Raw genomic sequence first — 61,422 nt, 5'->3', positions numbered from 1 at the left:
AGTAACATGGTGAGTGGATGGACCTTGTTTTCACCACCTCTTATGGACTTTGTAGTCTGAAATTTCTTTTTCCTGCACACTAATGTCAGTTAGGCCATCAATGAAGTTATAGAAGTCACTGATGTCATAAGTTAGGCCATTTGGTTGATATCCCTAATTTTTCTTTCATAAAGCCCACAAATCCCTACCATTTCTGTTTAATATAAAAAGTAACTTGTGTACTTTAGAAGGGAAATAAATCAAGAAGCACTGCTAACTAGAAATTCTGTTTAAATTTTTCTGAAGCGGAAAAACTCAGGGAGAAGCTGAGGCAGGAGTGCCTGCGGAAGGGGACGGAACTGGCGCATGGGGTGGCTGACGCCCTCTTCGCTGTACCACACACCGAGGATAAAGGCATTGAAGAGCACTAAGGGGACATGTCTAGCCTATATTGAGCGCTACACTACATAAACCATATCTTCTATCTATAATTTATTTACCTTTCCTATAAATAAGTTTATTTATTTATTTCAGCTTGCTCATCCTCATGTAGCTCCAATCCATCTGTCATAGGTCTCCAGCAAGCAACTTCGTGATGATTTGATGACCATGCTCATTGCCTGGTCATGAGACTTCTGTAGCAATCTTGGCATGGGCATTTTATCTTCTATCCAAAGCATGCTATATTAGTATCCAAAGCTCGCTCTGTAGTAACTTATAATATCCAATGCAGTGGTGTTTTTTATATTGTCTTCATAACTTACATGTAGCTTAATATTTATGTATTTGATTTGATCTCACCATCTTATAGTAGATGATGATGAGAAACCTCAGCATATAGACACACTTCCTAGATTAATATTGAGTTTTATGGTTAGTTGTAGTAACCTTTTAAACCATAGTTCCTAGACTTATCTTGATCAATACTTGTAACTTATAATATCCAATGCAGTGGTGTTTTTTCATTTTCAGTGTTTCCATTTTCTCTCGCTACTGCTTCAGCCACCTTTCCTACCCATCTCATACCAGCTTTACATTACTACCATTTTTTCTTCATCAAATCCTTTTTGGGAGGCTTGGAAAGGTAATTTAGTACATAAATGTTGTGCTTTTAAAATGATTGATGCATATTTCTGTTGTGGTTTTTTTCTAGACTTCAGTTGATAATTTTATATGAGTCATTTAAAAGCATAGTAAAAGCTTCCATAGGTTTAATCCTATGAAACAATCTATTTTAGACTAGCATCTTACTTCCTTTGATAATTAAAGAAGGGACAAAAAAATCCTGCTCATCTCATCCTTAAGTTTGATGTTTGCTATTAGTGTTGACTCATAGTTCTACTATGCAAGTAATTCACCTACATTGCACTCCTTTATGCCCATTTTTGGGAACACTAGGATGGTTATTGAGAATAGTCTAGAACAAAGGACACTTCAATTTTGAATGTATGTGTCAATTTTGAATCTCCGTTTGCAGGGAAGGGTGCTCCCAGCCCCCGTCGTGCCCCTCGGCCCCTCCCAACCCTCGTCGTCGTAACAGAGGTATATTCTGCCCTGAATAAAATGATTTCTGCTGTATTGTACTTACACATGTTTTTATAAGGATGTAAGGAGGGCCAAAACCTCGCCCCAAATCGACGCATACCTACCATTGATGCGCATTTGGGTGTTCGCTTAATCGTCCTATTTAAATCAGCAGGGTGCTGTGACAAGCCAGCAGATGAGCATGGTGATCCCGCTGGAGCAGTCCATCACGCCGGTGCTTCAGGACTTTATGAATCTCAACATATTCTATCTACCAGTGTATTACTGTGGAGGTGAGGAGTATAGCTCAAAGTATGATCTGCTCTTCTCTGCTATCCTTCTCCGCTCCCCTCATACTCCACCTTGACTTGTATGTGCTAGCCGAAGATAGTTGTGAACTGAGCACTCAAGCCAAACCAGGTTGTAGCAACCTGGCCTTTGGATTGAATCTTCTGCTCAACTGAAATTTCTTGCAAATTGCTATTGTTCTCAGCCAATAGAAGGTTCGTAGGATGTCTGGTTAACTGGTGTAATGATGTTCAGGCTCCCTTTTAATGCGTTCACCTATATTTCTATATTTGTGTTCGATGTTACATGGCCTTTGGTAAAACTGTGCTTCAGTACAGTTTTTTTGTTGTGGGGTTTGTTCTGCAACTATAAAATGTGGCTGAGAAAAAAAATGTCATTTGTTTTTTTTCTGTATCAAATAGACTGGTGGTTTCAAAAAGTCACTGGTTTGGGTTGGTGTACTACTTTCTGTGTGCATTGTTGCCCCCCACAATGCCACTTCAATACATACAATACAACTGATGATGCGCCACACGTTACCCCCTTTTTTTAGTGCTGAAGGATCTGAAGTATGCTGACTCTCATGAATGGGTGAAAGTGGAGGGTGATTCAGCAACCGTGGGGATTACTGACTATGCCCAGGTTAGCACGTTCATATTTCTATTGATGTGAGTTTAGAGTGTGAGGCAATACTAGGTGTTAGTGTTAGGCCCTCCATATGTTAGGTTGTCTGGTGTTGTAGTTCTCAGCTACACTGATATGCATACTGCATCCAATCTGTTGCCAAGACATCAAGTTCTAATATATTTTATCATATTCAGTATGCATATGTTAGTGAAGGGCAGGCTTATAGTGTAGTAGTGAAAGCTGAGAGCTGCCTTACTGAGTCACCAGGTCGCTGGTTTCAAGTGGCCTCTCTGCATTTGTGCCTCCTCCAGCACTAGGTCTCGTCTTTTCAGTATACATATGTGAGGCTTGCCTCGGTTTATCGCTTCCCTAGACTCCACTCATGTGGGAGCCCTCATCACTAGGTCTGTCCAGTATACAACATTAGGGTTTGCATTGCTTAAAATTGTTTATTGCTTTTGGCGTCCAGCGTGCTTTGGGTGAGCTTGTTTATGTGGAGCTACCAGAAGTTGGCATCAGTGTATCCCAGGGAAAGACCTTTGCTGCTCTTGAGAGTGTGAAGGCAGCCAGCGATACCTATTCACCAGTGTCTAGAGAGGTGGTTGAAGTGAACGAGAAACTAAGTGACTTGCCTGGATTGGTAAGTGTTGCAACTCATATTAGCCAGAACTCATCTGAAAATAAACTTCCGTGGGTACATTAGTCAATGATTATCATTTCTGGTTAGGTGAATACAAGTCCATATGAGAAGGGATGGCTTATCAAGGTCAAGCTCAGTAATTCAGGTGAGCTCAATTCGCTCATGGATGATGATAAGTACTCGAAATTCTGCGAAGGCAACCATTGAAGAAATCAGAGTGTCTTCTGAAGACCATGACCTGTTTTTCAAGCTTTTATCACTGGTTATGGTCTGGAGACCAGCTGTGACAAATTGGCAAGGTTCATCACAAGGAATAAATGTTAGGATTTGCCAATCCTACAAGGGCATGGGAAATCCAAGTTTGTGTTGTCAATGACGTGGTCATATTTGATATTTCTTTGTAGTTGTAATCTCGTGAATTCCTTCTTTTTTCTTAAAAATGACTCTTTTTGATTCCTCTATGCAAATTTCTTGGTGCTTTTGCGAATGGTTCAGATTCTTCAGCATTATTACCGCGCACAGTGAGCAAACATGGGACTCATGCGTTTATACATAGAGATTGCACCATCAGATATCCTGATTCGCTAAAAAGGTATTTCCAATGTCAAAAAATTTGCAAGAAATACCAAACTCTTCCAAGTGGGAATTCAAAGATCAAAAGATAATTTAAATTATACATTGACTGATAAATGCACGCAGTGTTTAGTGAATCTTATGACAATTCAATTCTTGATTTGGATTGGAACATCTTTTGAATGTGGGAATTCAACCTTAGTTTGTATATGTTGTGAAAAAGCTACTGAGATGTTTCATGTAAAAAAGAGCTACTGAGATGTTTGGTTCAAACTATTGTGAGTTGACCACTTAAACAAACTACATATTATGTATTTTGTTTAACTATATCTCTTAATCAATATATCTAATTTAAAAAACGATTTCTCGTATAGGTTATTTTTTTATTTTTTTTATTAAAAATATTTTTATTTCATTTATTATAACATTTATTTAATTTTAGTTTCTATTTGTCATCTCTGTTTATTAATATAACGAATTTGAATAAGCAACAAAAATAAGGTCTTAAGTTGTTTTAAAATTTGTACTTAAAAAGTTGTTTTTTAAATAGCTGCAGAAAAGTTAAGTTTCTTTGGTTTAGCTTCTGCTTTTTCAAGGAAGAAGATTTCAAAATTTAAATCAAACACACTCTTTATGTCGATAGTTCTGGAACAAGCAGAAATCAAAGCCAATCAATGGCATTTGGAGCACTGCACCTTCAGCTAATATGTTAGACGAAAAATATCTAGAACCGTGAAAGAATTTCTACAAATTTGTCTGTTGATTTGTTGAATTATGATACACTCAGAACTCCGCATCACATCCCAATAATCTCTACTACTTACCCCGCAAAGCCCATTCTCATTCTCATTCCCCCGTACAGCCCACGTATAGCTAAAATTAAAAAAAAACACACATGTCCAAAGCCAATCAATGGCATTTGCAGCACTGCACCTTCAGCTAATATGTTAGATGAAAAATATCTAGAATCGTGAAAGAATTTCTACAAATTTGTCTGTTGATTTGTTGAATTATGATACACTCCGCATCACATCCCAATAATCTCTACTACTTAGAGCAACTCCAAAATGATGTTAAAATTTTTACCCCAAAAATTGATTATTAAGAGTAGTCTAAAAAGTTTTAAAAGTGAATAATGATGGGTACTCCAACAGTTACTCTAAATGTGACATGTGGCGCAATCTGTACAGTTGTCGGGAGGTTGTGGATGATCCGATACGTTGATGAATGGATTGAGGAGGGATGAAACACACCAAAATATGAGGGAGAGGAGGTTGTGGATGCGGGATACCAATTTTTTTAGGAAAGAATGAGGGAGCTGTTGGAGCAAGAAAAACCACTGTTCTTAACTAATATCTATTTTGGGGTTAGTTTACACGTTCTTTTGGAGTTGCTCTTACCCCGCAAAGCTTATTCTCATTCTCATTCCCACGTACAGCCTACGTATAGCTAAAATTAAAAAAACTTAAAAAATGAACCAACGAGCAACAAATATTAGAGAACAGTGATAGTAGCTAGCTAATTTGCTAAAAATAGCTAATAGTTGAACTATTAAATAGATTGTTTGGATGGCTTCAACTAATTTTAGTAGCTAAGTATTAGCTTTGTGTTTTGGCCATAGATGACTTGTTGAGGGATGATCCCATGGTCATTTGTATGTTTCCAATTTGTGTTTTTATTAAATCATTGTCTAATTGGTGTAAGGTCTTCTTCCATGGGCGGATCATTGTCGACTGGTGGTGTCAGGTCTTCTTCCATGGGCGGTGCTCTGGAGCACCTGATTGTCTCACGTATTTGACCAGCAACAGGGGACGAAGATTGTCGACTGGTGGTCTCACGTCGATAGATCATAACTTAAGTTTTTTGTAGATCTTGGTGCTATTTCATCTGATACGTCATGTTTCACTGATTAATTTATAGTGAACCTGTAAGATGTAAAATGACCTTTATAACAGAACCAGCTGCAAGAACAGAGTATTCTGAGGAACCTTTGTTGAAGTAAATGTAATCGAGTTTCCTAGCAATCTTGTTCCTGCTGGTATCATATTTCTTTGAGCTAATCTTGTTCATCAGCTTTATATGGCTCTTGCTATGAACGGAAGCTATGTACTTGTCCGGATTTTGTATATTATAGTGATGTTTGCACTCTCCATCCGTTTTCAGTTCTATTGTTACTTCCGTTGCAACGCACGGGCACTCACCTAGTTTAGAGCATATAAAAATGTGCAATAGCCTTCACATGTATTTTAATAAACTTCTGCTAATTATTTGCTACGGGAAATAAAAAACAGAAGAAAAAACATTAAAGTTGCCTATATTTAAGCATGCATATAAATTAAAAATATTCCACGGAAATTTATGGAAAAAACTATAAAGAAAGAAAACATCTTTTCTAGCATCAATAGGCAATAGATTTGACCGTGCATTTTTCTTTTGTTGGATCGTGCCGCATGAATAGGCCTAGCTCAACTGCTCACAAATTCATGCGATTCGTTCTTATCCAAACAAAATGGCGACGAAATAAATGGTCTTGCACACTCACGGTCAAGGGACACAGGCCCCAAGTGCATGCACAATCGCCTCCTGGGCAACTGTTAGATAGTCAGATCCATTTTTCACGTAGCAGCTGTTGCCCGCTCGTCTCACACAGTCAAAGGAAGATCCACACTGAAAGCATGGCTGGCATGCAGGCTGTCATGCACACAACTAAGGGAGTACGTCTGAGGGCTGAGCCGCCGAGAACCACTCGTTTCAAGTCACTTAAATAGGATCTCTAACTATCGCATGCATAATTTCATGCTCTGGTTCGGGCGTGGCCCCGATGCGGCTCCGGCACAGGCGAGGCGCGTCTGCTGGCGCGCACTGCGGTCCCGATGCGGGCGGAGCACCACTACGACAATGGCAGTTCGTCGCGCACGAATTACAGCCCGTGCACAACAACTAACTGATCAATCAGTAAACGTACCGTTTGTTTGTGTAGAGGGAGAATGGAATCCTGTCGTGCAGGACAGTTCGGCTAGGCTGAGAGACCTGCCGGCTTGACGAAGAGTTGATGCAGATCTGATCCACAGCAACGTCGATGTAGAGCGCGTTGATAACGTGTTGAGAACTACGTTACCACGGATCACCAGATCCGCTCCCTTCTCTCTCGTCGGCAGTAGAGGCACGAGAAGTTGTAGAGGATCCGTCTCCCTTCCCAGAATCTCGACAGAGGAACACACGAGACACATGATATAGGGTTGGGCCTCTGGCTTTTTTCTCTTCTCTCTATTATGAGGGGGTGTACAAGTTCCTTATATATGTTAAGTAACCCCAGTTAGGGTTATGTGGGCAAATACCTGTTTTGCCACTGATGGGTCTCACATCTCTATATAAGGAACATGTACAACCCCTCATAATACAGAGATCAGAAAGAGGCCATAGTTCCAACCCTATATCATGTGTCTCGTGTGTTTCCTCTGTCGTGCTTATGGGAAGGGAGACGGGTTCTCTACAGCTTCTTGCGCCTCTACTGCTGACGGGAGGGAAGGGAGCGGATCTGGTGATCTGTGGTAACGTAGTTCTCAACACGTTATCGGCACGCTCTACCTCGACGTTGCTGCGAAACCGATCTGCATCGACTCTCCATCAAGTCGACAGGTCTCCGGCCTAGCCGAACTGTCCTACGCGACAGACTTCGATTCTCCCTCTACGCAATTGAGCGGTATGTTTTCTTGATCTGGTGGTGTGATCTGTGCACACCAACTTGTTGTCTCTGTTGTGGTGCTGCGTCCGTGCCAGAAGCGCTCGCACCCGTGGCAGCTAGCTCTCACCAGAATATGGTCAGGCCGCGCTAGCTAGGCATCCAGATTTGGATGTTGATCGACGCCGCCGCGAGCTCCAGCAGAGCAAGCGCAGAGGAAACGGCCCCCCGTGAGATCCCGAGTGGCCGAGTCACAAGACGAGATTGCGGATGGAAAGGAGCGCTCGATCCATTTTTCAGGGCCGAAACATAGAGCCGTACGGATCCGCATGGCCGCATGCATGGGTACCGTGATGTGTTCTTTGCATGTCCGTGAAAGGAGTAAATAAATAAAAGGAGCGGTCATGTCCGGCCGCGGTTGGACTGTGCGCGCTCATGCAGCTACATAGAACTAGTCAAAACAGTTACATCGGCATAGCTGTGTGGTTAAAAAAAGTGCCTAGTCAAAGAAGCTGCTAAAATTATGGATCTGGCTGTTGGTGGCCGTCTTCCACACGTGATGGCGCATGAGTGCATACGGCTAGAAAAAAGGCTTACCATTTTTTCTATTAATTCCCGTTGAATTAAGTCGGCCGAATTTTAATTTATATGCATCATCCATATGATTTATTCTATTTGTTTTATGCTGCAAATAATAAATAGAACGAAGCATGTTTTATGTTGTAATTTCTACTTTAAGTAATTATTTCCCGCAGTAAATAATTAGTAGAAAATGCATGCTTGATTATGGGGAAAATGCCTTAATGACACGTGATCTGCTTATGCACATGCATTAATTCTATTATTTTTCTGCTTTTATTTCTCATAGTAAATAATTAGCAGTAAATTATTAAAATGCATGTGAAGGCTATGCTACGTTTTTTCATATCGCTCTAAATATTTCTAATACGTGGAGCCTTCAAACTCACGTTGAGCGATTAAATTGTATAGTGGGTATCCGGATATGCCGATCAGACTAAATTATTAATCGGATGAGTTTTGACATTGACTAAGCATTGGTTGCGCCCTGGCAACACGACGCAGTATTTGTGTCGTACGAACTTGGTTGCGTCATGTGATTGCTATGTTGCACTCTCGTTTAATCGAACCGCTCCCGTTGAGTCGGACCGCCATCGTCGGGTCGCGTATTTTTCGCATGCCATGTAGACACTGTCTGTCTGGCGTGATCATCGAACCACAATTGTGCCTGTTGCGCACGTTGCGTGGACTTATCGTATACCCCGATTACCGAGCCATAACTGTGCATGTTGCGCTTATTACGAAGGTTTGATGTGTTGTCGTTGCCCTGATGGCCGCACACGCGTTGACGCCAGATACACTAGAGCTTGTGCTCGCGTGGATTATGGTGGGTTGTTCAAGCCCCTGAAGTTACAATATGCGCAACCTTCGTAAACAATTTTATTTGGCTTTATATTTTATTTGACTGTGTTGTGTGGCATTATATTTATATATCGTCAAGTGGCCATAACAACTATATCAAGCTCTATAGTGCTTGAGAATCTGGGAAATTAAATTGAAATACAATTAAACACGGATAAGTTAATTTTCTGCTCTCTCCTCATGCATAAAGTTTTACCCAAAGTAACCCGAAGATATATAATATAATGCATGAAAGCCATTTTGGCATAGAAGATATCACACATTGGGATTCTATTAGTAAGCAAAATACCTTACCAAATGAATAAAGGCTATAAATCTTAGTTATATATTGCTCAACCAGATGTTGGCAAATTGCTATTTGTTGCTGAATGACATGGAGCAGACTTTAAGATAAATGACTAGTACATTAGCAACACGAAGTTGCGAGTACATCAAAAGGTAATTCTCAGAAATTTTTCACAATGTTTGTGTGAAAAACCATTGTGTGTTCCCGTCGAACCACTTTACTCGTCCTATCTAGGACCTCTATGCTTGTGTTGCATACATCTCTCATAATTGTAAATACTTATAGTAGTTGAATTGTCTTGGAATAGTCCTTTGATTGATATGGTATACAGTAAGCCAAATGGTAAAGGTCAGTACTGAATGGAAATAAAATTGGGGTTTATGTAGCAAAACTACATTTGATTCCACCCTTTGACATGATTACCATAATCTATCTCTGATCTACCAGAAGTAAGAAGAGTAGAAAAATAACCATGAAATCCCACATTACCACAGAGCTTGAAGCTAAATAGGCATTAATATGTCATTGGTCCTTGGCGCCGGAAGATTCGTAATTCTTGACCACTAAGCTATTGGTGATGGTAATTTGTGATAGAAATATGAAGATCTTATGGAGACAAGATGTATTCTCCCTAATCTTGACGACTCCTTCGTATGAAAGCAGTATTATCTGTTGTTGAAGATGGATCCTAGGCGGATACCAGTATTGTTTCGTTCTTGCCAAGCAGTTATCATCATTTGCTTCATCAAAAGCTAGTTATATGGTGATTTTTCCAGATAAAATGAATTCTTGGCCTTGTCTGTTCTATTCCAAAGCTTCTCTTTTTGCTGAACAATGAAGAGATCGAAATAATGCTATATAGAACAATGTGGTATATTATATGAGGAGAAATGTTTGCCCTGCTGGCAACACCACAAATTATTAAGTATTGGTATAAGTTCTCTCTCAAAATTATTATACCTAAAAATGTTGCATTAATCGATACCCAATTTCAGAGCGGTATGAGTAATTGGGTAAACCATGGGCAGTGATAAAAACGAGCTGGACTATACATCTCTGCATATATAAATCTTTGCTTGGCAGCATTGGCCTGATGTCGTGCACTTTACTACCAATATAAACACATTTTCCTATGTGCCTCAAAGCACAATGCAACCAGTGAATGTCTTTGTGAGCGTTAGACCCTGATGGTCATTTTACTTGTTGATCTGAAGTCAACTAATGGCTCCAAATGACGAATGGTATTCATGAGCCCCTGCAGAAGCCTTATGGATAAAATAGTGTTGTGCATGTTAGTCTAAATCTTAATGATTGACTGTCCATTTGGTAATAATAACAATAAGTTTGCAGAATTGTAACCAGGAAGCAACTTGTGTTGCGTGTCTCGCTGGATGGTGAGAATAACCCTTCATGTTGAAGGAAAAAGATGTAGTATTCATGCCACTACATTAATATAAGTCCAATGCTCACTGCATAAAACCCCTATCTGTAATGTGCGTAAGATTTTCCAAATAAATCACCACAATAGCATACATTGGCCACAACTAGATGATTGTGGTTGGGGATTTTATCTGTATGCTTTTAGAACATCTTGGCATTAGGGGGAGGAATGCCCATATAATGTAATGCCTCAATATTCTATTAAACGCACAAAAGCCAAACTAAACCTGTCGTTCAGTGTGTACTCCTGTGTATATGGAGTTTGCCAGAAATCGTTGAGGAGTAACCATATTGGTCTGAATGCTTCTACCTGATATAGATGTGGATATACCCAGGATTAATATCATATCCACATTTGACTTATTGGTATATGATCTATTCTCGGGGACGCCTGCGAATATGGTCCATTAGCCTTAGTCAAAGCATATGTTCTGATTGCAGATTCACGTGGTCTGTGATAACTCTCATCCGATTAATTCACCCTGATGGTGATTTGCCTCACGAAGAGGTTCATCTTGATGATGAAATTCCTAGCAATGCGCGCAATATCATTGTGCTGGGAATACGGAACAATGAATCTTTCGTTTTGGCAAATAACGGAGATCATTATTAAATGTGGGAGACAAATATGTCGACACCTATATTGCCTCTCTAGATTGCAAATGGATCCAAAACAAAGTCCTAGGCATGAGTGCTTTAAGCTCTCTTATCGGGTCATTGATAAATGCAATCGAGGCTGAACCAAGAATCGCAAAATGAAAGTCGCGAGCTTGAAGTTCGGACATTTATGGGCACTATTGAAATAATATGTGGTGAATGCGATGGTTCAAGTGGTCTAGTGAGAGACCCATCCCACATATGTGTTGAATAAACACAGTTCCACTATGTAATATATCTGGCAAATGGCATGAATTATAATATGCAGTTAATAGGATTCTGAAGATCCGTCATGAGATCCTAGGAGGACTCATATCTTTGAATTATAAATATGCAACATATAAATCTCATACCGGATAATACATTCCTGATGAATGACCACTCTCCAGTGTAGAGAGAATATCTCATAGTTGAGATTATAGTTCCCAGCTGGAACCTTCCAGAAGAAATAAAGTCTGTGTTAAACACCAAAGTTTGATAATCCCTATAAAGGGATAAAGACCCATACAGACCCAAAAAGGTATAAGATGAGGTACCAAAGGATTTGAAGTTCACCGAATAAGCACATGTGCATTCCACGAGTTTTACTCATGGTATTTTCCACTAGATGTGGAATTACGGTATCCTCTAAAGCCCTGATGGCAGAAACCTATAAGATTTAGGTGTTATTGGCAAAATATCCCCATTATGCCAGAATGACAGACTATAACGATATATCTGATCGATGAAAAATCCCTGATGGATTACAATCTTAGATGGACTTTTGTTACACCATCATAGATGTTGCAATGGATGAACGCCTCGAGCGATGTGTCATATTTAGAATATGTACTATTGCAACTATATTATCCCCTAAGTCCTATTGAAGGACATGTTATTTGTTTTGCACAACTATGTATAAATTGTGGTGTAAGATAGAAAATGATAGCACCTCAACCTCATCCATTCTCGTTATTCCAGATGAACAATGAGACATATATCTTGAAGAATATGCTTGAATAATGAGGGATAACGACTTTTACAGATGTCATCGTCAGGGGGAGCGAATGCTTATATTGATCACAACCGTGAGACAAGAAATGTCATATTCTATGCCCTGAAGGCGTGAGCTTGATGATCAATATGTGAACATTTATGGAACTTTATATCAAATATATAGATCCAGTCGATCGAACACCATCAGTCAAAGTGGCTTATTTATATTGATACGTGCACTTACCTCGTATGTCCTAGAAGTGAGTAGAGGTAAAGTTCCTGAAATAGTCCTTGCAAAGATATGCAATCTGTTTGCTAAATCTTTATGTGCATATACTTCCAGAAGAAGATGTTTTGCCTTATTGATACGGTTTTGCAAGGATCAGGGGGAGCACATTTCTAAAAGTTAGCCCTTATAGAAGATTCGATAGAATCTAGATCCCAGAGGATCGAAATCTGTCCCGATGACAGCTGTTGTACTCTTTTCCCTTGGTGAGTTTTCTTGATATTTCTCACATGAGGTTTTTAACGAGGCAACAAAGTGCGAATGCAATTTGTATCACCATGCACTCTTTCTCCACATTTTTCCCACTGGGTTTTTCGGAGTTTTAACGAGGCATGTGTTGGTCGCGGTATTCGCCCAAGGGGGAGTGTTAAGTAACCCCAGTTAGGGTTATGTGGGCAAATACCTGCTTTGCCCCTGAGGGGTCTCACATCTCTATATAAGGAACCTGTACAACCCCTCATAATACAGAGATCAGAAAGAGGCCATAGTTCCAATCCTATATCATGTGTCTCGTGTGTTTCCTCTGTCGTGCTTATGGGAAGAGAGACGGGTTCTCTACAGCTTCTTGCGCCTCTACTGCTGACGGGAGGGAAGGGAGCGGATCTGGTGATCCGTGGTAACGTAGTTCTCAACAATATAGAGATGTGAGACCTCTCAGGGGCAAAACAGGTATTTGTTCACATAACACTAACTAGGGTTACTTAACAGTTTTCAGTTCCGATCCAAATATTGTTTTGAAAAATGTCGCAAGTCAAAATTATATTCGTGTTAGGTATGCATTGTTTGTCCCATACACATTCTAGATTGTGGTCGTGGAGCGTGAGGAGTCCTCAGCAGTGAGCAGACGCCAAGAATCATGACATGGTAGGTAGAATCGGATCTAGAGGAAGAACGGTAACTGAATCGGGGAGGGTTTCAGGTGTGTGTGCGTTCGTTGTCAGTTTTCCCAATCCTTCCCAGTACAAGTCCGCGGACCGCGTATGATTTTTTTTTCTTTTCTAGAGATCGGACCGCGGTTGATATATATCCACCGCGTAATCATTTGCGCTCTAGGGCCGCACAACTACCAAACCCTAGCCCAAGGCCCAGCACCTTCGAACGTCACCATCCCTTTTACAACGCCTTGGTCTTTCCTCGCGCTCTTGAAGAAGGGTTCAAGTTCAACGGCAGGCCCAGTTGGCTTTACAAGGCCGGATTTGGTCAGCCCACCCCCGTAGTGCTGGCTGAACACTATCCTTATTGCCCGGTGCTATAGCTGCCAACTAAAGTGTTGTTTGGTTCACAAATTTTATAACGTAATGATTCACACTCGAGTAGTATTGGTGATAAGTCTGAATATATCAATATATTAATTTTTAGTGTGGTACTCCCTCCGTTTCTTTTTATTTGTCGCTGGATAGTGTAATTTTGCACTATCCAGCGACAAATAAAAAGAAACGGAGGGAGTATCTGATTATAATTGGAATTAAACAAACATGATTTAATGTTATCAGATACCCATTACATTACAAACTCATGTGAACCAAACGGCACCTAAATACCGTGCTCTAGACTTTGTCAAATTCATTAATTGTAAGTCGGTCCCCTTGTTCCATACACGGTGTTTTCTTTCACACACCAAGTATGCGACGCCCTGGTTTGTCTTTTGTAAAAAAAAAAAAAGTATATTATGGACAAGAACACTCGTTCAGGGAAACATATAGTCAGAGGGGGGAAAACTATGTGCCTGCCTGTATGAATGCTTAACGCAGAATCGTCAGACGGAAACACACGTACAGCCAGCGTATATACATGTGTCTTGTGCCATCCATGTGCTCGTGTCATTATAGGTACGGTGTCCGCCCATCTCTCAACGTGCGTCCAACGAATGGTCAATAAACAAACTCAGTAGCCTGGAGTACTAATGATGAAGAGAAAGAAAGAAAGAAAAAACCCTACTAATAATTAATCAGGGGCGGAGACAATCTGGGCCTGAGATTCACAGGATTCCGCTTAGATATAAGCGATGCGTGTAGGGCTCGTAGGTGCATCATATGATATACTAGCAGGGCATCTGACCCCCTGCAGGGGCTGTCTCCCTACCAGGGTAGCGCGAATATTGGCGGCCCTGTCTCTCACTCTCTAACTTTGGAGAGAGAAGCCAGAAGCTCCGTTTCCGTAAATCCGTTTGCGTCGATCATGGACTAGTTTAATCGGTTAATAATGCGTGGTCTAACGCTTAGTTAATCTAACGCTGGGGACTGAGTCATCATGCCTAGCTAGGAACGAAGATCGCATGTGATCCAACTGTAGACGCTAGCTCCATCAGGTATATCTATATCTATCTTTAGCATTCCCAAGTTACTGCGTGATGCGTGCCTGATTGTTCTTTATGAGTTGTGTCAGCGAAGCTTGTCGGAATCAGCAGGCTCTGTAGGCTACTCCGGCAATTTGTTGGAAACGGAGGAGACGTGGAGGGCAGACGGGATCACGGGCAGACAGTACAGTCATGCATGCGGCTCCAGGCATCAGGTGCAGGGCTCTGCAGTGCAGCATGGAAACCAAGGGCATCTCGACCTCATTTCCTGCGCGTTCAGATTTTAACTCGTTGACTTGGGTCAGTAAATGATAAGCTCATGATTACATTCAGCTGCCAGCCTTTTCTTCCTCCTTTCACACGCCCTGTTTTTATATACACTCTCCTAATGAAAATTTTGATGCGTGGGGAAAATTTTCTCAGTCATTGCATGCAGTACACTACACCAGCTCCTGCAGCTACAATCCATAAAGACAAAATATTATAAAAAGACGTAGCCACGGTCGAATTAAAACCCGCAGCGAATATGATAACAGTTGAGATTGAGAAAGACAAACATGTATAACTCACATAAATAACTCGTACCTTAAGGGGTATCTAACAAGGTAAGTATAAAAAATACAAGAGATGTATATCTTGATGAAAAACGTCTCTAGCATGGTTCTCTAAGTCTAAGAGCTTGTTTGGATCCACAGGACTAAAACAAACTGACTAAAATTTAGTCAATTTAATTAGGAGCTAAACTTCCAAACACAAATGGACTAAAAGTGATTAAAAATGTTTTAGCTTCTTTAGCTCTCAAGGAGTAGCTAAAACTGAATAAAGCCCCAATAGTTATTGCCCTTACCCCTTCCCCCTCACGCATCCCACTCCTAGGCTCTTGGCGACTGTGCAGCTAGTGGGGCCGTGGCATTAGTCATTTTGTTTTAGTCAGTGGTTCCAAACGGATCCTAGATAAGGTTAAACTCATACAACATACATAGAGATTTTAATGAAGTAAGGCTTAAATATGTTGGGTCGTATAAACAAGTTTCTTAGATGTATCTAGTTTTTAGAACCTCAATGTAGTATCTAGACCGTACATGCCATAAGGCCGGATGCTCAAGTCACGAGCGTGTATACTCTCTTCTCCATAAAACAAAGGAAAAACTCGGGAATATATAACACGGGCATGCGCAGTTGTTGTGCTTCAGTTCGTGTCAAATTAAAAACATATTATACACACGTATATCAGGCCAGGGGACAGGCAGTGGTCCATAAGGCAGAAGCAAAAGCAATTAATGTGCACAATATAATTCGCTGCCCCTCGAACCACTGCACCGCGGGCCCTCGCTGCCCACAAATAATTGGACCGGAACAGTTTGTTATATATAGTACGTAGATGTTTCTCTGATTCCTTTGCTGCCTATATATAGAGCGATCGACTCATGTCATGTGTGCCTGCTTTCGAGTGTGGATCATGCATGTGGACATTTTCCTTTTGTGGCCCCACACACCACACACACACAAAAGAAAAACCATTCCGCGAGTCTATTTTTTTTCCTTTTCCGTGAAAGCAGTCAAAAAAGAGGGTGGGTGTGATGGACCCCAAAGTTTGATTTTAAATATGCATGCGCCACACTTTGGCTGACAGACGGAACTGAAAACTCTGTCGGAGGACAGCACAAATGAAGGAAAAAACTAATTATTAAAGCGAGAGAAGATGAGTACGTATGGACGATGCAATGCAACCTTGTTACTCATCTTACCCAATAAACTCTCTAAATTTAATTTAGGATGTTATTAATAATGCTCCGATAGTTTCTCAAATGATGTCCTTAAATATACCGACTTAAATATCTCTATTTAGCCCCCAAATTAAATGTGGGGATTTGTTTCTCGCCCAGTAACATGTTTTGCTCATCAACCACGCCATGAAATCACTTGTTTGTCATTGACTTCGCACCTGTGTACAAGTGATATACTTCGAATGATTTAAGTTACCGAGCTAATAAATTTACCATCGAACTAGTCTAATTAAAAAAATATATTTAACAACATAAGAACTAGGAGCTGTTGGAGAAGGTCCTTGTTTTTGTTCTCAATATATATTTTAGCAACTTGCTAAATTAGAGTTTATGGAGCTTTTCTTTTAGATAACGAGACAAGGACATCGGCTATAGAAGGCCGCCATATATGCCCACGCGCGCGTGCCACGCTAGATGGGGTCGTATATAGTAGACCATATCTTTGGCGCGAAGCAAGCTTCATCTGAAGTAGTTGCCCAACTCACCATTACTTTGGGGCGTACTTTTGGTTGGCGTTCAGGCAGACAAACTGGAGCCGAGTGTGTACTGGTGCCGTTAACATAATGCGCCCTCTATTGGTTGTAGGGCTGCAGCTGCAAGCGTTTGTTTAATCTAGGGAGGCCTCTAGCTATATATATGTGACATGTGGCCTATAGCTACTGCAGGTACACGTCGTAGCGCTAGCTGCCCTGCAATTAAAGATTATTGATGAACAAAACAAGTGAATCCCTCTCGGTCTCTCTTGACGTTCTGTATATAAAAATGATCAGTGCCTAGCTAGATCGACACAGGGAGTTATTAGAGTGTTATGCATGTTAGAGGCTAATAATATGAGCTCTTGTCACCTCGTCACCATCCTCCCGGCCTGTTGGTTGGTTACTTGGTTTCTAGCAAGTTTCTACTAGTGGAGAAGAGATACGCAAAGCGGGCCACTTTGCCTTCAACGCACGCACTTTAGTTCCTCTTTTGCATATAATAGTATCTTAATTTCTCGCGTGCCCCGGCCCAAGAATACTACGTAGATATCACAACTGCATGCTGCACTCCGCCAAACCTTAAAACCCCCTATAATTAACGAGATCGCGCGCATTGTTGGCGCTATGTGTGTCAAGATAGATATCTTGGAAAAAATATATATATGCAGCACCCACTATCTCCCAGGCATACGCACGTAATAATATTATCAATAGTAACTGTAATTTCAGAATGTGTAAGGGGGTGAATACTGCAGGGGGGCCGGGCCCAGGCTTGCAACTTGACAGCAGCGGATATTACAATCTGGAACGCATGCATGCATGCATTGCATGATGGTGGACATAATCACTCAGATAAGGTGCACTAGCTAGGCGCGCGAATATATGTATGCCGCTTAATTAGCCGGTCAGCAGAGAACAAAGATGAGGCCAGCGTGAGAGCGACCTCACAAAGCCACGCATTTCGTAAAAGGGGGAAAAAATGTGTGGTGGCTCTTCCGGTATTGAAAACTTTGTGTATCAGTAAGGGGATGTTTGGTTTCTAGGGACTAATGTTTAGTCCCTTCATTTTATTCCTTTTTAGTGTATAAATTGCTAAATATAAAAACTAAAATAAAGTTTTAGTTTCTATATTTGACAATTTTAGAACTAAAATGGAATAAAATCTAGGACTAAACATTAGTCCCTAGAAACCAAACACCCCCTAAGGCTGGTAAAAGATTCATCACACATGTACAGCCAACCTTCGTATCAACGACATTGGTTTCTGCATAGGATATGTATCACCTTTTCTTGAAATATACGTATATGTTTGCAAAGCATGCGTGCGTACATAGCCTTATATATGTCATACATATCTATACATGTCTTCTCAAAAGCCCTCATCACTCATAATCATAGCATTCAGTGTCTCAAACCAGCTAGCGGTGCTCCATGGCACGGATGCTAATTAGCATCTCCAACAAGAAAGCCTATATTTGAGTCCTAAAAATAAAAACAAGCCCTGATTTGAATTATTTAGGGCTACAAAAACATTTTTAGCTCTAACATTTGAGTCACATGTCATGTTATTAGGAAATTTACCATGTTATTTAGCAAATAAAGGGTTATGAATACTATATATATGCAAAACGATGTTAGGGCTCCAGCATATGGGGTCCTATAATTATTTGATGATTTTTTTTTGTGAAATAGGATACGTGTTGCAGCATGTTTTTTTTTATGTTAGAGCATCTCCAACAACAAACCCTTAAATAGAGTCCTACAATTTAAAATAGGACCATATTTAGAATGTTTAGGGTCTCAAAAAAATGTTTACTCCAATAGTCGGGCCTTAAATAATACTATTTAGGAAATAAATCATGATATTAGAAAATAAATGGTTGGAGATTAAGTGGAAATGAGGATAGAGCTCCAGTATATGGGTACTATATTTAGGACCCGAGAGACCGAGCCCTATAACCATTTGATGAAATTTTATAAAATAGGGCCGCTGTTGGAAAGATGTTTTATGGTTTTGAGCCCTATATTTAAAATAGGACCATGTTTAGAGCCTCTCTTGGAGATGCTCTTAGAGTCTTATATTTGAAGATACAACTCCGTTTAGCAGGACCGTCTCCAGAAATATGGTGCCCCGAAGCGAACATGACGAGAGGCCCTAAATATATATGTGAAAATTTATATGTATAGTATATCTAAGGCATGCTTTCACTTGCTCAAATAACTTAAAATTACTGTTAAAAGAGCAAACACAGTTCTAACCTCATGTTCTAGAGAAAAACTCGAAGGGGCACCGGCCGTGGGCTAGCACCAGATATATCGTAGTCGTTTCATCGAGCCATCGTCAAAGATTCAAGGCGCAAGGGCTTAACCTAGAGTTGGACGGTTGTGCTCCATGTTCGTACAGCCCCCAGGCGACGATGGTTCGGTGTAATCATATTCTGATCTAATCACCGCGACGCGAGATGAACGAACACGCGAGATGAACGAACAAGTCAAAAACAATAGTACCTTGTCGTTTGCTTACTGTTTGTCAATGGGCCAAAGGAAAAAAAGAGACCCCATTGATTTGGGGGCCGTGTACACCAGCACGACTGACACTAGACCTAAAAGTTTGGGCCAGACCATTTAAGGCCGGCACGGCACGACACGACACGAAAACAATAGTCTAAAACACGGCACAACACGAAGGAAAATAGGTCATGTCATGTCTCAAACTTAGGCACGATGGACGGCACGACATGACTAGATGGGTCGTGCTTTGGGCCGGCACGGCACGAAGCGACACACGAATTAGAAAAATAGTGTTTAAATAGTTATTTTATACTCTAATATTTTTATCTCTTCATAGAAGTTATAGAAAACATTGGTTTCTCTTTCTCATATTATATTTTTAGTCTATAGCAATGTTATAAATATTTTATGGATATGTTATATATATATATATATATATATATATATATATATATATATATATATATATATATATATATATACTATACTTAAAGCACCAGTTTCAACGGTCGTCACACGTCATTTTTTTACAAATAACCCCTCACAACTATTTCAAATTAATCCGCTGCACGCATATAGATGGCCAAACGGCGGCCCGCACGGGCCAGACGGCCGCGGGCCACAACTATGGCCTAGGCACGTCATGCCGACCTCCTGACTGTGCCGGGCCAGCCTGTTAGCTCGTCGACCCATTTGATTAAATCAGCGTAAAATGTTAAAAACAGTGCAGGAGGTGGAGGTTGAACCCATGCCCTAATGAAAGAAGGGCAGGAGACACTAGGTGAAGCTGTCTATATACGTTTTTTGTAAAATAAAAAATATAATCATGTCGGGCCAGACCAGCACTACAGACCGAGGTTACAGCCTAAACACGACACGTCGTTCTTAGCTCTTGCAAGCATTAGATCGTTTCTGAGACCATATTGGCGCAATTGGACTCCATAGTGTTTGAGGTTGCTGAATTGGATGTAGCAACAATGATTTGTCACACTAACAATAAAAATGAAAGGTTATTTGTTGATTTTAAACGTTAGTAATTGTTACGAAGTAGCATAATTTATATGGAGCGCATTCAGTTTTTATTGATGCCTGACTTTAGCAATCACTCCATATTTTGATATATCTTTTTTATAAGTTTGAGTTCATGTGATTTATTTTAGAAACTTGAGCTCACAAACTTTCTCTTATTTGGTCTCTGTATGGTGGAATTATGTTATTTTATAATTTCTGTTCGTTCAGCCAGTCGTTGTGAACTCTCTTCTAATCGCTCATTTAATTGGTCGTGTTGTACCAAGACATATTGCATGGAGTAAACAATAACATCAGTTACTCAAATAAAAAAATATTATACAGAGAGCGGAGACAATCAATAAAAATATTGAAATTTTTTTGGTGGATAGTTTGCGTGGGTATTGTTGTAAGCCGTCGCAACGCACGAGCAACCGACTAGTATATATATATATATAAAAGTTTTTTGTCCGTGTCGTACTTGATAGGCACAGTACAATCATCGATGCGTCGTGCTTCAGACCAGACTAGATTAGGCCTAGCATTTAGTATCTAGACACAACATGACACAACCCGAAATTATTTCATGTCGTACTGGCCCAAAAAAATTAGTCCAAAGCACGATCGGACCGGACCGGGCTGACACGGCTCAACTTTTAGCTCTAGCTAGCACATGCCCATTCGAGAGGCCTACTATTTAGGACTTATGTTGGAGATGCTTATGTACGTGTGAATTATTTCGCACATGTATTCGTCCCCCCGACATAGGTTTGCATCCATGCATGCATCTTTTTATGCCCCCGTATTTTAAATATATCCTGTCTTTTATACGGTAAGAATGAACGTGACGCCTCCGATCCGCGCGCCCTAGTTCGTCGTGACACCCAAAGTCCAGCGCACACGTCGCCCCCGCCCCTTTGGCTCTCCATGGTGCCCTGCCGGCGGCCCGTTGACGAGCGCGCGCGCGCGCGGACGAGACGACACACAGATGCAGAGGGCACATGCATGAGCAGGGGACAGGAGGAACCGATGCCCTGTCCCGCTGCCGCGGCTGATCCCGGCACCACTCGCCGGCCCCCCCCGATCGATCGCCGTGGCCTTTATTCTTCCCGGGACTGTGCGCGGCGCCGCTCTTGATTCGTTCGCCGGTCGGGCGGCGCGGCGCGCGTACGGCCGCTGGCTATGGGTCGCTCGCATCGCATCGCGTCGCGGAGCGCAGCATGGACATGGATGGGACGAACTGCCGTTGCGACGGGACGTGCGGGGGCGGGGGCGTGGGGGATGCGATCGGACGCGATACGCTCCCTCGCACAGGCATATCATCTCACTGGCTGTGGCCGCCGGCCTGTGTGCGCGCCACTGTTGGGGAATCGATCGCTTTGCTTCGCATGGCATGGCGTGGGCGTGGCCGGAATTCCTGGGTACGTCGACGTGCGGTGGTAGTGGGGGGTTTGATTTGGATCCTCCGTTTCGTTTGCGGTCCATCTTTGTGGACTTTTTTTTTTGTCGTCCCCGGCGATCCTGAGAATCGGACGTACGTCAAAATGGGTCCGTGCCCTCGATCCATCTGCCTGCCTGTTGATCTGCCTCCCATGTGTTCTAGCTAGTATATTATGCATAGCAGTATGTATACTCCAGTGTATAGTAGCTACTAGTGTTATGTATAGTAGCAGTATGCATACTCCAAAGAAGACAAGTTTCCAGCAGAATTGTTGGTCAGCCCTGGCGGTCCATCTGGCCTCGTACGTACGGCAAGGTTTTTGTTATTGCTTGGCGTCAGGCGGCTCGTCCCCTGCCGCGGCAACCCAAAGCAGCGAGCGAGGCTGGCAAGCACCGCGCCGCGCCGTTGCGCCATGCCATGCCTTTAAGTAAAGAGCAAGGACCACACTCTGGAACGGATTAGGCTGTCCGAGCTTTTCCTAACAGAGGATTAATTACGCTGCTGCTAATTCATATATTATTCTCAGGACATTCCTTCAAAAGTGACACATCAGATTTTGACTATAAAACTGTGTATCCTGAGTTTTATCTTGATGAAATCCTCTCTCCTCACATGAAACTCTCTCTATCTCTCTCATCATAAATATCGTGTCATGTCATCAGATATGGTGATGTGTCATCTTATTTATTGAGAATGAAACTATAACGAAACTCCCACTAAGAATGACCTTAATAACACTGTTTCCAAGGCCGACATGTCAATGTTTGTCTAGGAAACAGTGTATTATGAAACTCTCTCATCTCACATGAAACTCTCTCGTACCACTCTCTATTAAATTGCATGACATGTTATCTTGTTTACTTATTTCACATATCATATTAAATAATTTAATGAGAATGAAACACCCACGAAACTTTCATTGAGATATAGAAACCAACCAAAAAATAATCTTCTGGTCACTTGTTCGGCATAGTCGTAAAAGAAGAAGTGGAAGTGACAGAAATGGAGGAGTGATGTGTCTAGCTCACAACGATGGTGTGGATGTTGTAAGTGAGCTCAATGTTGTGAACAAGTGCCACGAGGCGGAGAAGAAGACACGAGGGCATACACACCTAATAGGACAAACCTAGGATAAAAAGGAAGTAAGGATATACTTGCAAGGATGGACATCAAAATATAAGTATCTAAGTGGAGCAGAGCAAAAAACTTTATGGTAAAATTTAGACTCTATTAGTTGTAATAGAGAATGAGCGGGGACTTAGGACCTCACTTAGACCTACGTATGACTGCCACTGGCTGCTAATCAAGCCGTGAGGCAGCCTAAAAAGAGGAAGGAGAGGGAGGTAACACATTGGTCTGCAGCAAGCATGAGTATTGTCATAGGTTCTAAAAAAATTATATTAAGTACATATTTCTTATTTACACCAATAGTTTCTGACATGAATCTGGATCTTAGAGCTTCAATTTTTTTTTCTAAAATTTAACTCTATGCTTGAGACAACCATGCCCATGCATGTATCCCCTCAAACACACGCCACATATTTACAGGAAAAAATTTGTTACAGCCCGGATATATATAAAACTAACCCGCTGCATCTGTGTAGTCACTGTGGATCGCGTCACCTGCAACGTGGCACGTCCACGTGCTCTCGACACCAGCCAGCCAACACTGAGCTGCAGGTTCCCTTGTGCTCGGCTGCTCGCTCCCTGTGCCGTGGGCTAGCTATAAAGCCGCGCAGCGCGCCTGCGACTACCTTCGCCGAACGCGCAAACCTCCATTTAGAAAAACCACAGCAAACCAGAGATCTACCAATCCAACGCAGAGAAGCAACCGCATCGCTATATAATGGCCGCTCCGGCCTCCTCGTCCACCGCCGCACCCGCGTCATCGCCACCGCACAAGCCTCCAAACAACGCCGGCAGCACCATGCTAGAGCCACAGTCACCGTCGCCCTACCCCGACGCCGCGGCGCCCGTGGCTTCCAGCGTCAGCTCCGCGAGCTGCTGCAGCAGCAGCAGCAGCGGGGGCAGCAGCCAAGCGGACCGGTCGTCGACGTTCTCCGTGGACTCGTCTTCGGCCGCGACGCCGTCGTCCTCCCCCCCGCGCCCGCACCGCGCGAGCGACGTGGCGTGGGCGCCCATCCGGGGCCGGGCGCTCGGCCCGCGGGACTTCACGCTCCTCCGCCGCGTCGGGGCCGGGGACATCGGCACCGTCTACCTGTGCCGTCTCGAGAGCCAGAGCCAGGCCCCCGAGGGGTCCGCGTGCGAGTACGCCATGAAGGTGGTGGACCGGCGCGCGCTCGCCAAGAAGGGGAAGCTGGCGCGCGCCGCGGCCGAGAAGCGCGTCCTGCGGCGGCTGGACCACCCGTTCCTGCCCACCATGTTCGCGGACTTCGACGCCGGCACGGACCTGTCGTGCATCGTGATGGAGTTCTGCCGGGGCGGCGACCTCCACTCCCTCCGCCACCGCATGCCGGGCCGCCGCTTCCCGCTCGCGTCCGCGCGGTTCTACGGCGCCGAGGTGCTCCTGGCGCTGGAGTACCTGCACATGATGGGCATCGTGTACCGCGACCTCAAGCCAGAGAACGTGCTCATACGCGGCGACGGCCACATCATGCTCACGGACTTCGACCTGTCGCTGGAGTCGACGGCGTCGCCGGCTCTGGAGGACGCGAGGAGCGTCGTGGGCGACAAGGACGACGACGTGCCGGAGCCGGCACCGACCTGCCTCCCGATCCCGGAGCTGCAGCTCCTTCGGCTGCGGCGGTGGAAGCGCCGGGCCGCGCCGCGGCCGCGGTTCGTGGCGGAGCCCGTGGACGCGCGGTCCAGCTCGTTCGTGGGCACGCACGAGTACGTGGCGCCCGAGGTGGCCCGCGGGGGCGGGCACGGCGCGGCCGTGGACTGGTGGGCCTACGGCGTGTTCCTGTACGAGCTCATCTACGGGCGCACCCCGTTCGTCGGGGAGAGCAACGAGGCCACGCTCCGCAACATCGTGCGGCGGCCGCTGGAGTTCCCGGCCGCCGCGACCGCGCACGGGGACTCCGCCGCGGCGCGGGACCTGATCGCGCGGCTCCTGGACAAGGACCCGCGCACCAGGCTCGGGTCGAAGCGCGGCGCCGCCGACGTGAAGGCGCACGGCTTCTTCAAGGGCCTGAACTTCGCGCTGCTGCGGTCGACGCCGCCGCCCGTGGTGCCGCCCCCCGCCGCCCCGCACCGGTGCGACAAGGCCGCCGACGTGCAGCAGCTGTTCGATCACTTCTGAGTCCCGAACTCCCGAAGTCCCGATGGACGTCCGTTTCGTTCAAATGATGCAAGCATTTTTTTTTTCTCTTCTTTTGTCGTTGATCGATCGATCGGTAGCCAGCCAAGAGTTGTGTGCCGGAGTGACTAACCAGCTTTGGTAGCCAGATCGAGGCATGCCTGGTGTTGACTAGCTGAATACTCTACTCCATTAGCACTGCTGTACAACGCTGTTAATTACTACTAATGAAGCGATTAATATTTACTTATTTTAGTTACTGCGCCAGTTGTTCATCATATTACTACTCCGCCTACATGAGTCTTCAGAGCTAAGTTTATGTCGGGTCGGGTGATAGTAGTACCAAATACTAGTCAAATACCATCTTTGGAGACGATTGGTGAGCTGGATTAAAGCTGTGTGTGTCTATGGCATTGATGATTATTACGTAGCACTACATGATTAGCTGGCGCTAAGAGCCTAAGATGATCTTACCGCCTGGCGCCTGGTAAATGCGTTCTACACTTGTAGTAGTACTAGATAGTAACAAGAAGATGCAGTGGTGGAGGTACAGACGGATGTGGCTGGAGCTAGCCCTGGAGGCAATTAACAAGGACCACTGGGCGGCACCGGCACGGCATTCAGGATGCTCGCTGGATTTGTCTGGCTAGCTAGCTGCTGCTGTGCTGATGCATGCAGTCAGGGTTGGGAGTTCTATGTACAATAATGGCGAGGGAGGGATCTGAGTTGAGCTGTCAGTGAGATGGAGGCGGCGTCCTGTCTCGAGCTTGTCCATGGTCACGGTCTCACGGACAAGACAATCCCGCGTGGACTGGAACACTGCATCGCACCCTGTGGATCGCGGTTTCCTTGGAAGCACGAGCAGAGACGTAGGGGAAGTTGTTGGCGTTCGTTGATGCTAGTATTTATTATTTGCTTCAGAGCTACAATTAGAAACACTAGTTTCTTCAGAGGAGCTGGCGCAGCTTATATCTTGGAACGGGAAAGGTAAAAGGTAAATCTGGCACGAGTCTGAGAGGACGTGGGACCACTCGTTTTGTCACTTGTATTGTATGGGGAAAAAAAAAGAGGAAAAACAGTAGTTATAATCGATGGATTGAGCAGCGACATCTAATAGAATGCATGCAACCCGTACGTCTTATCCTCTGAAGAAATGACCCCTCATTCAGAGATCCATGGATAAGGATGCATGCAACCCGTGGTACAGCACAGTAACCTCTACCCCCCCCCCCCCCCCCCCCCCTCTCTCTCTCTCTCTCTCTCTCTCTCTCGTTTTTCGCACAACAACCCAAGAAGTTGTGAAGGATACCTTAAAAGAAGAAGAAGAAACGCCATTTATGTATTTGCATCTTATTTTGGGGAGTACCAGCAACAACTATTTATGTTTTTTTTCACTGGAAAAAAAACAGACAGTCCTCTGCCAGGCCAGGTTGGCCATGCCCAAGCCCAACATCCCTCAACAACGCGTACGCTGCCTCGCTGTTTCGTTTTCGTAGCTTGCGGTTGCGTGGGCACACCCACCCGTACTGTATAAATCTCCCAGTCCCAGCACCGGCCGCAGCCATGCGATGGACATACAGGGACAGCGTACGTGGCCTGCAGGTAGGCAGATCCAAGGAATTTTGGTTGCCATGCCATGTGAAAAAAGAGAGCATATATGCAGGGCCCGCGCGCAAGAGATACGGCAGGAAGTACGCAAGTGATGGAACGCTGCAGGCTCTGCTACTACACTTTCCGATCAGAGTGGCGGAGTCAAGTGATGGACGGCAGGCTCTGCTAATAGACGGACCTTCGGATCAGAGTGGTAGTGTCAGAGACTGGCGATAGCAAACTGCAACGCATGGCGCATCCATATGCATGTCATCTACAGACAACAGCTAGTACACTACTCCGTGTCCTGCCTGCGGTCCTGCCTGCCTTCCTGCGTGCCGTTGGGTGGTCACGCTCGATCGACCGCAGGCGAGTCACGGTCTCACGCACGATGTCCATCCAGCCTCGCATGGATCCGCATGCAATGCAGGTCGTCGAGAGGAGAGGACCAAGACGCTCTCTCCCTCTCTCTCTCTCCGTGCGCTGCCGCTGCCAGTGGTAAAATCGCCACCCACGCATCATGCAAGCATGGCAATGCCAACTAACGGCGGGGCGGCCGGCAGCTTTCCTCGGCTGGTACGGTGGTCGCAGCCACGTTGCCTGCCGGGCGCGCCCGCGCGCGCGAGAGAGAGAGAGGGGGAGCCCTGTCTGCCAGCGCGCGCCGTGGTGTGCGCCCGTGCCGATCCATCTGTACTGTAGTACGCGCTGGATCGGCGGCTAGCTCTCGCCATCCATCGCCATCGGCCAAGCGCCCATCAATGCGCTGAAGGGGAAGAAGATAGATGCTGTCGTCGCTCGCCATCGGCCAAACAGAAAACAGGTACTACTGTACGCGAACGGTGGCGGGTATTCAAGATCTGGATGATTCATCAAGCTCATCAACATGCACGCGTGAGCAGCACCCCCCCAAAAAAAAAGCTGTGTCGTTCATCATCATTAGCCCGGAGTGGCAGCTCTCTCTCTCTGAACTACTTAGGCGCCATGAGCCCATGAGTGGCTAACCCCGAGGATGCTATCATCATGGCCTCTATCATATTCATCCCTCTAGCTTGTAGTAACTACAGAGCAGTGGATTGTGATTTGTGATGTTACAGTATCACACTCACCACGGTGTTCACAAGTGTTGTGTGTAGTATTAATTCGTACTCGATGCCTCGTACTTGTCAAATAAAACTTTGTGAATTGAGCCTTCTATACGGGTGGTAATCGGTCGGTCCCTCAGACACTCCAGTGCCGTCACAGCTCAAAGCACAACAACCTCGCCGCAGGGTGCTCCCCAGGTTTTACTGTCCCTCCTTTGGGTTTAGTATTGAAATGAGATATAATCCCGATTCTATTCTTTGGATGTCACTGAATTAGAGTTTAAAATTGTGCGGTCTAATACCACGCAATTCAAAGGGGAGACGCCCTGTATTGAGAGAGAGAGTTTTTAGTTATAGTCCAATTCAAATGAACTGTGTCTCTGATTCCTAATGTCAATTTTATGTGAAACTAAACAACATAATTCAGTAAAGCTCATTCCAATTTCCAATATCTACACCCAAACGAGGTATTAGCTCAAAAATAAACAAGAATAGAGTCTAATCCTAATCCTATTCGATACTTAAATTCTATAGTATAAACTCTAGAGCCCGTTACCAACCCTAGTTAGAGCAAAATATTAGCCTTTTTCAGGTGGAGTTGTACAAAGCCAATCAAGAACCCTGAACCCAACTGTCTGAATGTTACACAATCCTTGCGGCCGCAGATAAAGACAAATACAGCCTTGATTTCAATGGACTCTAGCAAATTGTCAAAGTGATCACTGAGTAATTAATATGCACCGGTGGACTTCCCACTAGTACCGAACAGCTAAGTTGGCATCAAAGTGTTGCTAAAACACTGCGTTATCACAGATCAATGAAGACACGCAGGCCGTCATGAGCTAGCTGCACTGGTATTCTTTCCCTACGGCCACAATACAATCTTGCACATCAGCCAAGAAGGCATCTAACACATCGTTAAAGAGCAGAACAAACGATCAGAAACTAGGCGCACCTGCATGACCATCTTGCTAACAGCTGGTTTTCTCTGTGATGTTCAAACTCGTGGTTCATCCCAATCAGCAGAGCTCGTTTAGGGCGTATCCTCTTGACAGCGTCAAGGCTCTACAACAGCCAGTAAACGTTAACATGGTACTCCGTGTTTAAGAGAGAGAGAGAGAGAGAAATCAATAGATTCTCTGATGCATCTTCACAGGCATGACTGTAAATGCTTCCTGGTTTGAGGCTGTGAGCCGTTCTGTTGATCTGTCCTAGCTAGCCTTCTAGGCCGATTTTATGAAGATGGATTAATTAATCTCATATTTAACCGCCAAGTTAGAAAATACTGAGAGGTCCTGATTAAATAACCTGGCTCAGAGTCAAATGGCAACTGCGACCGTCTCCCTGTTCATAGAGCATTAAATCTGTATCAGAAAGTGAAGCTAAATTACGGAAGGTTCATGAAAGATGTATATGAATTAATGGCATGCGGAGGCTTACCGCCCCATGCAACCTGTTTGTTTCTAGTATGAGTAGATCTAGCTGCCCTTGTCCGGTGGCGGTACCAGACTTCGAAATCGCTGCGTGCAAAGATCGCATCAGCAGTTTATCGCAGTAAAATGGAGCGACTGAATAGGAACAAAGAGAAGGGATCCAACTACAAAATGCCACGAATTCAGTAGGTGATAATATACGGAAGAGTGAAGACTCGTGTGGTTCAGAATTTTTTTCGAGATCCAGAAATATACTGGACTGGAGAATGTTGCTTTTGATGAAACACTGAAGTCTTTTCAGTGTATATTTATATAAATTTCATTGTTCCAAAGACGACGTACGGGTTAGCAGGACCTAATATATGGAATAGCTTGCTTAAATTATCCTGATGTTCCCTCTTCCCTACTCCCTGAATTGCCTTAGTTATCACATTATTCCCAATCATTTATTTTTGAAACAGTACATTATTCACAATCATACCAGACCCAAAAAAAAAACTTAATGCCGTGACTGTTTAAAACCACTACTGTTCACAAATAATCATTCTATATAAGCTGACTACCTGAATAGATAATGGAGGATTCCCAATCATTTATTTGAAGCAGTACATTATTCTCAATCATGTCAGACAAAAAAAAACTTGATGCCATGACTATTTAAAAACACTAAGGCATTCTAAATTTGTTGGATTATATAATCTGGACAGATTATAATCTTAAACAAACACCCCCTAAATAAGCATTCTATATAAGCTGACGACTATCTGAATAGATCGAACGAATGGAGGAATGAAAAGGTCTACCGTGCTCAGTTCTAGGTAGAATTCTTGAGACATCAGACAAGTATGCAACTCTCGCTTTCCTCCCGAACAAGAAGCCTAAACAGACATAGTCCTCTCCATGCATGACCTGGCCAGACAACTTCAAGTTAGACAGCTTCAGGGGGTGCAAGCATAACTATATCGTTGCAGCATTTCACGATAATAACTCTTACGGGCAACGGCCAAAACTGAAGCTCCGATGCTACAAATGGCTTGTCAACATCACCCTCGATTATCGTCCAATGGAGCTGAGCAGGTCTGGCGAAGTCATCACCTCCCTGCAGCTTCTGTTCAACCAAGTTGGGGAATCTTGCGGCCACACTGTAAAAATGAGCGGACAATATTACACGATGTGTATGTTGGACCGACAACAAGTGTAATATGGGTACAGGCTGAGCTCAGCAGAGCGTGCAAAGCAGTGCAAAATACTGCTTTGTATTATAGTCCGTACCGTTTATACAGTGATGTTTGACACAAAGAGTGAGATATGGCTGAGATAGAAGACTGCTGAGTTCGAAATGGTAGGATTACCTGTCCATTGTGAATTGGGTGAGAAAAACCGGAACTTTGGCACTACCGTTTCTCTGACAGCTCGGTAGTGCCACCCAGAGATCATCGAGGCCTAAGACAGCATCTGCGTGCTCGTGCGTGAGAATAACCTGCACTTCAGAAAATCCTCCTTTTTTTTAGCCATGTCATCGGTGTACGCTGAACACCAAGAATCTCATTTGACCGAAACTGTGCAGCAGCTGTTTCTGAATGGAGAGAGAATTCACGAGCAAGACCTCACCGAGTCAATGGACGGGACTTCGTGGTGCACGAACCACCGGAGGACTTGCTCTCTGAAGGTCTTGCCGACATCGATCAGGATATACCTGTGAGCTCCATCGTCGTGGCAGTAATCTACCAGGAGGGAGGTGTTGCACCTGAAACCAGACGTGAGTGGCGACAAAGCTGTGCCTATAATAGCCAGCCAACACGGCACGGCCAAAAACGCGGTTCGGGTAGCAGTGTGAGACACCGGATGCTCTTGCCGATTTCCAGGGCAGGTAAAACTCGAGAATTCTCTAGGTCAAGACCAGTTTTGTTTTGAGGCTCTGGCAGTTATTTGGAGCAGAAGCGTTCGCTGAACAGCGATTGGCTATGCTATGCTATGTAGGAGCGCAGCGCTCACCTGTAGTTGGGGTTCCGGTCCGGCGGCAGGGAGAGGGCCGTGGAGCAGACGGTGCACGGAGGCTCCGACGGCTGGATGAGGCATCGCGCGTCGGGGAGCGCGCCGGAGCAGCCGGTGCCCAGAAAGATGAGTGATGAAGACGACGAAGCCACCGCTGCGGAACCTCCTGTTGGGCGCGTGGGCACCGGACCAGAGTCCATGGCTCGCGTCACAGGTTCTTGGCTTCTTGGTTGTTCTTCTGCTGGGAGTTTTTTTTTTAAAAAAAAAAAATTGGATTTTGAGCTCTGGTTGTTGGGTTCGTAGTTGGTTTCTTGCTACGTTTCTCCTCTTTCTTGCTTCGGTTGGCTTCCAGTCCGGGGGCGGGAAGTGGTTTTCCTTCCATCGGCACTATATGTTAGTGGACGACGTGATCCTGATCCAAGCAAAACTTGTTCTGGTCAACTTGATTAGCTGATTATAGTCCCTCTATCTATTTTCATCTACTGTCTTGATCACAAGAGACAAAGAGTAAAAAAAAAAAAAAATCTGAGCCGTCGGTGCTTTGATTCATACATAATACGGTAGCACGTTAAGCTCTACATCGATATCGTTGTTGAAGCCGCGGTTGATTTTTGACACCGACGCTCATCCTGATATCCTTGTTGCCACTACTTCGACATAAAAAACATAAAGATAACAATGTCTATGCCGATATCGTTGTCTTGGTCACATCAGGCTTTTCATACAGTGTTTTACTTCTCAAACAGCTAATTGCATAGCTAATAGTGCGGGTTAAATCAGGTTATAGTGGCTAAATAGTTTTAGCCTTTATTAACAGCTATATCTAAAGATAACAATGTCCATAGTGAGAGATTTAGAATCTTGCTTATGGATCCTTTACTTTAGCTTTCTATGCCAGATCCACGATAACAAATATGAAATATCGACCAATCGAGTACATAAGGTAAGTTAATTCTTGAAAACCTTAAAAAAAATTTAGTTAATCTCGAATCTCCTCCACCCTAGATTCTCGGGTTCCTTATCCAATATTTCCAAAACGTTACACAAATGTCATTGCTTCTATGATTGGATCATTTCCTTTTATATACAGAGGCCACCCACCTGACTCGATGCTCGACTCCCATCCAACGTCACCTTCCAGCTGCGGGCCACCACCTCCTGACTTTGGTGGTCAGTGACGTGGCTTAGTCATCCCTAAACCGTCGTACCTCTTCTCCATCAACCCTTCAACGTTGTTCATCGCCCAACATCTACGCCAAAAGTCTAAGAAAGAACCAACCGAGAATCCCATTGTACGGAGCGACAGTGTCGCTCCTCCGTCTGATAGTGCCGCTCGAGCAAAAATACTTTGATTGTGATGAAACTTGGTGCACAGTGAGACATAGAGAAAATAAAAAGGTTCCATGAGTTTGAGCACCAAAATATCAAAACTTGAGAATCATGTCACAAAACTCAAATTGGAGTTGGGCTTTTCTCAAAAGTACAAAACAGTAGAAACTTATTTTACAAATTGAATCAACCCATACCAGAAGTTATCTACCCAAAAATTCATCTCAAACTCATATTTCACAAACTCACTTCAAAGGTCCAAACAAAAGTGTTTGAGAAGAGAAGACAAATCAAAATCTCCAAAGAAAACATAATTTGGATCGAAATAAAATAAAGAGGTCATAGTGTGGTCAAGGCCATGCTTCCCAAATAAAAAAATGCATAGAAGCAAGTGTCAAAACTGCTAAGGATATCGCTAACAAAGGGAAAATGGAAGTGCAAACCACAAAATAAAGAGATGGCTGATTAGTGCAGCCCTTCCTCTTATTTATATAGATTTTTTTTCACATTCCTAAATTACCCTTAGATACATGGAACTTATCTATTTAGCAAGGGACGAAATGAATCAACTCTTAATTCGATGACCTGATTACCACCCTTCCTTCGCAAAGTTGCTTTACGGTGGTTTCACGTATCACCTTCGATTCCCTCCAAAACCACGCTGCTAGGTTTTGAGGCCAAACCCTAAAAACCATCGCCATGTGGTTTTGAGGTTTAACCACCAAACCTCCTCTACAAGAAGCGTATTCTATACACGTCCCCCCATATCCTGGACACGTGACCCGTCGATCCTCAAAAGCGTGGCAACATGATCCTCTATGCCATATCCTTGCGCCTATTGATAACCCCAAGTGTTAGCCACTGTAGCGGTCATCCGACTTCTCTAGTCTCTCATTTAAGACTCAGTGCTCTCCCTTCACCGCTCTCGGTCCATCAGTACGAACCCACTTGATCTAAAAAGTTTCATTGATTTATCTTTTAAGAATTTTTTTTCTTAATCACAAAATCTAGTCTTAATTAGTTCTTGTCATATTCTAACATAACATGCTTGTTATTTTCATATCTTGAGTTCTAGACTTCAATTGATGTGATTCTAGTTGGGTTAATTCACTAATATCATCTAGTTTAATATGACAAAGCTAATTATATTTTGTGCTTAAGATGAAGTCTTTAATTTTATGTTTAGCTTTTGTAATCATTTACTCCATTCTGATTTTCTATTTTAAAGTGAATCGATCCTACAATCGCCCATAAAGGTTGGTTGGGGAGAGAAACACAGCCTCTTGGACATGCGTAGAATATAACCAGAGCCCAAATCACTTCACTCTTAGGCCATATTCGGTCCGTACACTTGTATATGAACTTTAGGTTACTCCATTGTTTCCTTTAAGATAAAAACGTAAGAACGCTTAGCATGTAAAATTTTGTTCACTATTCCGATCAATGTGGTGTCAAAGTAGAATTTCAAATTAAAGTTGTTAAAAAAGTACTACATGCGTTTTACATTAACACACCCAAAAAAAACATTGCACTAGCTACACTGGCACTTAGAAATGATATTTTGCAGAAAGTTTGAATTGAATATTATTTGCAAATAAAACTACTAGAATGACAGTTTTCATGTAAAAAAATACTTCCTCAATTCCAAAGTCATATGTTTAGTTTATTAGCAGTTAAAGGGTCTTCGGATACTCCCTTTCGTAAGATTGTTTCAGTGCTATAATTAACAAAGAAACCTGTTTAAATAAGTGGCTTTCTTAAAAATGGGCCTTGTTTTGAATTTTGCACTAGACCACCCAATCTCTAAGGACATCCTGCTTTGGCCTAGAACTAGAAGGCCACGATGATCCAAGCCACAAATGAAGATCGATGACCCAAACAAACCCTAAAAGATCTGAAAACCTTAAAGCCAACAAAATTAACTCATACTTTTAGCTAGGTACTAGTAGATAAAATCTCATTTTCCCAAAAAAAATGATGTGCCAATTTAGTGAAAGTAACCGAGAAAGTAAAGAGATTATACTATATAATAGAATCAACTAAACTATGTGAAGAAAAAGCCTAAAATAAAATATGCGCATGAAAGAAAGCCATGAACAAAATGATAAGGTTTATATCCATCTAAGAAAACAAATTATCTTTTGATTTTGTAGATGATGGAGCAGATTCAAATATCATGAAAATAATGTTCTGGAGAACTTCATGTCCGAGATACAAATGGATGTTTTGGACATATGATTGCAAGAGTTGTTGCCAATGATAGATATGAAAACGGGCTGAAGAACAAACTCTACATACGTTGCTGCTCCGATATGTGACTACGCAAAATATTTGTCTATGCTTAATCACTTGCGATTTTATTCAGATATGTGACTCTCTGTTAGCTACCTGGTTTTCGTTCAGATATGTGCCTATCTGAACTGTAGCTGTAAAACTGTTACCAATGTAACAGCCCTGATGCTATTTCTGAAATTTCTTAATGAACCTGAAAAACTGAAATTACTATCCACAACGGAGAGCTTGAACATGTTCGATTGTGTTCTAGCGGTTGATCAGATTGTGCGAACATGCATCACAGTGTGAACTTCCTACTTGGTCTGATAATGTGAACATGCATTATAGTGTCAAATCCGCATGACGATTATTGTTGCAATCATTATTTACTCCGTATGATTTGATCACGACACACTCGGTATTATATATTTATAATTGATCTTGTCTTTGTACAAAATATCAAGTACTTTGCTTTTTATCTTTCCATAATTTCCGGTGGCAGATGCAGGACAAAATTGGACGACACCGTGAGAGACAAAATCACTAGACTAGATCATTTGATAAAAATAGTTTTATAATAATAACATGGATGTTAAATGATAATACGAGGAGTGTTCTAAAATGGTATGAATACCAAAAAATATTTTTGGCCACCCTAAGGGAGAGCTGTAGAGGGAAAAGGGGCGGAGCAGACGCACACGCATCAGCATGTCGGTGTCGCGAGTCGGCGAGTCCACCGCGAGATAACAATGGTGAGGCAACAAAAGGCGAGGGTAGCGAGGGTATGCGACGATGGGACGACGGTAAATGGCGGTGACGAGGCGACAAGGCGGCGGTGAGCAACAATCATTGCTGCGTTATGACAGCACGACGGGACCCTAGTGACGTAGGAAGCGCAGAAGGCACCGTGGTACTAAGGCAGGATCCTAACGATAGCTTGCCCATCCACATATGCGAACTATGAGGCAAAGTAGCGGCGCTGCATGTACGATGTCGACAAAGGCGACGAGCTGACTAGTGACGAGGAGGTAAGGTGGCGCTGGCAGCAGGCAGGTTAGGTCACCCAACCGATCATTAGATGACCGAAGGAGCAAGCTAGCCGCGAGTGGGCTAGAGTTAGGGGAGAGAATCAAACGACTCAGGTGGGAGTGTGCTGAGCAGTGGAGCGCCGAGAAAAAATAGATCATAACCCAGTTTTCATTAAATTAGATTAAAACCTAGTTTTCATTAAATAAAAGTTTGTTTATTTTGTTGCATATCCAAGTCTAAGTATAAGCGCTAATAAAAATTAAGGTGGGGCCATGATCCCATTGCCCACCTCTTGTGTCCGCCCTTGGTAATTTCGTATGTCAAATTCGAGGCTCTTGCGGTTTTGCATGGATCTGAGGCTATTTTCAGCAGCTTACTCATCTTCATCTCTTATTTTAAACTTTACTTTATAAATAATGTAGTATATAATGCTAAATAATGTTTTACATGACCATATATACAATCTAGTGACCATAGCCTCACAAATGGCGATCTGTGAGTCATCTTCATAAGCTAGGATGGAAGAGCCCGCGAACGCCAAAGGAGCTTTTCGACATAGCGACCAGCCATGCGTCGGAGAGGACGCGGTGGGAGCCATCTTCGATCGCCACAAGCGAAAGGTTGGGCACAACGAAAAGTCGAACGAGGGTGTCGACCGTCAGTCCAGCGCAAAAGGGAGAAGAGGCCGACGACAGCGAGTACGACGTGTCGATGGCAGTGGCAAGCCAGATGGGAAGAAGGCCTCGAACCGAGAAAACCATCGACCAGTTCGAAAAAGCTCCTCGAAGCCCCCATGTCCGAACCATCTGTGCCAGGTCTCGACATGCTTATAAGGATTATGGGTTACTCAGAGAATTTGTACTCAAAGTTGCACCGTTGACTCGAACCCCAAAAAAGACCAAAAAAAAAAAGACCAGGGGAAAGTGGAACGCTTGCCTCACCAAGACTGGCCATCAGCCCATCACACAAACGACGCGGGTGAGGACGTCTCGATTTGAAACGCTGCTTGGACGCCCCAAACCGTTCTATACTCCTACCACAGTTTCCCGGGGCGATTGGTATCAACCGTGAACCATCCGCTTGACTATGTCAAAAGATGTTATATATCGTGTAGGGTGGAAAGTAACCTAAGAACGGAAGACACAGGTTAGACAGACGGCGAGATGGAAAAATGAAAGGATACGTGGAAGTGAACGAGGGGAGTGGACCGGGAGGTCGGAAGAAGAGACGTGGGTGAGAGGATGATAGCGGTGACACAACACTGAAGGAAAAGTACTAGTAGTTTATGGAGTAGAATAATAGTTATGCAGACACATATGAGCAGGAGCACTGGAGCAGCCCATATTTTCTATTCTATATAACAAACACGGACGGAAACCGCGTCCTCCGTTCGGCCACGTTAGCTTAATTAATTCCTGTCGTCAGATCGTGAATCAACGTTGTACATCAACCTTTGCGAGACGTTGCGCTCGCCTTCGGATCCGTGCTGGAAACATCCAGAACGTGATTAAAAAACAAAACAAAGGGCTGATAAAAAAACAAATCCAGAACGCGATTAAAAAACAAAACAAAGGGCTGATAAAAAACAAAGGGAGAAAACATCACCTTCTAGCGCTGGGCGAAAGAGCAGACGCACCCGCGCGGAGCAGAGGAGAAGAAGGCGATGCAGGTACAGAGGTACTTCTTCATTGACGCCTTATATTTTCATCCCCTCCCACCTCCTGTTCGAATTCGTGTCGGGCCGCCACATCCCAGTTCCACCTCCTTCCTCGGGCCACCGCATCCTAGCTGCCTCTCTTGCTTCTTCAGCAATAGTGCATTCAGCCATACTGCCTACTGCGTCTTCTCTAACTTCGTCAGAAACCAGTTCGTCGTTTTCACCACGCGCGCAGGGCGCGCGCTAGCTACTAGTATATATACTAGTAGGTGGAGAACCATTCCAATTTCCAACACCGGACGTGCGGCCCTCCAGCAGTCCAGCCACGGTTACACCGAAACCACGACGACCGCGCGACACCAGAACCACCACCCACCCGGACGCGTGGCCGACCTGGCGTATCGCCCAATTGCAAATGGACCCAACGCACGACGCACAGGATATCCTCCTGTCACATACATGGAGCGCACGCCCACGGCTAGAGATGTCCAAACGGGCCGCCCGGGCCCGGTCCGGCCCGGGCCCGGTGAAGCCCGGCCCGTTTTGGGCCCGGCCCGCCAGGCACGATTAAAAAACCGGGTCGGGCCGGCTAAGCACGCGAGCTCAATTTCTTGTCCGAGCCTGGCCCGCAACGGGCCTAAACGGGCCGAGCACGAAAAAAACGGGTCGAAAAGCGGGCTATGCGGGCCGAAAAGCACGTTTTAGTGTAAAAAAAACGGGTTTAACGGGCTTAGAGCTAAACGGGCCGTGCCGGGCTAGCCCACCTTGCCTAATTTCCTGTCCGAGCCCAGCCCGCTTATTCGTGCCGGGCCGGCCCGGGCCCGCATATAACCAGGTCGTGCCGGGCTCGGACCGGACCCAAAAAGCGGGCTTCGTGCCGGACTCGCGGGCCTCGTGCTTATTGGACATCTGTACCCACGGCCCACCCACGCCACGCTTCCTTTCCTCCCCGGCGCGCGTCAACGTGACGAACCAGTATAATACCTCAACGCCACACCCATGGGTTCGGTCCGGGTCCAACAACAACAACAACAACAGAGAGGAAGAGTCGTAGAGAGCGAAGATCGAAGCCAAACAAAGATGGCGCGGAGGACCACCAGAGAGCCCGCCGCCGCCGTCGTCTTGATGCTGCTCCTGGCGGCGGCCACGGCGGCAGCGGCGGCGGAGGAGGAAGCGTTGCCGATGGAGGCGTACTTCTCGGCGGCGGAGCTCGCGCGCATTGCCGGGTACGGCGAGGAGCCGGTGTCGTCGGTGTCCGTGTCCGGGCAACTCACCTGCGAGCTCTGCCTCCGCCCCGGCTCCCCCCTCCTCGCCTTGGAGATGGCAGGTGAATTTTTTGAGTTCCTCGCTCTCTTCCTTGTCCCGTTTAACTACTCCTATGATCCTATCTGCTGCTGCCGCCGCCGCTGTTGTTGTTTGTTCATTCCACCCACGCAAACGCAAGCACCTGGATTCACTAGTTCAGTAGCCAAATTGGGCATTGAAATCCAGGTAGAGCAGTAGCCAAATTGACTAGTTCAGTAGCCAAATTGTGTCCGGCCGGTCGATATAATCTTGGCTGATTGATGAAGAAGGTAGAGCTGTCGCCGGCCGGCCGGCCGGCCCGGGGCGGCCGCCAGACATCTGTCCCATATGCTGTAAACTAATCAATAATTAAACAAATGATCTCTGCGCCGTCGTCTACGCAGCAGCCAGCAGCGCGTGCGTGCGTGCCAGAGCCTCCGCTGATCGAGTCACATTCAGAGACAGAGACGAGCGAGCAGGCGGCTGGTCCTTTTCGCGCGCGCGCGCGGTGGCGCCTCTGGTTGTTGGCCGGTTAACGCATGCAGACGGGTTAGTTGCCGGCTGGGCCATGGCAGCAGAACAGAAAGCCGGCCAGGAGGCAAAGCAAGGTCGTCTCCAACGGAGGAGGGTCGAGTACGCACGACGACGACCTTGTCGTCCTCTCTCCGTGGACAGCGAGCGCGGGGACTAGCTAGTCGTCGATCGAGCACGGGCGCACGGCGTGCTTAGCGCTTGCTGGTCACGTACGTGCCTCACGCAGGGACAGGACGGGACGGGAGGACGGCGTCCGCGTCGCCAAAGCAACGGGTTCACGAGCGGTAGTACCGCTTGCTTGGCTTCCCCAAAAAAAAGGTCGTTACGTTTAGCGACCGTTTGGTGCAGTAGCGGAGCTTGCCGAAGCCTTCCAGCGGTTCTGTCTGTGACCACGTACGCCGCCCGTACCACTAGCACAGGGTGAAGCAGATTCAACGAACATTCGTATACGCTGTCCCCTTCTCTTCTCTTCTCTGCTCTCTCGCTTGGCTTCATTGTAGCTTAGCCGTGCAGGAAGAAGAGAGAACATTTTTTTATACACACACTAGTGTGTGGCCGTTAATCTCCCTGCGCGGTTAAAAGAAGAAGAAGAAAAGTTCTTGTATATATATGCATATAGAAGCATGCATGCTAGAAGATACACTAGTTTTAGGTATATGTCTGCCCCCCTCATATCAGCGCCGCGGCCGGAGAAGAGGAATTATTAGGTATGCTTTGTTGCAGATTTGTTGCAACAACATATCCTTTCTATTGAATGTTATCCAAGTTCGTTCTTGCGTGTGTGTGTGTCGTAGAGACGTCGTGCTCGTAGACAAGGTTAGCTCGCCTAATTCTCCCTGCTCTCCGTCTACTACTCAAGCAAAAAGCGCCTAAAAGCCACACTACACACTAGTCTCTGAGGCGGGCGTGGGCCAAATGCTCTCATCCTTTCTGCAAGTGGCACAATCCATTCCAGACGACGAAAGACGAGACGGACAGTGTGGCTCCACTGATGAAAGCGAGCTATCTAACGCATCTCTAGCTAGCCGCGCTGCTGTCTGAATTAGGGATGGCAATGGGTACCCGAAACCCGAAACCCGATGGGTAAAAACCCTATTAGGGCACGGATATGGCGGATTTTGATATCCATGGGTATTTTATTGGGTCATTTTTTATGCCCATCGGGTACGGTGGGCGTGGGTATGTTCTCTATTACCACGTACCCGCTACCCGATGGGGAACCCGCTAATATATGACACGTGGATCCGTATTTATATGTCTCATATAAAATGAATTTGCTCCCGATGGGTAAAAAACCTATTAGGGCATGGGTAGAATCAATGCTATGTTTTATGTGATTTGAAGGCATGATATTGCCATTTAATGTTGAATATTGTTGCACCTGTGATAAAATTATGTTGGGTTCGATACATTTGTTATGCTGGTACTTATTTTTGCGATTCAAATGATCATGTCTATCGTGATGTTAATGGGTATGGGTACCCGATGGGTACCCGCTACCCATGGTGGGTATGGGTATGGCGTAATTTTGTACCCATGATGGGTAGTGCGTATAGGTATGGGTCAATTTTTTTCTAGTGGGTATGGGTATGACTTCGTGTGCCCACTGGGTACCTTACCCCTGCCATCCCTAGTCTGAATCCGACTTGATGCGCGTACGATGGCATGCAGCGCAGGCCGGTGCTATCGCCACGGACTCAAAGTGGTCTTAGAATCCGCGCTTTGATTTAGATAGATGTGCATGCATTCATCAGCCATTTTCCTCCGATCGATTGGGGGGAGAAATTTGCTCGCCCCTGTTACATCTCCGAACTGGCCGGTGCGCTCCGACTCCGAGTGGACTCCAATAATCCGTATAGTAGCCGCCCTTCGTCTCCCGTCGCCGTCAACGATCGTGCCGTGATTAGTTTCCGTATCAAAAATAATAATATTCACAGTACTATATCCTCAAAAACTAATCGAGATAGAGTTCCTGCAGGAAAGGAATTGTATATACCCAGCATCAGCTAACACATCAGCAGTACCGCTTGCTCTTTACTGACAGCTAGCTAGCTAGCCATCAGGCATCAGCCCATCTCCACATGTTTTCCATTGGCCGGGGCGATCCAATGACGATCGTTTTTCTTCTTCTATGGTGGTCATCAGGTGCTAAGGTAGCAGTGACCTGCGACTGCGAGAGCCAGCATCCCATTCCCAGCGACGAACCGGACAGCCTCGCGCTGGTGGCCGCGACGACGGACGAGTCCGGCAACTTCACCATCGACCTCCCCGCGCGGCTCCACGCCACGCCGGACCTGGAGAAGGCCTGCGCCGTCAAGGTGCTCCGGCTGCCGGCGGGCTCCGGCTCCTGCCGCCTCCGCCACCGCGCCGGCGACGCCTACCGCCTCAGGCTGGCGTCCGCGGAGGACGGCGCCCGGGCCTACACTGCCGGGGTGATACGGCTTCGGGACGGCGACACGCCGTCCGACCGTTGCGTGGGTGCGCGCGGAGGACCACGTGTCTCTGGGAGAAGGTGAACGCCTGAACGGTTGGAACTGGTACGCCGTGAGGAGGTGGGAATGGATACCGGGGTGGTGGTACTGGTAGCAGTAATACGCCGGACGAACGAAGAGTTCGCGCGCGCTTGTGTAGTTTTGATTTTGAAGGGCCTCTCGTATAGCAGGAATGAATCAGGCATGCATGTGTAAACAAATGTAGGCCAGAAGTATGTGTATAGTTCTTTGTAACGATAAATGTCAATGCACCAAACAATTTTAAAATCAAATTTGAAACAGTAAATTAATCCAAACGAAAAAGTTTTCAACTATAAATTTATATAACTCACCAAGATGTATAATTTATATTTTGACCATTTATTCATATGACAAAATAAAAGAAAATTTGTTCGTAGTTTATGAAACTACGAGTGAGATGTATAAAATTTGTGCATAATGTTAGAACCATCATGTGGTATGAACAAATGGCCAAGCAACTAAAATAAACTTTATAGATCTTGAGAAGTATAGAATTTTGTAGTTTGCAACCTTTTCATTTGAAGTCATCTGCTCAACGAAAACTACGTCTGAATTTAAAAAAATTTAAATTCTGAATTTTAAAAACAACCTCGAATGAAAAAACCAACAACATGAAAGTTGTAGATCTTGAAGAGTTATGAAACTTTGTAGTTGACAATGTTTTGGTTTGAAATCATCTTATCACGAAAAACTATGTTTGAATTTTACAAACTATCTCAGCTAAAAAAAACACCAAATAGGTCTTGAAATGTAATGAAACTTTGTCATTGACAATTTTTTATTTGAAATCATCTTATCATAGAAAAATTCGTGTGAAGTTTTTAAATTTGAAATTAAAATTTCGTAAACGGTCTCGAATGTAGAAACTATCAAAATAGAAGTTGTAGATCTTGAAATTTATGCAACTTTATAATTGATAACCATTTTAATTGAATTCATTTAGTGGCTCAAATGATCAAATTACTTTCGTTTTGTTATAATATACGAGGAATGAAAACGTAATATAAACACAATTGAAATAGTGTTATAGTGGTAGAGGAGGTTATGCGTGCGCAAGGGGTTGCGAATTCGAATCTTACCACACAAAACACATAAATTTGGTTTTAAAATGGTGGGAAGCTTGACAAAGAAGTGAGTCTGGTAGTGAACAAGGATAAACACGAGAACAACATGTCATAACGTGCAGACGCAGTGAAATGCGCCCATCATAATCACCCCGTCCCAAATTAAATTAATTTTAGACTTTTACCATAAGTCAAATTGTTTTAACTTTAATTATTTTTTAAAAAAACATCATTATTTATAAATCAAAATACCAAATCGTATCACTAGATATATTATAATTTTTTTAGAAAAATGCCATTGTTTGATGTCATAGATATTATTATCTTTTTATATAAAATTAGTTCGATTCAAGATAGTTTGACTTCTGAAATTTTATTTATTTTGAGGTGGAAGGAGTATTATATGGACGGACATTTGATAACCACCAGACATGTCCACAATACGACGCAGTAATCCATCCACTACGATGCGATGCAAGAAAAATACACAGAGCTACTCAGTCCATGTAGCCCAAACTCGCACGCTCCCAGAACCAGCAAAATTGCATCGCATCTCGGCTCACAGCGTCAATAACACCAGTAACAACAACACGACGAGGTGACGATGCACCAAACCATCCAGTGTCCCGGCAGCCTCGTAGCCCCGGCAGGCACCGCTCCTGGGCCTGGCCCTCGTCACAGCCACGCCGCCAGACCGGTACGCGACGCCGGCGTTCCACCCCGCAGGTATGGCGTTGCTGGCGACGAGCGCCCTGCCAGAGCTGAAGGTGAGGCGGATGTTGAAGGGGCCCTGGAGGACGGAGCCGGAGTTGATCTTCCACACGGCGCCCCACGACTGCTGCATCGGCACCCACTGCCCCGTCGTCCCGCCCTGCGTCTGCATCATGTCCACGGAGTCGAGGTCGCTGTCGCTATCCTCGTACTCGATCAGCACGGCCAGGTAGTTCGGGTTGGAGCCCGGCTCCACCGAGAAGGTCACGTCCACGCCAGGCCACTCGCACTGCACCCTGCACAATATAGGGCATGGCGTTTATACAACTCAAGAAACACATGGCATCAGTGTAGAAAAATCTCTTTCGAAGAAGCGTTAAGCATGCATTCATGCGCACAACATACCGGGTATACTGGATTTGGATGGCGCCGGCGCCACGCAGCTGGCTCTCCTGCCCGGGCTTCGCCAAGGCACCGAACGCTGTCCCGCTCATGTCGAAGTGGACCTGCTCATCAGGACACGGGCAATCGGGGCACTCGTCGGTGATGACGACAGTCACCGGGTTACCGGAGCAAGCGTCATTGCCGGTGCATACAGCCTGATGAATAATCAAGTTTACAGATGTCAAAAGGCAGGCGTACTTGAGTGAAGGGAGGTCCGAATCTCTGAAGTATACGCACCTGATAGCAAGAGCCACAGCCCTTGCCAGAGTCGTAGATGGAAGAGCAGCCAGCGGCAATCATGGATGAGAAAGGTGGCTGGTCCACAGCATTCTGGTATCCACACGCACCACCTGCACCATATTTGGTTGCAAATTTCATATAAATTATTACTTTGCAAGGCAGACCAGTTTGGTGGAGCTAATATGTGGTAATTAATTGGTGGCAATGATGCATTGATTTTTATTTTACTCAATGTCTTACCGTCAGTTCCAGCGCCATCAGCTGCGCCATACCATGTAGCGATGCCATTGGACCAACCGTAGAGCTCACGGTGGAACTCATCAGTCGATGCGCATGGGTGGAGGAAAAAGGCCAAAGCTGTGATGGCAATGGAAAACAACAGCTGGAGCGTGGAAGCCATACAACACACCCTGTGTCAAGTAGCACGGAGAGGAATTTAGAAGAGTTCAGTTGCCTGCTAATGAAGCATGTTCAACTAAATTGTTATGACAAGGCATCCCATACTAACGAAGTCAAAATATTTGCACGAGATCCTAAATTGTTACTCAGACTTTACTAATAAGTTTCTTTTTTATTAACCCAAGGAAAACCTTAAAATATGCAATTCAATTAAAATTGAACCAAATTTTATTACATCTAACACTCTCAAAGATGGTATGATAGGTTTGTGGAGTGCAATTTTCCACAATTTGGTGTTCCTTGCATTCTTGTCATATGCTATCACCTTGCACATATTAGATAGTGACCAATACTTCAAAACATCCACAGAAAAACTAAATAAGTGGAGGACTCGAGGTGGTTGCGGACTTGTGGACAGAAGTTAGAGCAGGTAGGTGTAACTCTAGGTCAGAGTTACCAAGTTGAACTCCTACAGAGTGGTAAACGTAAGTGATCTGATAAGTCCCAATTATGCATGCAATGCAACAAAACGTGTTTTAGTCCATTAGTTTCAATTTCTTACTTCGCGAGAGTCTCTGGAGGCAAGAATATACTAACTTTAATGGATTTTATCCTAACCTGGATTTTCATGAAAGATATACTGATATGGCAGCAATCAAAAGTCAATCTAAAAACACAAACAGTCTGAGAATACTTTCATCTATATCCTCACACTAGGCCGCGGTTTATCAAAGATTAGCTACTCATGATCAACTAATTTCTAAACAATTTTAACCTCTGCATAGAATTCGTGATATCCTGACATGTATTCTGTCACAAGTCTCTGTAAATTAACATGGTAACAAGATTCACACAAGTCAAAGTACTATGCCGATAAGATGACATCATTGCTTTTGAATTTTGATAACTTTACAGTTTACAACTTTAGATCTAGTTGAATGAACTCAAGCAGATCATAAACAGAACATCCAATTTGTACGCTCGCACAACCATCAGACCATCCAATTCGCACGCTCACTTTACAACTGGCTTCAGGGTGCAAATTAGTGTGCAAATGGGTCAACATAAAATGTGCTTCTAACATAAACCTTGTGCAAATGAGTCTAGAATGATCAAGTAATTGCTTCCTACAAGGAATTTTATACTCCATCTATCCAAATTATAAGATGTTTTGGTTTTCTAGATATATTCTTTACTATATATCTAGACATAGTGCATATCTACATGCATAGCAAAATGAATCTAAAAAAACAAAACATCTTATAATTTGGAATGGATGGAGTACAAGCAAAATTTTGGCTTGGCACGAGCACATTCAGGCCATAAAACAACCGAGATAAGAACTTGCCATTCAATCCCCTCATCCGAACCTTTTTAACCATACTTTCACAAAGACTAGACACATCAGAGAGCCACCTATGCTATAATTATCTTTGGGTCAGTAACTGCCACCTACAGGCGTCTTTTATATCAAACACAAATGCACAATTTGTTCCAGCAATGCTCAGGCGTGCATATATTAGTACCTACCATTGTTTTCAGATCGTCCGGCTAATCGCGATTAGCGCGATTAGTCGGGCTGATCGTTTCTCTGTGCTCGATTAGGGTGTTCGACTCAATTAGTGTTACTGATCGTCCATATCGTCCGATTAGGCGACGATATGGAACGATTAATCGCCTAGGAGCCGATCAGTCGCGATTAATAGAGGTAGTCCAACAGCCTAGACTGGCCCCAACAGTCCAGTCTGTGCTCGGGTAGTCCAACAGTATGTTTGACTGGACTGGCCCATGATTAATAGAGGTAGCCGCCCCCAGCTCTACCTGTCTTTTCAGTTTCCCTGACGGCTGGGTGAAAATCAGAAAACACCCTTCTCTCTCACAGCTCCCTTCCTTCTCCCTTTTTCACCCTTCTCTCTCCCTCCAAGGCTCCAACATAGCAACATCTTTCTCTCTACATCGGCTGGGAGAAAAGAGAACACAGGGACTAGAGATGAGCTCCTCATCTGAAGCCTTCTTGGTCATGGTCTACTGGTCTAGTAAGTTATAGACTTGCAGTTTCATATAAATTTGTTGCTGCTGTGCTGTTATGAACTATTCAAGTATTGAATAAACTTGTTGCTGCTGTTATGGTCTAGTAAGCTAGATGTACTGCTGTTTTAGACTATTCAAGATTGAATATTGGACTATTTATACTGCTGCAAGTCTCTATAGTCTACACTATATAAGTATATATCTATATATAGTGTTATATATATGACTATATATATATATAACTATGGTACCTACTCTACGTGTAATTAAATATAGACTGGAGCTACCGAGATAAAAAATAACCTATACTGAGTGAACTCTGGTTCCTCTGAAAAAGAGAACCAGACCTTTGTAATATGTACAGTATAATACTGGAACATGAAGTGTAAATTATCCATTACTGTACCATTTTTCTTAAAAATGATTACCACTCTGAACAAAGCTACCAATAAGGACGACAGCTGAGGGTCTTACGGTCTTACCTGCTAGACTTGGGGAGCACCGTGCTTTGTGAATCCGTCTTCCTCTGCTCAACAACAGCACAAAGCATACAACGGCAGAATAGTGGAATTTCAGTAGACCTGTACAGGCGGTAGATAGAGTAGCAAGCAACGGTAAAAAGCAGAGTCGAGACGCAACCGCACGCCACCAGCCCGGGCCGCGGCCGACCAGGGAGATGGCCGTCACCCTCCCCTACAGCAGCACCGCGCACGCCCCTGTCGCCGCCGCGGAGGGCACAATGCCGGCCGGCAAAGGACAGAACGAATCCAGCAAACGGCGAGCCTCCTCGAGCGGCACTAAGCGCACCTGCGGGTTCCAGCCGCCCGGGTGTTGGGTCAGGACAGAGGTGAGAGGACTGGCGTCGTGGAACTGCCGCGGCGCATGGAGGCGGAGCGGGATGCGAGCACCGGAGATTGGAGAGAAGGAAGCGGGTATAGCGGGGTTTATGCTCGCTCTTTGTTGGGGAAATTCAGAGATGACCTGGTTTGCAGTTTGCTAGATGGATGCCATCAGCCCATCACTGTCAGTCAAGTATCAGCCACCCCACGTGGCGGCCACGTCACCATCCGAACTGAGAGGGAGAATTATGGGGTTATCGTAGCTAGAAGAGACTAGTGTGGAAGAACAAATAGCATCGATTCTCTTATGTTGTGTCTAAGCTTACAACACGACAGCTAAGCTGATAGAAATGGACAGCAAGTCGGCAACATTATTGTTGTTCACGGCCGACAATTTTAGGGCGTGTTTGAAAACTCTAGAGCCAGTTAGCAGCTAAAATTAGCTAGAGACATTTAAACACTTAACTAATAGTTTAGCTATTAGCTATTTTTAGCAAATTAGTTAACAGGATTGTTTGTTTCGGATTAAAGTATCATGTTTAGACTTCTACAGCTGCAATGTATGGAGACAAAAACAATATAGAAACAGGAGAAACCGATAAGAATTAAAGCCAAACGAATAGACTAGCTATTTGTTAGTTAACTAATTTTACTAGCGATTAGGTTTAAATCTGCATATGTTAATATCTTTATTTCTATAAACTTGGTCAAAATTAGAGAAACTTTACTTAGTACAAAACTAAAGTGAGAGATAATTTGGAGCAACAGAATAGCTATTTTAGGCAACTAATCATGCATGTTCTTCGCTTATGAGTCTGTTTGGTTGTTGACCGAACAAATTTGCCAAGCCCAGGCAGCAACCTCAAGTACTCAGTTTTGAAGGGTTGTGGTTGACTGAGCCTAGTCAGGTTAGCGAGGTCATCATACAAACATGTCCCATTTTGTGTCACTTTTTATTTAACATTCTCTCGACCCGGCTAGTCTGTCCTTAGGAGGGAATAACAGGAAATCAAGCATCTCATGGTCTTGAAAGTATTCTGTCGCCTATAGGAGCCAAAAATCGTAGCGTGAAATTCAGCAGTGCTCTGTGCATACTACAGTTTGGTACGGGGAGTTGCCCAATGATGAAAGTTTAGCCAAACTCGTTGGTCCTGAATTAGACTACAGAGATCAGATATGTAGTTACGCTTCTCACTGCACTGCGCTACAGTACAGTAACAAAAAACTACTACGAAACCTGAGATTAAGACTCTCCAGATGAAAAATTGAAAAGTAGGATTCTCACTTTGTACTTCAAAGCATTTGTTTAAAGACTCATGTAATTTACAAACTCAATCTTTTAACTCGAAACAACAAATTTCAACTCAATACTGTCAGAAAAACAATTTGTTTACTAACTCAATGACTAGTGGTATTCGATCCATGAAAAACACCTCGAAATCAAATAAAAAGCTAGAAAGAAGACATCTCTTCCATAAAGGAACTAAAGACTTAACCTAAACAGTTTCACCAAATGTGTATTTACATGCAAGGACTACCATCCAACCTGATCAGTTGCATGCTGATAACTCAACCACAACAAAAACGTTAACATCACTCCCCCCTCTCAGACCTCAGCTACAAGAAAACATCAAAATGCACATCTAAAATCCCTGGGTAGTCCTAAATTTGTTAAATTTACACCTCTAAACTACCAAAGATGCATTTGCATCATAATTCACAACGCCAATACCACAAACATCAGAAGGTGATACACCAAACCTCTAAATGTTCCAGCAGCAGCCTCACCGGCCTGGCTGCCACCACTCCTGGGCCTGGCCCTAGTCACCGCCACTCCGCCTGCCCGGTACGCCACACCCGCATTCCATCCTGCAGGTATGGCATTGCTGGCTATGAGTACCCGGCCTGAGCTGAACGTCAAGCGGAGGTGGAACGGGCCCTGAAGAGCAGAGCCAGAGTCGAGCCTCCAGATTGCACCCCACGAATGCTGCATCGGCACCCATTGCCCTGCTGAGCTCTGCATGATGTCGACGGCTGAAAGATCGCTCTCGCAGTCCTCGTACTCGATGAGCACAGCCAGATAGTTCGGGTTCGAGCCGGAGTCAACAGAGAAGGTTACATCAACTCCAGGCCATTCACACTGCACACTGCATATCCATAAAATGCATGCATCGTGACAAAAGTCAGCGTAAATAGGTTAGAAGACATGGGGTAGTTCATAGTTGCTTGCAAGCAGCCATTTTGGTGCAGTGCAGCTATGTCCATGAAGCACTGTACATACCGAGTGTATTGGATTTGTAGCAGGCCAGCAGCACGGAGTTGATCGGCCATTCCGGGCTTTGCCATGGCGCCAAATGCAGTTCCACTCATGTCAAAGTGGGCTCCCTCATTCATGCACATGCCATCGCTTGCTTGGCTCAGGCATGGGCCACCACCAGGGCCCTGGTCGGTGATGACAACAGTCACCGGGTAACCAGAGCAAGCTTGATTGCTAGAGCATACCACCTGATGAATCAGCATTTCTAAATGTCAAATAGCAGCAGCCATGCCTGAATGGTGAATGCAATAGCCTCAATCACAAAGTGGTGCACACACCTGATAGCAAGAGCCACATCCATTGCCAGAGTCATAGATGAAGGGGCTGCCGGCAGCAATCAAGGACGAGAACGGTGGTTGGTCAACAGCATATTGGTACCCACATGCACCACCTACAAAGGGTGTAATTGAGACATGCATTCATTAGAAATTAACTATTCAAGGGACACGCCAGTTTTAGGTGAGCTATTATTGGTGACCGTTGAGACAATGGATTATGTAACTATTACCTTCACTTCCGGCGCCATTAGCATCGCCATACCACGTAGCTATGCCAGTGGTCCAGCTGGAGAGCTCACGGCGAAACTCAGTGGACACACAAGGGTGAAGATGCAAGGCAAAAGCAAAAATGGCAATGGAGGACAATAGCTGAATCTTGAAAGACATACTGAAATCTGCACTGTGACAACAAGCTACGACTGATGAGTGATGAGGCCTAAAATACTGTGAATTTGCAAGGGGAGAGGGGGGGTGGCAGTAGAGTGGTGTTAGGTACGTGATGTATATTCAGGGGACACTTGTATATTCAGGGACACTTGATGTAATTAACCAAACGGTTAAGGACAAAAGAACAGGATTGCTCTTTGAAGACATCGACCCGCTGTACTTCACATTGCAGTTTTCTGTTTTCTATTATAGCAAGAAATTCATGGTTCATCGTTAACAAAAATAATAAACCCATAATCAAAGGCTAAATGGAGAAAATTTGGGACAGCCAAACAGGTATTAGGGTTTGTTAGGTTGGGGCGTGGCTGTAAAAAAAGCTGTTGTGGGCTGTGAGCTGTGAAAAAAGTTATTGTGAACTATAAACTGCTAAAAATCTAAAAACCGTTTGGTGAAAACCACTAAAAGCCGCTAAAAATTCTTCCATATATATTTTCACAGTTCCATCTAAAAGTCACAAAACGCAGGTCCAGATGTGCTTTCAGTTTTACACTGCGAGAAAGTCGGCTTTTAGAAAAAGCTGCTTTCTGAATCCAACCTTTGGTTTGGCTTTTAGGGAGCAAAAGCCAAAGCCAAACCAAACACACCCTTAAGTAGCTAGTGAGATAGATGCACATCCAAACAAAGATGATGATATAACACAAAAGGCATGCAACCAAAAAATGATATTAAGATCTTACGGAGTAGAAGCCAATGCACAACAACAAATCCTATGTTGTGATATTTCATTATGATGGAAGTATGAGTACAGTCTGCAAAGGATCTTATTCAAAGATACCTAACAGCATCCAAGATAATATGACAGGATTATGAATTAATACAGCAAACCTCTGTGAGATCATTAATTTCTAGTTTTTACTCTATGAACAATCACTTCTACCTTCACAGCTTTAACCAGATTCAGATGAAGTATCATGAATTAACGTTAGTCGCTTCTTTATTCTAATGTGTTTCTATTCCGCATGTCCTCAGATTTTTATAGTATGACTTCCTCAACTCGAGTTATAAACAGAAAGCTAGATGTTATAAACAGAAAAGAAAAGACCATTAAGCAGTATTTTCTTCTTTAATCCCACAGGTTGAAGCGCCATTTGCATACCATGGTTTATAAAAAGAGAGGTACGCCTAATCAATTTTTATCTTATAAATTCAAACAGTATGCACATATTCAGCATAACAATGAGTTAGTGATCTTAGCTTGAACTCAGGTTTAGATAAGGTATAAAGAATTCAAAATACATTCTAGAGAGCTATCCTCCCTCTTCATCTTTGGCTGCAACAGAAGATATTTATATTTGGAGATTAAGTTAAAGAAGCTGTTGGAGAATACTTTTTCACCGAAATCTCTATTCCTATAAATTAGTCAGAATATAAAGAGTTCCTTCGAGTTGCTCTAAACTCAATATATGCGTGTCCATTTCAACACAGACATATTGGCGTGGATACATGTGCGTCTAAAAAGGACCTTAGAAATGAGGCAGTAATCACTGAATGAGATGAATGCATAACACCAGACCTGTCCGCCCCGCCGCAGCAACGAGCAAGGCCCCCGGGCGCTGAAGAAAGGGAAAACCACCGCCAATGTCAGCAAAGCTTCAAAGCTCCAGCCGTGCATCAGGCAGATCCGAGGCCGGCAGATCCCACCCGCGCTCTAGGGCATGTGGCGGCGAAAGACGTGACACGCAACGACGAGGCGGCCGCCATTGGGAGCTGCGGCTTCGGCCTAGGTAGGGATCCGGAAATGATGCGGCTTTACGGTGCTGTAATGCGAGGAGAAGATGCGCTCGGAGGAATATGGGCGGCCGCGGCGCAGAAGTGGATGCGGCGGTGGCGGCGAGCCGGCGAGGGGAAACAGACAAGGGACACTGCGACAAGCAGAGCGGAGCTTTTGCGAGAGCGAGGGACGGACGAGAGAGGTCGGAGTCGGAGGGAGCAGAGGTTTATGCACATGCACTTCTTCTTTTTTCTTTTTTTTATTGAAAAAAAAAACGAACAGACACTCAGAACCAGAAGACCAGAAGATGAAAAGATGACATGTGAGCCCGGAGGATGCCGGGCCTGCCGGCCCACCATCTCCGTTACCACGTCACAAGGATACGACGTCGAGGAAGTAAGGAACTATCAACTTTTATTGCCAAAATAAAATACTCATCTATTCTAAAATAAGTATACATTCTAAAATTCAAGAAGTCAACACATTTATAAAATTTTAAAATATATAACGAATATAATAATATCCACAATATGAAATAAAAAATAGCTTAATTATGTCATACTTTTTGTATTAAATCTATTTGGATATGTAAGTATTGATATTATTTGATATAATTCTCAGACTCAAATTAGTTGACTATTTGAAATACAAGATGTGTATGAGTGTATCTATTTTGGTACAAAGAGAATAAGGACTTGTTTGGAAGCACACCCCCCCCCCATTTTGTAAGAAACCAATTTCTATAGATAGTTTATAAAAAAAATAGGTGAGGGTGTTTATTGGTTTCTAGTTTTTACAATATATAATGACAAGCCTACCCTTCCTCCGTTTTAAACATTCTGTATGCTTCTTGGTTTTTAAAAAAATGTCCAGTTTCTATAAACTAGACATAAATTGTTATTGATAGTCGCCTAGAGGGGGGTGAATAGGGCGAAACTGAAATTTACAAATATAAACACAACTACAAGCCGGGTTAGCGTTAGTAATAAAGAAACGAGTCCGCGAGAGAGGGCGCAAAGCAAATCGCAAGCAAATGAAGAGTGTGACACGCGGATTTGTTTTACCGAGGTTCGGTTCTTGCAAACCTACTCCCCGTTGAGGAGGCCACAAAGGCCGGGTCTCTTTCAACCCTTCCCTCTCTCAAACGATCCCACGGATCGAGTGAGCTTTCTCTTCTCAATCACTTGGAACACAAAGTTCCCACAAGGACCACCACAAGTTTGGTGTCTCTTGCCTCAATTACAAGTGAGTTTGATTGCAATGAAAGAATCAAGAAAGAAGAAAGCAATCCAAGCGCAAGAGCTCGAAAGAACACAAGCAAATCTCTCTCTCTCTAGTCACTATGGCGTTGTGTGGAATTTGGAGAGGATTTGATCTCTTTGGTGTGTCTAGAATTGAATGCTAGAGCTCTTGTAGTAGTTGGGAAGTGGAAAAACTTGGATGCAATGAATGGTGGGGTGGTTGGGGTATTTATAGCCCCAACCACCAAAAGTGGTCGTTGGGAGGCTGTCTGTTCGATGGCGCACCGGACAGTCCGGTGCACACCGGACATGTCCGGTGCCCCCGCCACGTCATCACTGCCGTTGGATTCTGACCGTTGGAGCTTCTGACTTGTGGGCCCGCCTCCGGACATCTACTGTTCCTTGTCCGGTGTGCCAGAATGGGCGCGCCTGCCTTCTGCGCGCGCAGAGCGCGCATTAAATGCGCTGCAGGTAGCCGTTGGCGCTGAGTAGCCGTTGCTCCGGAGTTGCACCGGACAGTCCGGTGCACACCGGACATGTCCAATGAATTATAGCGGACTAGCCGTTGGAGTTTCCCGAAGCTGGCGAGTTCCTGAGGCCGACCTCCCTTGGAGCACCGGACACTGTCCGGTGTACACCGGACAGTCCGGTGAATTATAGCGCGAGTGCCTCTGGAAATTCCCGAAGGTGGCGAGTTCGAGTTGGAGTCCTCTGGTGCACCGGACATGTTCGGTGGTGCACCGGACACTGTCCGGTGGCACACCGGACAGTCCGGTGCGCCAGACCAGAGGTGCCTTCGGTTGGCCCTTTGCTCCTTTGTTGAATCCTGAAAGGGAATTAGGCTTACACCTAGTTCCTAAATAATTTTGGTGGTTGAATTGCCCAACACAAATAATTGGACTAACTAGTTTGCCCAAGTGTATAGATTATACAGGTGTAAAAGGCTCACACTCAGCCAATAAAAAGATCACGTTTTGGATTCAACAAAGGAGCAAAGGGCCAACCGAAGGCACCTCTGGTCTGGCGCACCGGACTGTCCGGTGCACCACCGGACAGTGTCCGGTGCACCACCGGACATGTCCGGTGCACCAGAGGACTCCAACGCAAACTCGCCACCTTCGGGAATGTCCAGAGGCACTCGCGCTATAATTCACCGGACTGTCCGGTGTACACCGGACAGTGTCCGGTGCACCACGGAGAACGGCCTCAGGAACTCGCCAGCTTCGGGAAACTCCAACGGCTAGTCCGCTAAAATTCACCGGACATGTCCGGTGTGCACCGGACTGTCCGGTGCGACCCCGGAGCAACGGCTACTCGACGCCAACGGCTACCTGCAGCGCATTTAATGCGCGCGCAGAAGGCAGGCGCGCCCATTCCGGCGCACCGGACAATGAACAGGAGTTGTCCGGTGTGCACTGGACACCCAGGCGGGCCCACAAGTCAGGAGCTTCAACGGTCAGGATCCAACGGCAGTGATGACGTGGCGGGGGCACCGGACATGTCCGGTGTGCACCGGACTGTCCGGTGCGCCATCGAGCAGTCAGCCTCCCAACGGCCACATTTGGTGGTTGGGGCTATAAATACCCCAACCACCCCACCATTCATTGTATCCAAGTTTTCCACTTCTCAACCACTTACAAGAGCTAGACATTCAATTCTAGACACACCAAAGAGATCAAATCCTCTCCAATTCCACAAAAGGCTTTAGTGATTAGAGAGAGAGATTTGCCGTGTTCTTTTGAGCTCTTGCGCTTGGATTGCTTCTTTTCTTTCTCACTTGCTCTTGTGATCAACACTCAATTGTAATCAAGGCAAGAGGCACCAATTGTGTGGTGGCCCTTGCGGGGAAGTTTTATTCCCGGCTTTGATTTGAGAAGAGAAGCTCACTCGGTCCGAGGGACCGTTTGAGAGTGAGAAGGGTTGAAAGAGACCCGGCCTTTGTGGCCTCCTCAACGGGGAGTAGGTTTGAGAGAACCGAACCTCGGTAAAACAAATCCGCGTGTCTCACCTCACTATTCGCTTGCGATTTGTTTTGTGCCCTCTCTTGCGGACTCGATTATATTTCTAACGCTAACCCGGCTTGTAGTTGTGATTATTTTTGAGAATTTCAGTTTCACCCTATTCACCCCCCTCTAGGCGACTATCAATTGGTATCAGAGCCCGATGCTTCATTAGAGCCTAACCGCTCGAAGTGATGTCGGGAGATCACGCCAAGAAGGAGATGGAGACCGGCGAAAAGCCCACTACAAGCCACGGGAGCACTTCATCGGAAAAGTCCCGCACCAAGAGGAAGGAGAAAAAGAAGATCTCCTCCAACAAAGGGAAGGAGAAGAAATCTTCTTCTCACCACAAAGAGAAGAAGGAAAAATCTTCTTCCCACAAGCCGCGTCAAAGTGGGGACAAGCAAAAGAGGATGAGGAAGGTGGTCTACTACGAGACCGACACTTCATCAACATCAACCTCCGACTCCGATGCACCCTCCGTAACTTCTAAACGCCAAGAGCGTAAGAAGTTTAGTAAGATCCCCCTACACTATCCTCGCATTTCTAAACATGCACCTTTACTTTCCGTTCCTTTAGGCAAACCACCAACTTTTGATGGTGAAGATTATGCTAGGTGGAGTGATTTAATGCGATTTCATCTAACCTCACTCCACAAAAGTATATGGGATGTTGTTGAGTTTGGTACACAGGTACCATCCGTAGGGGACAAGGATTATGATGAGGATGAGGTGGCCCAAATCGAGCACTTCAACTCTCAAGCGACAACAATACTCCTCGCCTCTTCAAGTAGAGAGGAGTATAACAAAGTTCAAGGGTTGAAGAGCGCCAAGGAGGTTTGGGATGTGCTCAAAACCGCACACGAAGGAGATGAGCTCACCAAGATCACCAAGCGGGAAACGATCGAGGGGGAGCTCGGTCGGTTCCGGCTTCGCAAAGGGGAGGAGCCACAACACATGTACAACCGGCTCAAGACTTTGGTGAACCAAGTGCGCATTCTCGGGAGCGTCAAGTGGGACGACCACGAAATGGTTAAGGTTATTCTAAGATCTCTTATTTTCCTTAACCCTACTCAAGTTCAATTAATTCGTGATAATCCTAGATATACTAAAATGACCCCCGAGGAAGTAATCGGGCATTTTGTAAGTTTTGAATGCATGATCGAAGGCTCGAGGAAGATCAACGAGCTTGATGATCTATCTACATCCGAAGCTCAACCCGTCGCATTTAAGGCGACGGAAGAAAAGAAGGAGGAGTCTACCCCAAGTCGACAACCAATAGACGCCTCCAAGCTTGACAATGAGGAAATGGCGCTCGTCATCAAGAGTTTCCGCCAAATCCTCAAGCAAAGGAGAGGGAAAGACTACAAATCCCGCTCCAAGAAAGTTTGCTACAAGTGTGGTAAGCCCGGTCACTTTATTGCAAAATGTCCATTGTCAAGTGACAGTGACAGGGATAACGACAAGAAGGGCAAGAGGAGGGAAAAGAAGAGGTACTACAAAAAGAAGGGCGGCGATGCCCATGTTTGTCGGGAATGGGATTCCAACGAAAGCTCAAGCGACTCCTCCGACGACGAGGACCCCGCCAACATCGCCGTCACCAAAGGGCTCCTCTTCCCCAACATCGGCCACAAGTGCCTCATGGCAAAGGACGGCAAACGGAAGAAGGTTAAATCTAACTCCTCCACTAAATATGAATCTTCTAGTGATGATAATGTTAGTGATAAGGAGGATAATTTACGTGTTCTTTTTGCCAATCTTAACATGGAGCAAAAAGAAAAATTAAATGAATTGATTAGTGCTATTCATGAAAAGGATGACCTTTTGGACTCCCAAGAGGATTGTCTAATTAAAGAAAACAAGAAACATGTTAAGGTTAAAAAGGCTTATGCTTTAGAAGTAGAAAAATGTGAAAAATTATCTAGTGAGCTAAGCACTTGCCGTGAGATGATTGACAACCTTAGGAATGAAAATGCTAGTTTAAATGCTAAGGTTGATTCTCATGTTTGCATTGTTTCAACTTCCAATCCTAAAGATAATAATGATGATTTGCTTGCTAGGATTGAAGAATTGAATATTTCTCTTGCTAGCCTTAGAGTAGAAAATAAAAATTTAATTGCTAAGGCTAAAGATTATGATGTTTGCAAAGTTACAGTTTCCGATCTTAGAGATAAAAATGATATTCTTCATGCTAAGATTGTTGAACTTAATTCTTGCAAACCCTCTACATCTATTGTTGAGCATGTATCTATTTGTACTAGATGTAGAGATGTCGATGTTAATGCTATTCATGATCATATGGCTTTAATTAAACAACAAAATGATCATATAGCAAAACTAGATGCTAAAATTGCCGAGCACAACTTAGAAAATGAGAAATTTAAATTTGCTCGTAGCATGCTTTATAATGGGAGACGCCCGGGCATCAAGGATGGCATTGGCTTCCAAAGGGGAGACAATGTCAAAAGTAGTACCCCTCCTAAAAGATTGTCTAATTTTGTTAAGGGCAACGCTCCCATGCCTCAGGATAACGAGGGTTACATTTTATACCCTGCCGGTTATCCCGAGAGCAAAATTAGGAGAATTCATTCTAGGAAGTCTCACTCTGGCCCTAATCATGCTTTTATGTATAAGGGTGAGACATCTAGCTCTAGGCAACCAACCCATGCTAAGTTGCCTAGAAAGAAAACTCCTAGTGCATCAAATGATCATAACATTTCATTTAAAACTTTTGATGCATCTTATGTTTTGACTAACAAATCCGGCAAGGTAGTTGCCAAATACGTTGGGGGCAAGCACAAGGGCTCCAAGACTTGTGTTTGGGTACCCAAAGTTCTTGTGTCTAATGCCAAAGGACCCAAAACCATTTGGGTACCTAAAGTCAAGAACTAAACTTGTTTTGTAGGTTTATGCATCCAGGGGCTCAAGTTGGATACTCGACAGCGGGTGCACAAACCACATGATAGGGGAGAAGAAGATGTTCTCCTCCTACGAGAAAAACCAGGATCCCCAACGAGCTATCACATTCGGGGATGGAAATCAAGGTTTGGTCAAAGGTCTTGGTAAAATAGCTATATCTCCTGACCATTCTATTTCCAATGTTTTTCTTGTAGATTCTTTAGATTACAATTTGCTTTCCGTTTCACAATTATGTCAAATGGGCTACAACTGTCTATTCACTGATGTAGGTGTCACTGTCTTTAGAAGAAGTGATGATTCAATAGCATTTAAGGGAGTGTTAGAGGGTCAGCTATACTTGGTAGATTTTGATAGAACTGAACTCGACACTTGCTTAATTGCTAAGACTAACATGGGTTGGCTCTGGCACCGCCGACTAGCTCATGTTGGAATGAAGAATCTTCATAAGCTTCTAAAGGGAGAACACATTTTAGGATTAACAAATGTTCATTTTGAGAAAGACAGGATTTGTAGCGCATGCCAGGCAGGGAAGCAAGTTGGAACCCATCATCCACACAAGAACATCATGACGACCGACAGGCCACTAGAGCTCCTACACATGGATCTATTCGGTCCGATTGCTTTCATAAGCATCGGCGGGAGTAAGTACTGTCTAGTTATTGTGGATGATTATTCTCGCTTCACTTGGGTATTCTTTTTACAGGAAAATTCTCAAACCCAAGAGACCTTAAAGGGATTCTTGAGACGGGCTCAAAATGAGTTCAGCTTAAGGATCAAGAAAATAAGAAGCGACAACGGGACGGAGTTCAAGAACTCTCAAATTGAAGGCTTCCTTGAAGAGGAGGGCATCAAGCATGAGTTCTCATCTCCCTACACGCCACAACAAAATGGTGTAGTGGAGAGAAAGAATCAAACTCTATTGGACATGGCAAGAACCATGCTTGATGAGTACAAGACACCGGATCGATTTTGGGCCGAGGCGGTCAACACCGCCTGCTACGCCATCAACCGGTTATATCTACACCAAATCCTCAAGAAGACATCCTATGAACTCCTAACCGGTAAAAAGCCCAATATTTCATATTTTAGAGTTTTTGGTAGCAAATGCTTTATTCTTGTTAAGAGAGGTAGAAAATCTAAATTTGCTCCTAAAACTGTAGAAGGTTTTTTACTAGGATATGACTCAAACACAAGGGCATATAGAGTCTTTAACAAGTCCTCAGGACTTGTTGAAGTTTCTTGTGACGTTGTGTTTGATGAGACTAACGGCTCTCAAGTAGAGCAAGTTGATCTTGATGAGATAGGTGAAGAACAGGTTCCATGCATAGCGCTAAGGAACATGTCCATTGGGGATGTGTGTCCTAAGGAATCCGAAGAGCCTCCACATGCACAAGATCAACCATCCTCCTCCATGCAAGCATCTCCACCGACTCAAAATGAGGATGAAGCTCAATTTGATGAAGGACAAGATCAAGAAGATGAGTCACCTCAAGATGATGGCTATGATAAAGGGGGAGATGCAAATGATCAAGAAAAGGAGGATGAGCAAGAACCAAGGCCGCCACACCCAAGAGTTCACCAAGCAATCCAACGAGATCACCCCGTCGACACCATTCTCGGCGACATTCATAAGAGGGTAACCACTCGATCTCGGGTTGCACATTTTTGTGAGCATTACTCTTTTGTTTCCTCTATTGAGCCACACAGGGTAGAGGAAGCACTACAAGATTCGGATTGGGTGGTGGCAATGCAAGAGGAGCTCAACAACTTCACTAGGAATGAGGTATGGCATTTAGTTCCACGTCCTAATCAAAATGTTGTAGGAACCAAATGGGTCTTCCGCAACAAGCAAGATGAGCATGGTGTGGTGACAAGGAACAAAGCTCGACTTGTGGCCAAGGGATACTCCCAAGTCGAAGGTTTGGATTTCGGTGAAACCTATGCACCCGTAGCTAGGCTTGAGTCAATTCGCATATTATTAGCCTATGCTACTTACCATGGCTTTAAGCTTTATCAAATGGACGTGAAAAGTGCCTTCCTCAATGGACCAATCAAGGAAGAGGTCTACGTTGAGCAACCTCCCGGCTTTGAAGACAGTAAGTATCCTAACCATGTCTATAAGCTCTCTAAGGCGCTTTATGGGCTCAAGCAAGCCCCAAGAGCATGGTATGAATGCCTTAGAGATTTTCTTATTGCTAATGGCTTCAAAGTCGGAAAGGCCGATCCTACACTCTTTACTAAAACTCTTGAAAATGACTTGTTTGTATGCCAAATTTATGTTGATGATATTATATTTGGATCTACTAACGAGTCTACATGTGAAGAGTTTAGTAGGATTATGACACAGAAATTCGAGATGTCTATGATGGGGGAGTTGAAGTATTTCTTAGGATTCCAAGTGAAGCAACTCCAAGATGGCACCTTCATTAGCCAAACGAAGTACACTCAAGACATTCTAAACAAGTTTGGGATGAAGGATGCCAAGCCCATCAAGACACCCATGGGAACCAATGGGCATCTCGACCTCGACACGGGAGGTAAGTCCGTGGATCAAAAGGTATACCGGTCGATGATAGGTTCTTTACTCTATTTATGTGCATCTCGACCGGATATTATGCTTTCCGTATGCATGTGTGCAAGATTCCAAGCCGACCCTAAGGAAGCTCACCTTACGGCCGTAAAACGAATCTTGAGATATTTGGCTTATACTCCTAAGTTTGGGCTTTGGTACCCTCGGGGATCCACATTTGATTTGATTGGTTATTCGGATGCTGATTGGGCAGGGTGCAAAATCAATAGGAAGAGCACATCGGGGACTTGCTAGTTCTTGAGAAGATCCTTGGTGTCTTGGGCTTCAAAGAAGCAAAATTCGGTCGCTCTTTCCACC

General features: G+C 44.6%; 5 protein-coding genes and 2 long non-coding RNA genes across 11 annotated transcripts; 4 read left to right on the top strand and 3 right to left on the bottom strand.

The window, feature by feature from the left end:
• Positions 1-2,343: 2,343 nt before the first annotated feature.
• On the top strand, positions 2,344-3,514 carry LOC118476158 (uncharacterized). Its single transcript, XR_004855534.1, has 2 exons — positions 2,344-2,433; positions 2,888-3,514. It is a non-coding gene; the product is annotated as an uncharacterized lncRNA (long non-coding RNA).
• A 20,136-nt stretch (positions 3,515-23,650) lies between these two features.
• LOC103643693 (protein kinase PINOID) lies at positions 23,651-25,435 on the top strand. The gene has a single exon (XM_008666873.4). It carries the CDS (start codon positions 23,763-23,765, stop codon positions 25,176-25,178), a length of 1,416 nt encoding a protein of 471 aa, XP_008665095.1. The 5' UTR covers positions 23,651-23,762; the 3' UTR covers positions 25,179-25,435.
• A 2,964-nt stretch (positions 25,436-28,399) lies between these two features.
• Positions 28,400-33,738, bottom strand: LOC103643691 (putative hydrolase C777.06c). Of its 2 annotated transcripts, none has more exons than XR_561198.4 (9): positions 31,276-33,738; positions 30,892-31,027; positions 30,633-30,760; positions 30,275-30,422; positions 30,084-30,189; positions 29,288-29,367; positions 29,156-29,211; positions 28,803-28,912; positions 28,400-28,712 (listed from the first exon to the last, which is right to left on the bottom strand). XR_561198.4 is itself a non-coding variant. In XM_008666871.4 (9 exons), the coding sequence occupies exons 1-9, from the start codon at positions 31,473-31,475 to the stop codon at positions 28,655-28,657; spliced, it is 1,002 nt and encodes a 333-aa protein (XP_008665093.1). In that variant the 5' UTR covers positions 31,476-32,980; the 3' UTR covers positions 28,400-28,654. The 2 variants fall into 2 exon arrangements, 1 of the variants encoding a protein (XP_008665093.1); XM_008666871.4 differs by having other exon boundaries at positions 29,156-29,191; positions 31,276-32,980.
• Positions 31,018-31,735, top strand: LOC118476157 (uncharacterized). The gene is made up of 2 exons (XR_004855533.1): positions 31,018-31,150; positions 31,261-31,735. It is a non-coding gene; the product is annotated as an uncharacterized lncRNA (long non-coding RNA).
• Positions 33,739-38,733: 4,995 nt separating the features above from the next.
• Positions 38,734-42,137, top strand: LOC100193369 (uncharacterized). Its single transcript, NM_001138499.2, has 2 exons — positions 38,734-38,891; positions 41,528-42,137. The coding sequence occupies exons 1-2, from the start codon at positions 38,747-38,749 to the stop codon at positions 41,896-41,898; spliced, it is 516 nt and encodes a 171-aa protein (NP_001131971.2). The 5' UTR covers positions 38,734-38,746; the 3' UTR covers positions 41,899-42,137.
• Positions 42,138-43,300: 1,163 nt separating this feature from the next.
• On the bottom strand, positions 43,301-47,786 carry LOC100282108 (uncharacterized). Of its 2 annotated transcripts, NM_001155021.2 has the most exons (6): positions 47,424-47,786; positions 47,267-47,310; positions 44,595-44,764; positions 44,352-44,464; positions 44,076-44,269; positions 43,301-43,966 (listed from the first exon to the last, which is right to left on the bottom strand). In NM_001155021.2, exons 3-6 carry the CDS (start codon positions 44,752-44,754, stop codon positions 43,519-43,521), a joined length of 915 nt encoding a protein of 304 aa, NP_001148493.1. In that variant the 5' UTR covers positions 44,755-44,764; positions 47,267-47,310; positions 47,424-47,786; the 3' UTR covers positions 43,301-43,518. The 2 variants fall into 2 exon arrangements, with proteins under 2 accessions (NP_001148493.1, NP_001398926.1); NM_001411997.1 differs by having other exon boundaries at positions 47,267-47,786.
• Positions 47,787-48,994: 1,208 nt separating this feature from the next.
• LOC100282185 (beta-expansin 4) lies at positions 48,995-52,637 on the bottom strand. Of its 3 annotated transcripts, none has more exons than XM_035967001.1 (5): positions 52,179-52,637; positions 50,449-50,613; positions 50,219-50,331; positions 49,905-50,128; positions 48,995-49,770 (listed from the first exon to the last, which is right to left on the bottom strand). In XM_035967001.1, exons 2-5 carry the CDS (start codon positions 50,603-50,605, stop codon positions 49,341-49,343), a joined length of 924 nt encoding a protein of 307 aa, XP_035822894.1. In that variant the 5' UTR covers positions 50,606-50,613; positions 52,179-52,637; the 3' UTR covers positions 48,995-49,340. The 3 variants fall into 3 exon arrangements, with proteins under 3 accessions (XP_035822894.1, XP_035822893.1, NP_001148569.2); NM_001155097.2 differs by having other exon boundaries at positions 49,098-49,770; positions 50,449-50,618; positions 52,179-52,574; XM_035967000.1 differs by having other exon boundaries at positions 50,449-52,637.
• Between the last annotated feature and the right edge of the window lie 8,785 nt (positions 52,638-61,422).

The sequence above is a fragment of the Zea mays genome, chromosome 1, assembly GCF_902167145.1.
Source record: "Zea mays cultivar B73 chromosome 1, Zm-B73-REFERENCE-NAM-5.0, whole genome shotgun sequence".
Lineage (NCBI taxonomy): Eukaryota > Viridiplantae > Streptophyta > Magnoliopsida > Poales > Poaceae > Zea > Zea mays.
Note: the sequence above shows the minus strand (reverse complement) of the source record. Positions and strands in the feature narration are given on the sequence as shown.

Bases quoted from the DNA above. Each gene is read 5' to 3' on its own strand.
- LOC103643693 (XM_008666873.4), top strand. From the start codon at position 23,763: ATGGCCGCTCCGGCCTCCTCGTCCACCGCCGCACCCGCGTCATCGCCA.
- LOC103643691 (XM_008666871.4), bottom strand. From the start codon at position 31,475: ATGGACTCTGGTCCGGTGCCCACGCGCCCAACAGGAGGTTCCGCAGCG. The intron at 31,028-31,275 runs GTGAGCGCTGCG...GTCTGGTTTCAG, and splicing joins GACCGGAACCCCAACTACAG to GTGCAACACCTCCCTCCTGG. The intron at 29,192-29,287 runs GTAAGCCTCCGC...CTCTATGAACAG, and splicing joins CAAACAGGTTGCATGGGGCG to GGAGACGGTCGCAGTTGCCA.
- LOC100193369 (NM_001138499.2), top strand. From the start codon at position 38,747: ATGGAGGCGTACTTCTCGGCGGCGGAGCTCGCGCGCATTGCCGGGTAC. The intron at 38,892-41,527 runs GTGAATTTTTTG...GGTGGTCATCAG, and splicing joins CCTCGCCTTGGAGATGGCAG to GTGCTAAGGTAGCAGTGACC.
- LOC100282108 (NM_001411997.1), bottom strand. From the start codon at position 47,334: ATGCTTTGTGCTGTTGTTGAGCAGAGGAAGACGGATTCACAAAGCACG. The intron at 44,765-47,266 runs GTAAGACCGTAA...TACTTGACACAG, and splicing joins GTGCTCCCCAAGTCTAGCAG to GGTGTGTTGTATGGCTTCCA. The intron at 43,967-44,075 runs GTATGTTGTGCG...TATATTGTGCAG, and splicing joins ATCCAAATCCAGTATACCCG to GGTGCAGTGCGAGTGGCCTG.
- LOC100282185 (XM_035967000.1), bottom strand. From the start codon at position 50,605: ATGTCTTTCAAGATTCAGCTATTGTCCTCCATTGCCATTTTTGCTTTT. The intron at 50,129-50,218 runs GTGTGTGCACCA...CTGATTCATCAG, and splicing joins GATGTGGCTCTTGCTATCAG to GTGGTATGCTCTAGCAATCA. The intron at 49,771-49,904 runs GTATGTACAGTG...ATGGATATGCAG, and splicing joins CTACAAATCCAATACACTCG to TGTGCAGTGTGAATGGCCTG.